A 72089-nucleotide genomic window follows, 5' to 3' on the forward strand; every position below is an offset into this window, starting at 1 on the left:
TGAGGAGTCCTGGTGGTGATGGGGAAGGAGGAGGGGAAGGCAGCAGGGAATGAAGAGGGAAGTGGGGAGTCCTGGTAGTGAGGGGTAGGGAGGAGGGGAAGGCAGCAGGGAATGAAGAGGGGGAGTGAGGAGTCCTGGTAGTGAGGGGTAAGGGGGAGGGGAAGGCAGCAGGGAATGAAGAGGGAAGTGGGGAGTCCTGGTAGTGAGGGGTAGGGAGGAGGGGAAGGCAGCAGGGAATGAAGGGGGGAGTGAGGAGCCCTGGTAGTGAGGGGTAGGGAGGAGGGGAAGGCAGTAGGGGGAATGAAGAGGGATGTGAGGAGCCCTGGAGGGCACCGGCCCTCATTGATATTCCTAGCGAGTGAGCAGCGAATGAGCAGCCAGTGCTGCGGTCCTGCGGCCTGGCTGGGCAGAATATGGAAGGGTCAGCAGAAACAGCCTGCTACTAGGGCTAGGGTAGAGATGCTCCCAACTGAGAGAGCACCATGCACCAGGCCCAGCAACAGACCCCCTCCTAACCCTTCCTCCTAACCCCTAACCACCTCCACTAGCACCGGTCCATAGCTCACCAGCCAGCCCCCCATATCCCAAGCCCCTACTTCCCACATCCACTACCACAACCAATCCCAACCCAATGTCCACCAGTCAGTCACCACAGCTGGCTACTTCACCCTGTGCTTACCAAACTCACACTGCCTCCTAGAGGCAAGGAGATGTACTGTACAGCACAGCTCAGGGTGCTAGTCATCCCATTAACCCTGTGTACCAGTGTGACTCACTGGCAGCTTTGAAACAACAGGCAGGCCAGGATGAATACAGGGGAACTCTGTATAGTCAGAGACCAGTCTTTTTTTTAACGTTATTTACTATATGGCTCTGGTCAAAAGTAGTGCACTATATAGGGAATAGGGTGCATTTGGGACACAACCGGTGTGTATCAAATCCATTCACCTGTTGACCCAGACTGCAGAGGCGTATGTATTGGCAGTGGGTTGTTGTATGGATTGAGTACATGATGAATGTGTCTGGGACATGCAGGTACGTTGTGGAGATATAGTATTTTATATGTATCTGTGTGTTAATGTCTAGCAGTACAGTATCTGGCCGGGCTCAGAGGAGATTCAAATAGACCAATGCTGCATGGGAGGTACACTCTTAGAAAAAATGGTTCCAAAAGGGTTCTTCAACTGTTCCCATAGGAGAACCGTTTTTGATTCTAGGTAGAACCCTTTTTGGGTCCATGTCGAACTTGTTTGAGTACCATATAAAACCTTTTGTCGAAAGGGTTCTACATGGAATCATAAAGGGAACTCCCTGGAACCAAAAGGGGTTCTTCAAAGGGTTCTCCTGTGAGGAAAGCCGAAGAACCCTTTTAGGTTCTAGAAAGCACCTTTTTTTCGAAGTGTAGGAGGAATCGATTCGCCTCCAGAGAGAGAAGGAGGAGAGGAGCCGGAAGGGTGGGGTGTAGGAGGACAGAGTTGCCGGAGGGATGGAGGGATGGCGAGAGAGAGTCAGAGGTGGTACTAAAGCCTGGGAGCTGAGTCATGCTGACAGGCTCCTCTGGCGGCCATGATGGTCCCATTGATTATCTGTTTCCGATGCTGCTACTGCCAGTGGATAGGGAGATCAGTGACCAAGAGGAAGGAAGGAAGCCAAGCCTATCTCATCTCCAGGAATCAGAGTGGAATCACTGACCCCTCTACTGTCCTGTCACCCTGCTGTCACCCTGTCAGCTTGTCCAACGGCACTACCAATGACATGGTTCAATGGACAACAAATTTATACAACACACAAATACTGATTTAGACTTAATAAGTGTTCACTGTGCATTTATGCTATCAGCCTTTTCTTCTATCAACCTGTTAGATGAAGGCTACCAGCAACAGCAGATATAGCCTACAGTTGCATAAACAGCATGGCCCGCATCCAAATGCAAAATGCAAATTCATTACCAATGTGCAGTCCAGTGTGAGGAGTGCTCTTCAATCAGTGAGCAGAGAGTGATATTTTATTCCTGGAGGAGCCTGGCTTTGTCCCTTTGTGGCAATCCTAGAAGTGGTCTTACAGTTTGCTTCCCAAATGCCACCTCTATAGTGCACTACTTTTGACCAGGGTCCCAGCTAACAAATCTAGGGAGAGAGAACATTTTTGTAATGTTACCTGTAAAGTTTGAATGTCCAGTTTTCAGTTAGTTAGGGGAACAATCTATGTTAGCAAAAACCTTCTGCAAACCTTTTTTTGCATGTTTGGCATTAGAGTTAGGAGAACATTCCCTAAATGTCAGACAGAATGTGGTTACCATGTTCTCAGAACATCCAATATTAATGTTCTCGACACGTTTCATGGGACGTTGCAAGATCATTCGTGTGTCCAGTCTTCTGTGGGTCAGGAGAATATTCCATCCATGTCCCACCAAACATAAACAGAACATGGTTGCCATTTCATGGGATTGTTGAAAGAACAATTCTGTGTATCAGTTGTCAGGACGTCACCTGATGGTCACAAAAAATCATTACACATCACGCCTTGTTACTGTTGCTGAGACAATCTAGGCCATGATTGGTGAACCACTGATCCATTCATAGCTCTTTGTCTGTTGGCAAGTTGAGGGATACTAACACATATACGACTGCAGGTATTCCCAAACTGGGGGAAGCGCAATGCCGTCGGGGGTACGCCAAATAAAAATGTGATTCACATTTTAAAAAATAAAAAAGGACTTCACATTTCCAAACAATACATTTATATTTTCCAACTGGGCTATACATTTGGGTGAGGTTTTTCTCTCTCCTGAGTAGCCTCGTATCACTGCCAAAAATAAAATGAATGCATCTAGTGTTCAGTGAAAAAACAACTCAATGTCAAATACAGGTATTCTAGTCAGATAATTTACATCCAATCACAGTAACTGTTAGTCTCTCACGGGAATTCCACTAATGGTCCGTATGAAGCCAAACGTAGCTGCTGCTCATGTTGTATCTGTACTGATGGCGCAAAATCCATGACAGGGAGACATAGTGGAGTGGTAACGCGCGTGCAAGCCTGACGCCACTTGGGTACACTGCAGCATCCACCGAGAGGCCCTTGCTGCCAAGGGAATACCTGACAGCTTGAAAGACGTTTTGGACACTACAGTGAAAAAATGTATTTGATTGACTAAAGTAAAAACGGTTAACTTTGTTAAAGCAAGGTCCCTGAACTCTCATATATTTTCTGCACTATGAAATTATATGGGCAGCAACAATGTAATGCTTTTACAACATACAGAAGTGCGCTAGTTATCAAGGGGCAAAGTATTGACAAATTTTTCTGAATTGAGAAACGAGCTTAAAGTTTTCTTTACTGACCATAATTTTCACTTGTCTGACCGCTTGCATGATGACGAGTTTCTCACACGACTGGCCTATCTGGGTGATGTTTTTCCTCACCTGAATGATCTGAATCTAGGATTACAAGGACTCTCCGCTACTATATTCAACGTGCGGGACAACAAGACAATGATCCAAAACATAAAGCAAAATCTACAATGGAATGGTTCAGAAATAAACATATGCAGGTGTTAGAATGGCCAAGTCAAAGTCCAGACCTGAATCCAATCGAGAATCTGTGGAAAGAACTGAAAACTGCTGTTCACAAATGCTCTCCATCCAACCTCACTGAGCTCGAGCTGTTTTGCAAGGAGGAATGGGAAAACATGTCAGTCTCTCGATGTGCAAAACTGATAGAGACATACCCCAAGCAACTTACAGCTGTAATTGCAGCAAAAGGTGGCGCTACAAAGTATTAACTTAAGGGGGCTGAATAATTTTGCACGCCCAATTTTTCAGTTTTTGATTTGTTAAAAAAGTTTGAAATATCCAATAAATGTCGTTCCACTTCATGATTGTGTCCCACTTGTTGTTGATTCTTCACAAAAAAATACAGTTTTATATCTTTATGTTTGAAGCCTGAAATGTGGCAAAAGGTCGCAAAGTTCAAGGGGGCCGAATACTTTCGCAAGGCACTGTACTACCCACCATTGCGACCTGTATGCTCTCGTTGGCTGGTCCTCGCTACATATTTGTCTCCAAACCCACTGGCTCCATCTCATCTATAAGTCTTTGCGAGGTAAGGCCCCACCTTGTCTCAGCTCACTGGTCACCATAGCAACACCCACCCGTAGCACACGCTCCAGCAGGTATACTTCGCTGGTCATCCCCAAAGCCAACACCTCTTTGGCCACCTTTCCTTCCAATTCTCTGCTGCCAATGACTGAAACAAATTGCATAAATCACTGAAGTTGAAGACTTATACCTCCCTCATTAACATCAAGCATTAGCTGTCAGAGCAGCTCACCGATCATTGCAGCTGTACACAGCTAATCTGTAAATAGCCCATCCAACCAACTACCTACCTTTGTTTTTTTCTGCTCTTTTTCACACCAGTATTTATACCAGTATTTATACTTGCACATCCTCATCTGCACATCTATCACTCCAGTGTTAATTGCTAAATTGTAATTACTTCACCACTATGGCATATTTATTGCCTTACCTCCTTACTTCATTTCCACACACTGTATACAGATTATTGTGTAATTGTGTTATTGACTGTATGTTTGTTTATCCCATGTGTAACTCTGTGTCGTTGTTTTTGTCGCACTGCTTTGCTTTATCTTGGCCAGGTGGTTGCCTGGGAGATACGTGACTCTGGGGCAGGCAGGGGGAGGTAGGGGGGATGAAAGAGGGCTGATAATGTAGCTATTGGGTTTTTATTTAAATATGACGAGTAATAAATTACGAGAATAGAAGACCCCTTGAAGTGTCTGTCCTACATCTGAGAGATATAAGAAAGATAAGGAAACATCTGTTATTATTCAACCCCTTATTTTTGGCACTAAACAGATATAAGAAAGGGGATAATTCTTGTGAGCATTCTAGAGCAAAACAATTAACATGTACAGTATGTTTCCGTGAGAGTCTCACCTTTCCAACTAGGGGTCTCATTAGTGTGTCGCCCAAACTGTTCAGATGCTACAGACCGACTGACTTCAGACAGTCGATGGGGTTGTAGAGCAAAATGGAGAACACCATTGTGAGAGTCTCATCTCTCCATAGAGGGGTCATAATAGTTTGTAGGCCAAACCGTTCGGACGCTACAGACGATTTTGTGAGAACACCGATTTTTGGGATGTCTCATGGTCTGTCACCTTTCACCACAGATGCGGAAGTGCGACATAGACGGATGCGGTGGATTGAGATGCATCCAATACAAAATGAACATATCTCTAGAATAAACTCATTTGCATGTGGATATTTTTATTATGCTAATTAGAGTTCCTCGGGGGCGCAGACATCAACCTCAAGAGGTATAAAAACCTAATGAGACTAGTAAGGGAACATTTTCTAAAGTTTTGGGAACGCTTGTTGTTAGCTGGGGTGTCCATTTGGGACATATCCATAATGTACTGTGGGCTGCAGCATTGGTGTCTGTGGCCACAGCAGATAGCAGTGTGTGAAGAAGGTAGAGCTGTAGTTTCACTGCTTCAGGCTTTTTACCTCTCACATCTCCCTCTGTTCGGGTGTGTGTGTGTGTGTGTGTGTGTGTGTGTGTGTGTGTGTGTGTGTGTGTGTGTGTGTGTGTGTGTGTGTGTTTTACCACTCTACATTTCCCTCTGTGTGGAATTGGCTTTTCTCCCCAATGACTCCGGTTCCCTCTCGCCATCCTCAGGCAAGCGTGCCTAGTGTGATTGGATATCCTTAATCGTGCCGTCCCTAAATTGCTTTCGGGAAGTGAGGAGTGCTCCTGAGTTCTCTATCTGTATGCCCCCAGGGTTGCTGAGATACACTACAGTTTTTTTGTCATTTTTTTGTTGGTAAAAATGAGTACTCAACAAGTCTGTACAAGGAGAGAGAGAGACACAGTAAAAAAACAACTCAGAGACATATAGTATTGTACGATGTCTCTCAAAAAGCCTATAGATGGTTTCAATTCTAAAGAGATCATTTGACTCACTCACAGATCTTAGAGCGTTATGACTGAGTGAAGATTCACCATTTGGGAGTAGACAAGACAAGTAGAGAAGTGTTGAACAAGATAGCAGGGGACTCAATTAAATTGCACAGCTCAGCGATAATGATGGGTGGTATGAAGAATGGTTGGTCTACTACTGTGTGTTAGGGAGCTGGGTGAGAGGAATGGTGTTGTGTATGTGTGGTTTGGTAACATGGCTTCTTGTGACCCCGGAGGGCGATGCGGAAATGGTTTCTGTTACGAAGTGAAGTGAACGTGCTGCAAACTGCTCTCCCTGTTGGACAGCCCTGGGCTCTCTCTCTCTCTCTCGCTCTCTCTCTCTCTCTCTCTCTCTCTCTCTGTGCTCCATTCATCATTTCCTTCTGCTTGGTGACACTGTGCATCATAACAAAGAAACAACAAAACAGAGTGGAAGAGAAATAGAGAAAGGAGAGGTAGGGGAGGAAAGGATGACAGGGTAAGTGTTTTTAGCATTTAGAGCATCTCATGGTTGATTTCAAAAACAAAATATTGTATTACAGCCCATGTTGTGTTTCTTCCCTGCAGAGCTTTGCGTGTATATACATTATAATACCAGAATAAAATGTACAGAAGTACATGAGCGAGTGTCTTATTGTCTTATTATATTTGTCTTATTATATTCTTATTTAACTTAGATGATCAAATTTGCTGTATTATTCAACTCCGCATGTACTGTGCCTTCGGAAAGAATTCAGACCCCTTTACTTTTTCCACATTTTGTTATATTACAGCCTTATTCTAAAACAGATTTTTTAATATTAAATCCTCAGCAATCTACACACAATTCCCCACAATGCGAAAAAGTTTTTTGAATTTTTTTGCAAATGTATTAAAAATAAAAAACAGATACCTTCTTTAGATAAGTATTCAGACCCTTTTCTACGAGACTCAAAATTGAGCTCAGGTGCATCCAGTTTCCATTGATCATCCTTGAGATGTTTCTACAACTTGATTAAAGTCCACCTGGGGTAAATTCAATTGGTGCATGGCAGAGCAAAAACCATGCCATGGTCAAAGGAATTGTCTGTAGAGCTACGGAGAGATCCTTAATGAAAACCTGCTCCAGAGTGCTCAGGACCTCAGACTGAGGCAAAGGTTCACCTTCCAACAGGACACCAACCCTAAGCACGCAGCCAAGACAACGCAGGAGTGGTTTCGGGACAATTCTCTGAATGTCCTTGAGTAGCCCAGCCAGAGCCCAGACTTGAACCCAATTGAATATCTCTGGAGAGACCTGAAATAGCTGTGCAGAAATGCTCCCCATCCAACCTGACAGAGCTTGAGAGGATCTGCAGAGAAGAATGGGAGAAAGTCCCCAAATACAGATGTGCCAAGCTTGTAGCGTCATACCCAAGAAGACTCGATGCTGTAATCGCTGCTAAAGGTGCTACAACAAAGTACTGAGTAAAGGGTCTGAATACTTATGTAAATGTAATATTTCAGTTTTTTATTTGAAATAAATGTGATAAAAACCTGTTTTTGCTTTGTCATCATGGGGTATTGTGTGTAGACTGAAGAGGGAGAAAAAACAATGTAATACATTTTATAATAAGGCTGCAACACAGCAAAATTTGGATAAAGTCAAGTGGTGTGAATACTTTCAGAAGGCACTGTATGCATTGAAGATTTTTACAATTTAAACCTGCCATTTAATGGGTAATCCAAAATCCAACAGTAATCCAATGACATTAACATATAGCCTACAACAGTGCCTCAACTTCTATAGCTACTGTATCACCACAACCATTACTGACTATTACTACAAACCGTACAACCTATATGCCATAATCACTATAAGTGTGCAACCTGCTGTACAAGCTAATCAGTATGGTAATCAGTAATGATATGGTCATGCAATACACCCAGTTCTCGTGAGTGATGTGATGTGATGTGATGGCCAGGCAGCATACTCAATGTTCAACAAACTCTCACAGTCTCACTGCAGACTTAGATGTTTTTGCACTTTTCTCCGAACATCAAATTTCAAAGTTGCTCCAAATGTCAAATTTCGAAGTTAAGGGTTAAGGTTTTAGATAGGGTTAAAACATGAAGTTTAGGCATTCATTTCTGAATGGTTAAGTTATAAGTTCATGTTTGGGATAGGGTTAAAACAAGTGTCTACCACTGGGATTACATGAGGACCAGACAGTGTGAAATTCACTGTCTGGAACGTGACCATTATTTGATTCTGGAAATGGTCCTCTCAGGTGCTCTACCAGCCGGAATGTTGAATACAATTATATTTTAACTTACTTTGCCGATTGTCCATGGGGTTGGTTCTTCAGCTGCTTGAAATTTGAGATAAAATATCCACAGGAAAGTATTCTTTACCTGACTTATTAGATAACCGGTACTGAAGTTGAAATTTCGATCACATGGCACTAGCGCAAATCCATGTAAACAGCTGTAAGATTTCGGTTAGTATGCATGGTTCATGTTCATGCACTTCTTTCTGTCTTGTGCACGTGCCTTCAGTCATGAGCAAAACATCTTGATTGCCGAACACAAAGACCCAAGTTTTGAAGTCGGTTTAATCATACTTTCCTGAGGATATTTTGTCTCAAATTTGGAACCAATACCACGGACAATCGTCAGAGTACATTTAAATACAGTATATATCAACATTTTTGACAGACAAGGGACATTTACAATTTGTCAATGTAAATGTGCGTGGTGTTGTCTCGATCGTTTTCAGACATCGTCATATTTCGTACCTACTGTAGCACTGGGGTTGGAAACGTGATCTTCGGATCCAGAGTCACGGGATTACACCCATCCACCACCCTCGTCCACAACACCCAGTCATGGGTTTACGCCCATCCACCATCCTCGTCACAACCTAAGTTTACTTGATGATAATAGCTTCCAGTAGCTGGTTTTATAGACATTTCCCGACGTCTTCAGGACATGGACAGACGGCCACTTTCGAAGTCAATCTTGAGCGATCTGGCTGTCAATGTTCTAGGACCAGCCAGCCAGACAGAAGGATGGCCATTAGGCAACATCCTTAAGGAACTCCATCCCACACAGGGCACATTAGCGCCCGTCCAGATGTGTAACTGTCGAGAACGGGATCAGGTTGAGAGGTCACTTACACCGGAATCCCCCTCCGCACCCACCCAATGACACACACAACCACCCGAGCATAACGCACACACATACACACACCAAATACACACACCCCACCCCCTCTCCTGAACAGGGAACAGGAGATGCTACAGAAGACACTCTTTCCTCCCCCTCCTCTTTCCCCTCGCCCTCTCCTCCTCTCTTCCTCCTGAACATCTGTGGTAGCTACAGACGGCGCTGTGCTATCTCTGCAGTACAGGAAGAGGCTGAGCTGAGCTACTGAGCTCTGATTAGATTACACAACAGCAGAGTCACACAGCAAGTGTATGGAACCGGTACAGGAACACAGGCAGGGGGAGGTGTGTGTGTGTGTGTGCCTGCACATCCTTCAGGGTTACCACTTTCTAATACCACAGAGGAGGCATTGAATAACCCTCAGGAAGCCTTCTCCATACACAGACACACACAGACAACATATTACTGTCTCCTCCAATGAGAATCAAAGTAACACTTCTTCAACACTTAATAGAAATGCATCCTTCCTCCTGGTCCTTATCATCATCTCCTAAGGAAGGAAGTAGAAAGACAGAACCCCTGTCTTTTCTGTTTTATTTACTTTGTTCATTCTGCTCTCTTTGGGGAGATAAGATACTCTGTACTTTGTGGCTGTGTACGGATGGTGGGATGGAGTGATGGAGGGACGTGGAGTGGATGGAGATATGAAGAGTGGATGAGTGTTAAGGTAAGGCTGTAAAGGGAAAGGAGCTGTGGCCTGCCTGCCATTCTACCCAGGTCAGTAGATGTGCTCCAAAGACCTCTGTCTATATCACTCTCTGTCTCAGGCTCTGTTCCACTTTCCAAGGCTAGCCAGAGAGGCTTGCTTCCTTCAGCCCAGAAAAGACAACACAGGTCTATCTATTTTCTTATCTCTTCCCTCTTCCCCTCTCTATCCCTTTCATTTCCTCTCCTCCTGCCTTTCCTTCCTGTAGCTTCCTCTTTTATCTGTTATCGCTCTAGCTCTAACTCTCTCTCTCTTTCTCTCTCTCTCTCTCTCTGTGTGTTTCTCTCTCTCTCTCTCTCTCTCTCTCTCTCTCTCTCTCTCTCTCTCTCTCTCTCTCTCTCTCTCTCTTTCTCTCTGTAGAGGTGTAAAGAGCCAGGAAGGTTCAGATAGCTCTATCTCTCCCTACTCCAAGCTGTCAGCTCCAGCCGTTGCCACGGCGACTGACTATTGTCATGGCAACCCCGGTGGGTTGGAGGAGGAGGGAGCGAGAGGCTGAGTGGAAAGAAAAATGAGAGAGTGAGAAGTCACTGTTTTTTCTCATTAAACGATAAAGAAACCACTGTGCCTCTAATCTGTGTTTCGCTGCCACTTTATCAGCAAAAAATATCAGGGCCGCTTCCTTCGGAGTAAATAGCAGTGGGCCAGTCCATTTGGTAGTCTAATGATAACCATTTATTAATAGTGATGCCAGAATTAACTGGGCCTCGGCATACATACAGCACTACTCAGGCAGGCTTTTCACTATTTCTCATTGGTGCGTAATGAGAGAGACAGGAGGAACAGTCGTCATGTTTGGTTAGGCTCCTGTTCTTTTTTTCCTTCCTCTAAAGAGCAGGGCTTTCGTCCTGGGTTTCAATTGGGCCATAACAAGGGAGAAGGGATGCAGGTCAGTGGCTCTGTATAAATACGTTTAACCCCATTACCGGCTGTGTGAACGTGAATACAGCCAGCCTGAGTCCACCGCCACCCGTACTCTCCCCAGGGATAACCTCGGCGCTCATACACACAGAGACACAGGCACACACACATGCGCTCACACACATGTACACACAGAGGCACACACACACACAAAGGTATACACATGCATTTATGCAAGCACAAACACACACACACTAAGAGGCGCTCTTACATTGGTCCTTCACCAGAATAAAGTGCAAGTCAGGCATAGAAAATCAATATATGATACATTTTCTCATTCCGTACAGCTGGGGCAACACGGCCCAGTGCCCCCCCCCTCTGTGTGTGTGTTTGTGTGTGATGTAGGCACTCTATGTTGAAATAGCACCTAATAGAAATGCATTAAAAAGACTTCCGAGCTGCGGCAACCGTGCAGGCAAAGGAATAAAAACAGATAACCTATTAGGAAGATTGATGGCTATACTGAGCGGACAAGTCTATTCTCTGTCTGGCCAGTGTCAGGTTATGCACAGTAAGAAAAGCCAAGCCTATTCTCTCTCTTTCTCTCTCTAGATTTGTTGTCTTTATGTCTTTTTTTTCTTCTTTTCGCTGAGTCCTTGACTTGCAGTCTCAGTCGCTGTGGTCTAATTTTGTTTCAACCCCCTCCACCTCTAAATAACATTGATTCCTTGGCCTCACACAGGAAAGGCAGGCCACTCTTATTCCTCAGTCTGTTCTGTGATAGTAATTTCACAGGACTGAAAGATAATTATACCGAATCCCCTAACAAGGTCAGGGCTGTCCCAAATGGTACCTTACACAGTGCACTACTTTTAGCGCACTACATCGGGAATAGGGTGCCTTTTGGGACTATTTCCTACACAGTGCACTACTTTTAGCGCACTACATCGGGAATAGGGTGCCATTTGGGACTATAACCTACACAGTGCACTACTTTTAGCGCACTACATCGGGAATAGGATGTGATTTGGGACGATTCCCTACATAGTGCACTACTTTTAGCGCACTACATCGGGAATAGGGTGCCATTTGGAACTATTACCTACATAGTGCACTACTTTTAGCGCACTACATCGGGAATAGGGTGCCATTTGGGATGCAACCAGAGGCCATCATCCTCTGATGTGTTAACAATGTGGAATGGAAGGTCAACCAAGTACCACCATTGCAGATTTTATTACCCTTGAGCTCTGAGCCACCGACGTGGGCCACTAGGCCACCATTTTGTGCCTCACATCACAGTCGCGAGTGATGGCCAGGTTAGATGGATGGTCAGGCCTGCAACTGGCAGTTGGTCTCAGCTCAGTGAGATTAGCATCGTAGCGGATGGCATCCATCATATGGCTAGCAGGCCAAGCACCCCCCCCCCCCCACACACACACACACACACACACCTGTGCTGTATATCTCCTTAGTGACAAGGGGATGGAGGCAAGGCAGTGGGATCGAATGGGGGAATGGATTGGGGATTCAGAGGCAGGGACACGGCTTGTTTAGAATACAACAGGGATTAAAGGGTTGGGGGGGTCAGACAGAGTGGTAACACCACCGCAACACTGCCTAGACTTATTATAATCTGCCTGACGGGGGGGGGGGAGTATCACATCACATCCCAGCCAGGGTTAATATAGCAGGGCTGCCTGTATGACGTTCCCTGTACTCTCCTCTTCTTTCCTTTTGATGTGACCGTCATGAAAGAAAACTCCCCGTTCGCATGCCGTCTTTGGAGGAAAGTAATTACATTCAGACATACAAAGGCCTTTCTATAATACCCAAAATTCACCCAGGCCCCTACCTCCCTTTCTCTCTCTCCATCCCTCCTAACCCCTCCCTCTACCCTTCTACCCCTTCCTCAGTTGCCAAGTTTCTCCATATCTGCAGCTTCATGCTACTACAACGTGTCTGTCCATCAGGAATGCTGGCATGCTGCAATATGTAGCATAACCTCATCCTTCTCTCCTCCTCTCCTTCCATCATTTCACCATTCGTCCTCTCACCCTGCATCCCCCCGCCGCCCCATCCTCCCTCTCTCCATACAACCCTCTATCTCTCTCTCTGACGTGGTCATGAAAGTACAGGCCGCAGTTCTAATCAGACTGATAATTAGAATAAATTAGGCCCACTGATTCAATTAACCTTTTTCAAATTTGTCTCCCTGCGATGTAGCCAGTCGTTTTTACATCCTGTCGACATGGGCTCCCACAATACAGGACATCAATCAGGCTGGAACGGGCCACTGGAGGGTACGGGAGGGATAGAGAGGGTACAGGATGGTTACAGTGTCCCTGCCCATATTTACAATGGGCAGGGACACTGGAGTGATAGAGGTAGATATGTAGGGGTGAGGTGACTAGGCATCAGGTTATTCTGTATGATAAACAGAGTAGCAGCAGCGTATATGTGAATGGGTGTGTGTAGAGTCAGTATAAATGTATGTGCATATTACGTGTGTGAGCAAATGATGGAGTGAATGTTTGTATGTGTGTGGAGTGTCAGTGTGTGTAAGTGTGTAGGGCCTTGTGAGTGTGCATAGAGACAGTGCGAAAATTTGACTCAGATAGTCCGTGTAGCCATTTTGTTAGCGATTTATTTAGCTATGGACTGCTACACATTTCCATTTCTCCAATGCGCCATTCCTATCTTTCCCTTTTCTATTTTTTTCTCAGTAGTTTTCAGCTTGAGTCAGAAGTTTGAACCTCTCCCTCCCATCCTCCCTGAGTGACAAAGGTGATACCACTCCTCCTCAAGACAAGACAATGGCCAAGCTACTTTGCATTCATCTCTGACTTTGCATCCAAAGCTGACTCTCTCTCCTCTGTTCTCATCCTCCTAGATCTAGCCGCTACCTTCGACACCGTGAACCAACAGATACTCCTCTCCACCCTCTCAGGACTGGGTGTCTCAGGCTCTGCACACTCTTGAATTGCATCCTACCTGGCAGGTTGCTCCTTCCAGGTGACGTGGAGAGGATCTGTCTGCACCACGTACTCTTACAACTGGTGTCCCCCAGGGCTCGGTTCTAGGCCATCTCCATTTCTCTTTATACACCAAGTCACTTGTCTCCGTCAAATCCTCATATGGTCTCTCCTATCATTGCTATGCGGATGACACTCAACTACTTTTCTCCTTCCCCCCTTCTGACACTCAGGTTGGCGACACACATCTCTGCATGCCTGGCAGATATCTCAACTTGGATGTCGGCCCACCACCTAAAGCTCAATCTCGACAAGACGGAACTGCTCCTTCCCCCAGGGAAGGCCTGCCCGCTCAAAGACCTGCAAAGAACCTTGGCGTGACCCTGAACAACACCCTGTCATTCTCTGCAAACATGAAGTCAGTGACCCGCTCCTGCATGTTCATGCTCTACAACATCGGTAGAGTACGACCCTACGTCACACAGGAAGCGGTGCAGGTCCTAATCCAGGTACTTGTCCTCTCCTGTCTGGACTACAGCAACTGGCTGTTGGCTGGTCTCCCCGCTTGTGCCATCAAACCCCTGCAACTTATCCAGAACACTGCAGCCCACCTGGTTTTCAACCTTCCAAAGTTCTCTCATGTCACCCCTCTCCTCCTCACACCTCACTCGTATAAAGTCAAAGCTCGTATCCAATACAAGACCATGGTACTTACCTACGAAGCAGCAAGAGGAACTGCCCCTCCCTACCTTCAGACTACGCTCAAACCCTACACCCCAACCTGAGCAATCCATTCTAACACCTCAGATATCTTGTCCCTCCCACACCTACGGGAGGGCAGCTCCCACTCAGCCCAGTCCAAGCTGTTCCCTGTCTTGCTGCCCAATGGTGAAACCAGCTTCCCCCTGAAGCTAGGACAGCAGAGTCCCTACCCATCTTTCAAAATCATCTGAAACCCTACCTCTTCAAACAGCATCTTAAATAATCCTCCTCCCCACCTAGCTATCTTAAGATGAATGCCCTAACTGTAAGTCGCTCTGGATAAGAGCTACTGCTAAATGACAAAAATTTTAATGTAAAATGTAAATGTCGTAAAGATGTCCGTAAACTTCCCCAGTTTATCATGTCCACTAAATGAATGAGGCTGTCCGGTCCCCAGTTCATGTCCAGGGCAATAATATCACAGAAAATATTTAGTAATTTAGCTTTGAGGAATGGTGAGGACCCCTCATCCTCCGAGGGCCGGCTGGAGCCATGCATCTTACCCACCCGGCGTGCCTAGAGATGATCCATTCTAATCGCATCAATTGCATATTACTTTAAGGCCTGTGATGCATCACTCGCCAATCCATTACATATTTATCACACACGCGGAAGGGCACCTGTGTCGGTGGGTTGGGCCCCTACCCCCACCACCTGCTATGGAGTGACAGGGAGCTGATCAGTAAGATTGATTTGGTGGGGGCGTATAGGGGGGGGGGGTGTATGTGGATAAGAGGGTGGGGATGGGTGTGGGGGTGGGAGGCATAATTTGGGGTTTTATGTGTGTGTGCAGGGGAGTCTGCGTGTGTAGTTGTGGGCCTTTGGACAAAACACTATAGAGCAGGGCGAAGGGCCTTCCTGTGGGATTGCACTGAGAACAGAGGCTTCTAATGGGCCTTATTGATCCACACACACAGCCCAGTGACTGATGACAAAGTAAAAGCCCCCTCCTTCCAATCAACTGCCCCCCTCCATCCCATCCCTCCCCAGATCCCTCCCTCTATTCCATCTCTCCTTCCCCCCATCCCATCCCTCCCTCCATTCCTCCCTTGCATTGCTCCCTCCATTCCTCCCTCCCTTCCCAGGTCCGTCCGAGAGACAGGGGGTTGTCTAATGGTTTGCCTGCTGAACATTTTATCACAGGGCATTTCTGGTTGGTAGTAGTGCTGTCTTGTCTGGGGCTCTAATGAGAAACAGGGTTGGATTCCAATATGTGAGCTGTTGTGTATCACCACTGTGAATACATAAGCAGCTAGACAAGGCCAGGGCTGTATTTAACCAGAGATGTGTGCCATTGGTTGTGCAGGTACCAAACCGAGGGTCCTGAAGCACACACAGACAGACACAGACAGACACATCCACACACAGAGACACAGACACAGCGTTATTCAGGGTCTCTGTGGGAGCTGTTAACTATAAACACACAAGACAGGAACCTGTCTCTGAAGACATTAGTCCCCCAGTGAAGCATCACCATCACCACCATTGTGGTGGGTCTGATTTCCTACCATCATAAAACATTGACAGACATTTATGTCAAGCGCAACGAGTCCACTGTTGTCATTGCTTCTGTTGACATGACAACAGTGGGGGGTTCATAAGTGTGTGTTTGCAGGCTCCCCCTGGGATTGGTGACGGTGGACGGTAACATGGACTCATAACATGGTATCCATGGTGATGATGAGTCAGTGCCAGTTTTCCAAACACTCATAATTAAACAGAGAAGAAGCCACGTTTGAGTTGCAACAGACTAGAGAGTGAAAGGAGAGATTGCCTGTTATTGAGATGACGGTAAGGAAAACAGCTCACAAAAAGCCATTATGCTTGTTGGTGTTGTTGTATCAGGGCTCACTGTTATCAGATTAGGTAACAGTGGCAATTATAAGAGCCTCTCTCGCTGCTTCTCTCTCTCTCCCTCTTTCTCTTTCTGTCTCTCTCCGCTTTTTATTTCCAAATCAAATTAGTGGGGGGCAAAACACACTCCCCCGCTGTGTCGCAAAACACACACGCACACACACGCACACACACGTTAACAAGAGAAGCAGGGGGGGGTCTATTAAATACACTGTACGTACCCACAAAAACACCCCGGCACACACATTCTACAGCCCACGACTCACACACCCCATCTCTGTTCTCCAATCAGAGAAAGTGGATCCCTGGCATATGCATCCTCACCCTGGGCAATCACAACATTAACTTCCTCAGTTTCATGTTAATGAGAGATCCTGTTCCTGCTTAATAGCTGGCTGTGCTCGACTCACAGAGAAAATCAATTCTCAGTCATTTCCACATATCACGTCTACTACTGCTTTAGTCCCTTCAGCAGCAACAGGGACTGCCACAGAAAACCCATTATGGAGAACAGGATAAAGAGATACAGGGGGAGAGATGGCGAGAGACAGAGAGACAGAGAGAGAGGAGATAGAGATGGAGAGATAGAGGGAGATAAAGAGAGAAAGAGAGGGGGGGTGGAGAGAGGGAGATAAAGAGGGGGAGAGAGAGAATGATGGAGGGAAAGAGGGATGCAGAGAGAGAGGGATAGGGATGAAGATACTGAGACATGGAAGGAGAGAGAGAGTTACAGAGAGAGAGGGGCAGAGAGAAAGAATGAGAGTGGGAGCATTTGTCAAGAAGAGAGACAGGGAGATGAGGGGATGGATGAAAGAATGGATGAGAGGATGGAGAAAGAGGAGGAGGATGGAGACAAAAGGAACAACCAATCCCTATGCTGTCAGGCTGATGGGACGGGGGAGGGTCTGGAGGAGGAAGGGATAGAGGGATGGATTGATGAGAGGTTGGGCCTATGTAGGCCCCTAGGGATGAAGGAGAGGAGAGAAGAGGAGAGGAAGGCACGGACCGATTGATGGGGAAAGAGAGAGACATAAGCATAATGACACATAATAGGCCCCTAACACTTAACAACAAACAGCCACATCGCTTCTTCTGCCACATGCAACGCAGCACGGCTCGCAGCATTAAAAAAGCATTTTTCTCAAGATGTCGGTACTGGTAAGCTGCATCACACACGTGGACAGGGAATCGTATCGTTCCTGGAGCACAGGGCTCAATGCAGGATAACACAGCAATAAGCAGTGTGTATTTATGTAATACTGGCCCAGCTAATATTCCCCATATTCAGAAGCATGCACAATTGGGAAATTAGAACCATAATTGAGAAATGTGGAAAATCCATATTTCGAGGAAGAGGAGCATGAAATTCTAAATGAGTCATATGTTAGATGTTATTATTCACAGTGAAATGTAGCCATGGCTATGGACTCACCTAATCCCTAGGAATACATGAATGTTGTCATCAGTGATCAGATATCATGAGGAAGCTGATGGAGAGGGGAAAGGGGCAAAGATTGGGAGAGATGGGAAGCCACAGAGACAAAGGAGCAGTAATACAGAGACCATACATATACTGACCCAGGATCAGGAGCAGTACGGAAGCAGGGAAGCTAGATGAGCAGGAGTAGATGTAGAGGCTTCCTCGGAGAAGAGTCAGTGTACTGTAGCTAGGTTACACCGTGCTTTGGAACAAGACAAGTGGAAATTGATAGACTGGAGTGATTCACCAATTGGACTGACAAGATCCTTTGTCCGATTCAATGGCAACACTGCAGTGACCCAGATCAAGTGAAACCCTCCTATCTGCTAGTGCATGAATGGTAACCTTTGTAATGTCCAAGTGCTCAGACCCAGACTCATCACAGGGAGAAAAGAATGAGGGAGTTTCTGACATTTTTCAGAGTTTGGTCGTTTCTGAAAGACTGATAGTTACTACGGTGAAAAGGGGCGAAGACAGGCAATGACTGTACGATGGTGACTCAACAGCATGCAACCACACAATGGTCATAGTCTTGGATTCCCTGGCTGTGACACTCATAACGTCCAATCAAATCAGTGTCCTATTGGCTGAATTTGAATGTGAAGTGGATTTGCACTCCTTGTGGAAAGAGACGTGTATCATTGTGTGTGTCTATCTGTGAAAGTGGCAGAGAGTAAGGAAAATAGGGGAGAGAGAGAAAGAGAGAGAGAAAGAGAGAGAGAAAATGAGAGAGAGAGAAGAAGAGGCAGAGAGGAAGAGAATAACAAAGGCATGTCTAGGTAGAGAACATTAGATAGACTGACAGTGGGACCATATTTTCACACTCACAGCAGTGTGGGAGTCCGTAGGGTCCCCCTCCTCGCCCCTACATTGCCATCGACCTGGCCACTTCCTAGTTCACCTGCTAATGGAGAATGAAGCTGACTGGTTTAGCAACTCACTGTTAGCAAACCCCCCTCATGCTGCTATATTGGACCATACCAATATGTCTTAAAGGGTTGAGGGTATAGATGCAATAAATACCCAAAGCAGACATCACACGTCATACTGTGTATTGGTTATTGATGGTCATGAAACAGGATGCGGGAGTGTTTATCATTATACTGTGGCCCCTATGGCACCTGGTCAAAAATAGTGCACTGTAGAGGAAATAGGGAGCCTTTTGTGACAAAGCCTGTGTGTCCACAGTATGATGGACGTCCTGTCAACAGTAGCCCACATTGCAGGGTTTTATTTACTTCTACAGAATAACATAACACAGTGATGACACAATGCTCTATGTCCCATGGCACATTTGTCTAACTTCTTGAGAATAACACTGATTTTACTGTATGAGGCTCTCTGTGTCCCACTACCCCCAATGAGTAATCCATGTTTACACTCAGTCTGTCTGGCCCACAGATATCATACAACACAATTACAATAGAACACGCCAGCAGCGTCATCCCAGCGGGGCAATTAGCAAGACAGAGATTAGAGATATAGCCCAGTTCTTTTACAACAATATCACTGTGACGATGACTCAGTGCCCACCCAAATGGCACCCTATTCCCTATGCAGCGCACTACTTTTGACCAGAGCCCTGTGCACTACATAGGGAATAGGGTGCTGTTTGGGCGGCAGCCAGAGTCATTCCAGTAGATGGCGTTCCTTTCTCCTTAAAGCACTCAGACACAAATCAGCACGGCGTTGAGTTTGGTCACCACACCTCCACTCCAGACAGCAGAGCTAAATGACTTTGCAGTTGGCAGGGAAGGATGTCTCCTGCTCTGTACCCGGAACAACTCATTCACTCACACTCTCTCTCTCTCATTTCCGGGATGTCGGTCGAAGGGACACTCACTGCGGTGTTCCTTGAAACTAGGGCTCTGTACAGGCTGAAAGACTCAGCGGATGGATGGTCATTCAGTGGTGACTGCTGTTGCGTTTGTCACTCTTTGACCAAACGGGTTTTGTAACCAGGTTATCTGCAGTTGTTTCACTGTCACATAAAGAGTCCCTTCCCAGTCACAGATATCCCCTCATCAGCACTACTGATCATTTTCCAACATCGTCTCAGCGAGTTTATAGTGTGCTATTATACCTATGCATGTTCACAGTAGTATTTTTGCAGTCCTCTGCAGCCCTTATTTTGTGTGTGAGGGTTTAGGTCCGTTGGACACCCTGACTTGTGTCAGTGGGAGTGAGACAGAGATGCAGACACAGTGCATCAGGGTAGGAACGTGTCTGGCAGCCTATCTGTAAGGTAGCAGTGCATGATGAGATCTGGGTAAACATTGCCTTAAATAGAGAACACGCTGCACTAGTGACAGGAGACAGACTGACTGACAGGCATTCATCCATCCTCTCCTACCTCTGTATGCTTTCCTATACAGAATGTGGTGTGTGTGTGCATATTTTTGGGTGTGCATGTTCAGATGTATAGGTCTCTTTGTGTGTGTGGTGTGTGTGTGTTAGCATGTGTTTTTGTGTAGATATGTGAGGCGATCAAAGAGTTAATACTCTTTGATACTGTAAAACTGTACTGGCTTGCCCCCTATTGGAGGACAGCATTCATACCAAATGAAGTGAAAATAAACATGAGTATAATACATTTCTCACACAAACTATGTTTTCTGCAAATAAGCGTTTCCACAATGGATATTTCAAAAATGCCTATTACCTTGCATTGTCATAACACAGACTGTAACAGAAGAATCTCCAGTCTGAGACTAGTGTAGCACCCAGTCTATTGCAGATGAGAGGTTTGCAGTGAAGGAGACCATGCAGGGTGAAAGGCAGAACATGTGTTCACCTTGGTTCATTCTCCTCCCAACGCCTGCAGCCTTCACTTCCTCCACGAGTCATTATGTATCAGTGTGAATTGAAATCATGTTTTGTTTCCCATTCCTTCTCTCGAAATCAAGTATAAAAGACTTTATTTCAGGAGACCTTGGATCTTTTCAATAGCTCCCAAATGTGCACACACACAAGCATGCTCATATAAGCGAGCATGTGTGTGTGAGTGTCTGCATACACACACACACACCTCTGCACAAAGCAGGAGGGATTTTGGTGCTACTCTGCACCTGTCTGTGCATAAAGACATTCCTTCTGGATGTGCAGTCTATTCATTGCATTTAGTGTGCCTACATACCTTTGTTGGGGAGAAAAGCATTGAATTACTACCTTTTCACTGCAATCCCTAAAGGAACTAGCAATAGCAAAGGAGAAGGAAAGAGGGCTGAAAGAAATGAATTATTCCCCTCCATACCTCATGTACTGTATTCTAGCAAAATAATCATTTTCTTTCCAACAGTGCTATCTACTGGTAACATATCCAACTCCACTCACCTATGCAATAAGAAGACATCAAATGACGAAAAACATTTTTATTTAAACATATATCGACTGAGACATACAAAATGCACATGCATGAAAGACTACAAATATATAAAACTATTATTTGCATCCATGGCTGCAATGTAGGTTACAGCCATCAATATTTCAGACCGAAATGTAAACCCTCTAATTGGGCTAGCTGCTGTATTTACACAGCAGTCTTAGTAAGCATATATTACTGTATCATTAAATGCACGAATCAAAAGCAGTATAATAAACGAATTGAACAAATCTCATAGGTTTAAAATGAAAGGTAACTGGCATATAGCATAATTTCAAAAGCAATCAGTATTGTGGTATCATTTTCTCTGTAAACTAATAAACATTAAGTCATTGTCAAAATGTGGAACACAATCCCTGAAACTTAACATGGGTAATGTTCCTTATATGTTGAGAGTTGAATAGATCACAGCACTTTCCTGTATGTATGGAAATGAACACCAGTTTAAAAAAAACAAACAAGGAGCACACTACATTTAGACAGATATTACAAATAGTAACTATATTATATATATATATATATATATATATATACACATACAGTGCCTTGCGAAAGTATTCGGCCCCCTTGAACTTTGCAACCTTTTGCCACATTTCAGGCTTCAAACATAAAGATATAAAACTGTATTTTTTTGTGAAGAAGCAACAACAAGTGGGACACAATCATGAAGTGGAACGACATTTATTGGATATTTCAAACTTTTTTAACAAATCAAAAACTGAAAAATTGGGCGTGCAAAATTATTCAGCCCCCTTAAGTTAATACTTTGTAGCGCCACCTTTTGCTGCGATTACAGCTGTAAGTCGCTTGGGGTATGTCTCTATCAGTTTTGCACATCGAGAGACTGACATTTTTCCCATTCCTCCTTGCAAAACAGCTCGAGCTCAGTGAGGTTGGATGGAGAGCATTTGTGAACAGCAGTTTTCAGTTCTTTCCACAGATTCTCGATTGGATTCAGGTCTGGACTTTGACTTGGCCATTCTAACACCTGGATATGTTTATTTTTGAACCATTCCATTGTAAATTTTGCTTTATGTTTTGGATCATTGTCTTGTTGGAAGACAAATCTCCGTCCCAGTCTCAGGTCTTTTGCAGACTCCATCAGGTTTTCTTCCAGAATGGTCCTGTATTTGGCTCCATACATCTTCCCATCAATTTTAACCATCTTCCCTGTCCCTGCTGAAGAAAAGCAGGCCCAAACCATGATGCTGCCACCACCATGTTTGACAGTGGGTATGGTGGATTTCAGGGTGATGTGCTGTGTTGCTTTTACGCCAAACATAACGTTTTGCATTGTTGCCAAAAAGTTCAATTTTGGTTTCATCTGACCAGAGCACCTTCTTCCACATGTTTGGTGTGTCTCCCAGGTGGCTTGTGGCAAACTTTAAACAACACTTTTTATGGATATCTTTAAGAAATGGCTTTCTTGCCACTCTTCCATAAAGGCCAGATTTGTGCAATATACGACTGATTGTTGTCCTATGGACAGAGTCTCCCACCTCAGCTGTAGATCTCTGCAGTTCATCCAGAGTGATCATGGGCCTCTTGGCTGCATCTCTGATCAGTCTTCTCCTTGTATGAGCTGAAAGTTTAGAGGGACGGCCAGGTCTTGGTAGATTTGCAGTGGTCTGATACTCCTTCCATTTCAATATTATCGCTTGCACAGTGCTCCTTGGGATGTTTAAAGCTTGGGAAATCTTTTTGTATCCAAATCCGGCTTTAAACTTCTTCACAACAGTATCTCGGACCTGCCTGGTGTGTTCCTTGTTCTTCATGATGCTCTCTGCGCTTTTAACGGACCTCTGAGACTATCACAGTGCAGGTGCATTTATACGGAGACTTGATTACACACAGGTGGATTGTATTTATCATCATTAGTCATTTAGGTCAACATTGGATCATTCAGAGATCCTCACTGAACTTCTGGAGAGAGTTTGCTGCACTGAAAGTAAAGGGGGCTGAATAATTTTGCACGCCCAATTTTTCAGTTTTTGATTTGTTAAAAAAGTTTGAAATATCCAATAAATGTCGTTCCACTTCATGATTGTGTCCCACTTGTTGTTGATTCTTCACAAAACAGTACAGTTTTATATCTTTATGTTTGAAGTCTGAAATGTGGCAAAAGGTCGCAAAGTTCAAGGGGGCCGAATACTTTCGCAAGCACTGTATATGCAGTACCAGTCAAAAGTTAACACACCTACCCATTCAAGTGTTTCTTTACTTTTACTATTTTCTACATTGTAGAATATTAGTGAAGACATCAAATTAACACATATGAAATCATGACGTAACCAAAAAAGTGTTAAACAAATCAAAATATATTTTAGATTCTTCAAAGTATCCCTCCTTCCCATTGATGACAGCTTTGCACACTATTGCCATTCTCTTAAACAGCTTCACCAACGGTCTTGAAGGAGTTCCCACATATGCTGAGCACTTGATAGCTGCTTTTCCTTCACTCTGCAGTCCAACTCATCCCAAACCATCTCAATTGGGTTGAGGTCAGGTGACTGTGGAGGCCGGGTCATCTGACGCATCACTCCATCACTCTCCTTCTTGGTCAAATAGCCGTAACACAGCCTGGATGTGTGCTGGATCATTGTCCTGTTGAAAAATAAATGATAGTCCCACTAAGCCCAAACCAGATGGGATGGCGTATCGCTGCAGAATGCTGTGGTAGCCATGCTGGTTAAGTGTGACTTGAGTTCTAAATAAATCACTGACAGAGTCAGCAGCAAAGCACCCCTACACTGTCACACCTCCATGCTTCACAGTGGGAACCACACATGCAGAGATCATACGTTGACTCACTCTGCGTCTCACAAAGTAATGGAGGTTGGAACCAAAAATCTCAACTTTAGATTCATCAGACCAAAGGACAGATTTCCACTGGTCTAATGTCCCTTGCTCATGTTTCTTGGTCAAAGCAAGTCTTCTTATTGGTGTCCTTTAGTAGTGGTTTCTTTGCAGCAATTAGACCACGAAGGCCTGATTCACAGTCTCCTCTGAACAGTTGATGTTGAGATGTCTGCTACCTGAACTCTGGGAAGCTTTTATTTGGGCTGCAATTTCTGTGGCTGGTAACTAATGAACTGATCCTCTGCAGCAGAGGTAACTCTGGGTCTTCCTTTCTGTGGCGGTCCTCAGGAGAGACAGTTTCATCATAGAGCATGAAGGTTTGTGACTGCACTTGAAGAAACTTTCAAAGTTCTTGAAATGTTCCGCATTGACTGACCTTCATGTCTTAAAGAGATGGTCTGTCGTTTCTCTTTGCTTATTTGAGTTGTTCTTGCCATAATATGGATTTGGTATTTTACCAAATAGGACAATACCACCCCATACCTTGTCATAGCACAACTGATTGGCTCAGACACATTTAGAAGGAAAGAAATTATACAAATTAACTTTTAACCAGGCTCAAACATGAATTGAAATGCATTCCAGGTGACTACCTCATGAAGTTGGTTGAGAGAATGCAAAGAGTGTGCAAAGTTGTCATCAAGGCAAAGGGTGGTTACTTTGAAGAAACTCACATTTATTTAGATTTGTTTAACACTTTTTTGGTTACTACATGATTCCATGTGTTATTTCATAATTGTTCAGTCTTCACTATTAATCTACAATATAGAAAATACTAACAATAAAAACCTTTGACTGGTTCTGTATATAAATAACAAAACAATAATTTTAATAAAGTGCTATTTTACCTGATTTGACCTGGCTGTGACTCTGTTGGGACCTGAAAAAAAGATCATATAGTTACGCTTCATCTACACAAGTTACATTCTTTGATCGCCTCACATTCAAAAACCATTCTGTTTTTCCACACACACACACTACTCACCACCAAGCCTGGGTTCACCCAAAGCAAATTCAGAGTAATGAACTTCCTCATTCTCATCTTCCCCTGTTTGACCCTTCTGGCTCTCTGGTAGTAAAAAAAAGAAGCCAAAATGTTAACACAGTTGTGATTTTTGTGTAACTTCCTATACATCGGTTGGCACTGTGGAACATTCTGGATGTCATCTTGAAAGTCATCTCTACTTTCTCCTTACTGTACCAGTGGAGGCTCCTCAGAAGAGGAAGGTGACTACCATCCTCAGTGAATATCATGCAAATAATCTGTTCAAATATTGTCTTCTCTCTCAATGAGTCAACTACTCACCACATTTTATGCACTGCAGTGCTAGCTGGCGGTAGCTTCTGCTTTCAGTATAAAATTCATTCTGATATTTTGATTGGATGGACAACATGTTAGTTCATGCTGCAAGATCTCTGATAGGTTGGACGACGGCCTCCGGAAGTCGTCATAATTACTGTGTAAGTCTATGGAAGGGGGTAAGAACCATGAGCCTCCTAGGTTTTGTATTGAAGTCAATGTAAGATAACTGTACTCCGGCTACATGGTGTGACCCTACAGAGTACTGTTGAGGCTACTGTAGACTATTGCAAAACAGTGTGTTTAAATCAGTTATTGGTGATAATAATATTTTTTTGTATAATTTTATCCAAAAAGGATCACTAATGTTTCACTATAAACAATAGTGGATGGTCCACCCCTTCCTCCTCTGAGGAATCTCCACTGCCATATCTATATTGTACATCACATTAGACCCAAAGTGAAGAAGTGTATACCTTGGTCTCTTCGTGCATCTGTGGCGTTATCGTAGACTGGGTCATTCTTCTGGGTCAGCGGTAGGTTCGTCACAGCTTTGAAAATAGTGATCATAGCAAAAATGTTCACACAATTGTTGACATAGGCCTAAATTGAAGATGTAGAAATCCAACAAGTTTGATCAGCAATAGTGGTCATTATTTATTTTACCTGTCTTCTTCCTCTTCAGGTAGAACACCAGAGCACCAACCAGGACCCCAGCAACAACCATAGCAATGCAGCCCACAATGACCACAGTCCACAGACAGTCATCTGTGGTAAGCAAAAAGACATAAACAAAGAGTATGAGAGAGAACATGCTGGGATATGAGATACCTGAGTACTTACTACACAGCTGACTCCATTTTCTAAGTGTAACGAGTGCGCTGAGAGTCGGAAAGCAAGTACAGGGAGTGAGTGTTTTAATAAATAAACACAAAAAACACGAAACACAAACAACGCACCGACATGAAACTGAGTCAATAACACCTGAGGAAAGAACCAAGGGGAGTGACTGATATAGGGAAGATAATCAAGGAGGTGATGGAGTCCAGGTGAGTGTCTTGAGGCGCTGGTGCACTTGACGATGGTGACAGTATTAGCAGTCTGATGACCTAGAGGCCGGAGAGGGAGTATACGTGACAGTAACCCCTCCCCGACAAAGGTGATGAACCCGGGGATCTTGAGCGAACCGGTCACGCCGGCTGGTGCGCGGGAACCTGTCACGCCGGCTGGTGCGCGGGAACCTGTCACGCCGGCTGGAGCGCGGGAACCTGTCACGCCGGCTGGTGCGCGGGAACCTGTCACGCCGGCTGGTGCGCGGGAACCTGTCACGCCGGCTGGTGCGCGGGAACCTGTCACGCCGGCTGGTGCGCGGGAACCTGTCACGCCGGCTGGTGCGCGGGAACCTGTCACGCCGGCTGGAGCGCGGGAACCTGTCACGCCGGCTGGAGCGCGGGAACCTGTCACGCCGGCTGGAGCGCGGGAACCTGTCACGCCGGCTGGAGCGCGAGAGCCTGGCGATCCGGCGGAGGCTAGAGAGCCCGACGAGCCGGCGGAGTCATGAGAGCCCGACGAGACGGCGGAGGCATGAGAGCCCGACAATCCGGCGGAGGCATGAGAGCCCGACAAGCCGGCGGAGGCATGAGAGCCCGACGAGCCGGCGGAGGCATGAGAGCCCGACGAGCCGGCGGAGTCATGAGAGCCCGACGAGCCGGCAGAGGCATGAGAGCCCGACGAGCCGGCGGAGGCATGAGAGCCCGACGAGCCGGCGGAGGCATGAGAGCCCGACGAGCCGGCGGAAGCATGAGAGCCCGACGAGCCGGCGGAGGCATGAGAGCCCGACGATCCGGCGGAGGCATGAGAGCCCGACGAGCCGGCGGAAGCATGAGAGCCCGACGAGCCGGCAGAGGCATAAGAGCCCGACGAGCCGGCGGAGGCATGAGAGCCCAACGAGCCGGCGGAGGCATGAGAGCCCGACGAGCCAGCGGAGGCAGGGGAGCCTGTAGCGGCTCCCGGTCCCGGCGTCATTTACATTGACACAATTCTTTTTGTTATATATATGCTTTCCTTAGGTGAGGTGTTATTCTGTAACGAGTGCGCTGAGAGACGGGAAGCAATTACAGGGAGTGAGTGTTTTAATAAATAAACAAAACAATAAACACAAAACCCAAACACCACACTGACATGAAACAGTCAATAACACCTGAGGAAAGAACCAAGGGGTGTGACAGATATAAGGAAGATAATCAAGGAGGTGATGGAGTCCAGGTGAGTGTCATGAGGCGCAGGTGCGCTTGACGATGGTGACAGGTGTGCGGGATAATCAGCAGCCTGATGATCTAGAGGCCGGAGAGGGAGTATACGTGAAACTAAGACTCTAAATTCATCACAGTTTACATTGCCCAAGGGCAATCCAGAGACATTGATTTGGTTACTTGTATGATGTACTGTCTGTTGTTTATGATGATGTCATCTTACTGAATCTTTCATAGATTCCAATCATTCAGATGGAGTGATCTAATGTAATCTACAGACATGTGTTACCTTTCATAGACAATGTTGATGTAATGAACTCTGATCTTCCAGCAGAAATCACTGAAACTGAGGGGAATGCTTGCACTGAGCATGCCCCCTGTGAACAGCATAGAATGCAAGTGCAGCAAAACAAGTTGTTACCTGTCATTGACGACACTGTTGTCTGTGTGGGGAGTGTGAGGGTCAGGGAGGCTGTCGCTCTGAGCATGCCCTCTGTGAACACAGCACACTGCCAGTGCAGCTGGTCGCTACGGAGGCTGGGCAGGGTCACACTGAGCGTCCTGTTAGGGTGACTCTCTGTCAGTATGTCCTGTTCGACCAGCAGCCACCTGCTCCCCTCCATCCTCATCCAGGCCAGGGTCACAGGGTCACCGCTCACCTCCGACACCTCACACCTCACCACCACGGGCTGGCCACCAGGGGGCCCTCCAGATTCAGATACTAAGATAAATTACAGAAAATACTACTGTACTGTACTGTAATTTGACTGAAAGAGCAGTAACTGTAACAATGTACTGAACAGCTGATTAAATTGATTAAATGAAAAGTGTATGGTTGTCATAGTAACCAACAGCCTACGTGAACAGAGTGTCTGCTCTCTCATTGTTAAAAGACAAAAGCAAAGTTACCTCGAATGGTTGTGATTTTAACCAAGCTGAACCTTTGGTGTTCAAAGAAACATGTGAAAACTCCACTATCCTCAAATGTCACTGGTGAGACATGCAGTGGGAAATCATATCCGTTGAATGGGGGAGATGAGAATCGGTCACTTCTGACTTTGCCTGATGAAGTCAGAGTAACAGGTGATGTTGATCTGCTCATGGTCCATTTGGCGTTGCTGTATGGGGAACTATACCTGCAGATCAACTTCACCTCACTGCTGTTGCTGCTCTCTCGAAACAGATGTATCAATGGGTTAATAAATGTGTCTGGAAAAAAGAAACGTTAAAAGGAAAATGCTGATGATATTGTTTGCCTGTATAGTGCCGTTGTATCACTCTTTTCTTTGTATTATTAAGGACCATCTTCCTGAATATTTAACATTTGGTCAAGTCATGTATTAATATATTACATTCATGTTAATAAATCCTACCTGTTTTCACATTCAGTGGAGTATAAACTGTAGACAACAATTCTCCATTCAGTCTGAAATTGCAGTTAAATATCCCCTGGTAATTCTGATCGACAGTGTGGATGATCATATGGGCCGTTTTGTTGTAGAACAGCGTGGTGTTAGATGTGGAATCTCCATCTCTTTCCCACTGCAGTGTGGCCCCATCTGGTATGTGGGACACCTCGCAACTAACACTCACATCAGAACCCAGATACACTTCATTACCATTATAGTTTGGTGTCGCTGCAAAATGGAGATATATATTACTTTACTTCAATTCGTTAAAAGAAGATAAAATGAGGGGAAATGTGGAAATCAGTGGTTTACATGTTTACAAATCTAAAATGCTTGAAAATCAATAATGACATGATTACAACAGCAAAAGTTTGTCTCTTATTATGATATTGACGAGGAGATATACATTGATATTTAAAATGATTCAAATTATACACATTGAGAAACTGAACATGATCAATATACCTTTAAACACAAAAATAAACACCTCAAATCTCGCCAGAACTGCTGAAGCTGGTTTGGTTTGCATGAACACAAACTCTCCAGCATTTTCATATTTTTTTGGCATAGACAGATCATATCCTGTTCCTTGTGAGAAAGGAGCCTGTGTGTTCCATGAAGGATTTCTATTCATGGAGGAAGTGATTTGGGCTACTGAAGTGTTTGAGTGTCTGCCATCATGTGAGGTCCACATCCATTGGTGCGCTGTCCCTTTCTGAACTGCAGGGGGAACTTGGAGAGTGACTCTGTTATTGTTATTGGTCTCGGCAAGGAAAAATATCTTCCTTGACAATTCTGTGGAGGGAAGATATTCAAAACGATGGGATAAAAATCGGCAAAATATCTTTATATTAATATTATTCACTGTTCAAATCTCACATTTTCTCTCGCTCTCTTTCTCACATGACTCCTCAATAGCTTCATCATACTTGTATGTCAGCTTTAAAGGGGCAATCTGCTGATAGAACAACAACAAAGCAGTTAACCTGCTACTGATTTGGGAAACAGCTGAGGGGTGGGCCTGGAGATATTTATAAAAATGTTTATAATGCTTATATTGTTTACAACTTATATTTGGGATACTGATGGGGTACAACAGTTGAACTAAGCTCATTAGGCAGTTCAAATCTTCAAGAATCAATGGATGTATATCAGGGATGAGCAACTTGGTGGGTGGTGGGGGCCACTAAAACTGAACTCATCATGAGGGGAGGGAAATTCCTCGCAGGTCTGCATAACCACATTTGCATAATCCCCCCCACCACCACATAGTGAGAAAAACATTTCAGCAGAACCCATCTTGACAGCAGAGAGAAAAAATGTGTTTTGGAGTAAATTTTCTACAATTTTACAAGTTGATTTTGTTTGAATCATTCCCTGCAATTCTACACATTTTGCCATAAGGTGAGGAGAAATGTGTGCAGTTTTTAATATGATATCTGGGTGAGACTGACTAACAAAATCAATGCGTTCCCCCCGGATGGTAAATCGACCATGATTACTAAATTTAGATAGCTAGCAGCAAGACTAACTTACCAATAAAAAAATGTTCAGCTGACATGGACTAATTGACTGACAGTGACTGCATCATAGAAATACTGCTGATGCACAAACATATGTAAAAAATGTCACATTGTATATTATCCTATTCTAACTTGCAACAGTAGGTTGAGACCCCGACAGAGAAAAAAAGTTTTTTTTTTAAATGTACTTCTTCTTTTAACCCGAGGGCCTTCAAAAGGGGCGGGCCTCCAGTTTCCCATCCTGGGTGTTCACAGCTGCAGGAAGTAGGAGTGCTGAGGCTGCTGTAGCACTCCCTGAAATAGCTGATTGAAAATATCCTTAAAAATTCACACAAAAATGCGACCCCCTTGACAAAACATTCTCAGCCCCTCTCCCATCCTCCATTGCTGAAAAAATGTACTGCATTCCACCCCAAACTACTTCCCGTGGCTATGCTGGTGTATATCATTTATTTAAAGGTCTCCAAATGGATGTAGCAACTACAGTTTACCTCTTTGAAATGGTGACTCTTTTATGTCAAATAATTCAACCAGAAACACGTTACTCACGTTCAGCTGAGAGTCCCTGACCGGATCTAGATATCCACAGCAGAATCCACAACAACGTTACACCCATAGAGCCGCTGTACTGCCCCATGTTGCTGTATGTTACTGTTCCCGTATCTACTCAGTAGCCAACTCATATCATTACTGACGTCTCTGATAAATATGTTCAGGAAATGACTGAAGAAAAGAAGAAGTTCAAAAACTACAGATGTGATGCAATTATAAAATGAGTGCAAATCTGAGGATATAGTACTTTACAAAATCTCACTTGACTTGTATCAGCCATATACTGAATGTAGCAAGCAGGGCTTATGGAGCAGGATTAAATGATCAATGCCACATCACCATCATCATTTTATTTTACATAACTAAGCAAGTCAGTTAAGAACAAATTCTTATTTTCAATGGAGGCCTTGGAACAGTTGGTTAACTGCCTTGTTCAGGGGCAGAACAGATTTTTACCTTGTCAGCTAGGTGATTCGATCTAGCAACCTTTTGGTTACTAGTCCAACGCTCTAACCGTTAGGCTACCTGCCGATAATAGGCATCAATGGGATCAAAACAATAGGCAAACATGTCACAGTTTAGCAACATGTAGCAGAATATAATGTAAATGCTGTGCAATTTAAATAATAGAAGTAGTGTTATTACAAGGATGTTACACATTTTTTTATTAATATGGAAACAAGACATTTTCCTCTTGAAGCAAACAGTGAATATTTTGAAATTCCAAAGACCATGATGTCCAAATGCAACCAAAGGCTTTCAAAACCAAAAAGCCTAACTTGCTACATTATCGGCAGTCTCTTACAACAGTCCATTCAAAGTTCAAAGCTTTCCTAATACAGGACAATCAGATGGTAAAATAAGCTGAGACACTGTTGACAAACTAGTATTAACATCACCATTTATTAACATTACAGACTGAGGATGAATGGAAATGTACATTTCTAGGATGAACTAAATAATATACACTGAGTGTAAAAACATTACTATTTAGTCTTGACCATTCACCCTCTGAATTTCACACATACACAATCCATGTCTCAATTGTCTCAAGAATCCTTCTTTAACCTGTCTCCTCCCATTTATCTTTATTTATTAACAAGTGACATCAATAAGGGATCATAGCTTTCACCTGGATTCACCTGGTCAGACCTGGTCTTTCATGGAAAGAGCAGGTGTTCCTAATGTTTTGTACACTCAGTGTAAATTATTTAGGTCTTTTGGAAAGATGCTTACACTATCATAACATGGTCATGTTTTCAATATTAGTCTTTGAGGGGAAGGTGGTTGGTGGTTAACACATTATTTTAACACCAGTGAAGTTTCTATTGCCAGACCTTTTGACAGAACACAGTGTGTCATGTGGTAATTCAATGTGAAAGACTTCACTGGTTGGTACCGACATGGGTGGGAAAGCTATATTTCAACACAGCCACAGGCCATAGGCTAGCAACAAGTCTATACACTAGTCTCCTCCAGTTGAGCAGGTTCCTCCTTTTGTCTCTGTGTCTGGGTGCCTGGATGGAAGACACAACAACACATCAACCAGAGGAGTTTGAAATGATGTCATTTACACACTAATTCACTAGTTTTCCACTCAGTACTTATGAAATGTGATCATGTATGTTACTACATAATGTTAATTTAAGTTGTAGTTCACTACAAAATCAAAGTTGGTCATATGTTTGGAGACTTTAAAAGCTCTCTAATGCAGAGAAGGATCCACGTCCCATGAGAAAGGCTAGCTCTGCCTCGGTCCAAAACGAAAGAGAAAGATAGGTACTGTCTAAGGCAGACATTTTTGATGGTTCCTCAATGTCCCATTCCTTTGGGATTGGGTTGGAGGTCTTTTTTATGGAGCGTCTATCCAAGAGGGAGTGTCTCCTTACCGTTTGGTCTTCGACAGTAGAACCCTAGAAGTCCCAGAATTCCTAGGGTGGCAGCCATTGTAATCACCCCTCTGACCACTGTCTCGGTGCCCATCACTGTGAAACAGAGACTTCTGTTAGATTATATTAAACAAGGCAACCTCTCCAGCATGGTAACCTATTTATTTTGTTACACGAGGCCCATGCCAGGGGAGAACAGAGGTCCAGTGAGGAAAAATGTGTTTGGTTTGAGATAGGTTGGAACAGATTAGATCAATTTGAAGAGAGTCTATCATAACAAGTTGTTACCTGTCATTGAAGACATTGTTGTCTGTGTGGGGAGCGTGAGGGTCAGGGAGGCTGTTGCTCTGAGCATGCCCTCTGTGAACACAGCACACTGCCAGTGCAGCTGGTCCCTATGGAGGCTGGGCAGGGTCACACTGAGCGTCCTGTTAGGGCGACTCTCTGTCAGGATGTCCTGTTTGACCAGCAGCCCCCTGCTCCCTTCCATCCTCAGCCAGGCTAGGGTCACAGGGTCGGTGCTCACCTCCGACACCTCACATCTCAGGACCACCGGATGATTCCTGGGGAATCCACTAGGCGGAACTGCAGAGACTGAAATGGAAATCTGGAGATCATTGGGGATCTGTCATCTGTTCTCTCAAAGTTGAGTAGAATAGATTATTCAGAAAAATGCACTGTGGATATTTAAATGATAATGCTCACCCTTTAGGGTTACCACATTAATAGAGGCAACTAGGAGGTTTTCAAAATAGCAGTTGAACCTTCCAGAATCTTCAAACTTCACTGGTGAGAAGTAGAGAGGGAAGTAGTATCCATTGAACTCCCCGCATGAAAATCTCTCATTAAACGTGTCATTGGATCCGTACATTGTAGTTGTCACAAGGTGAACCTCTTTAGCTGTAGATAATGGGGTCCAGGACCATGATGCATAGATGTACCCATCTGATGTCATACAAAACAGTGTCACCAGAGAGCTGTTGGAGCTCTCTCTGTACATTGTGAGAGTGGCATCAGACGAAACTGTGGAGAAAACCATAGCGTTGTTCAGTCAGAGGGGAAAGTTGAATTTCATTTAAATCCAAAGTCGAAATGGCATTACGGGTCCATTTTATTGTAAATGTATCACGTGATCACCATTCATCCATTTAAAATGAGAATTTTAAGTAGTCAATGACTACTGATCAACAGGACAACATTCACATTTCACATAAAGGTTTTGATATTTCAGTTAGATATGAACGCATTTTGTACCTTCCTCAATTCTGACAGCATTAGAGACATTATATAACAGTGTTCCATTCTGTCTAAAAGTGCAGTAGTATGCACCCTGACTGTCCGGATGAACACTGAGGATGATCATGTGGACAGTGTTATTGTAGAACAGCATGGTGTTAGAAGTGGAATCTCCATCTCTTTCCCACTGCAGTGTGGCCCCATCTGGTAGGCTGGACACCTCGCAACTAACACTCACATCAGAACCCAGACGAAATGAAGGCCAAAAGGAAGGTGTAACTGAAAAAACATGGAATGTTAAAATGGTTACAATGTAAACTTACTGTCCAAACTAAAACAATAATGTGAATGAACAATTACGGTGAAGAAATTAATTCAGGAAGCTGGCTTTCGAAACGATTTAATCATTGGTAGGTATTTGTCATTATGGAAGATTCACGATGGCGTGTCTGTACAAAACAGATACAGAATCTACTTACTTTTTGTGGCGAAGATCTCAATCTTAACCAATGGGACATTTGCTCTTACCAACAAAAACACCCCTGCACATTCAAACTTTGGCTTCACTGTTACGTCAAAGTCTTTGCTGCAAGAAAAGTACTCTGTGAAAGGTGGACTAACCACTAGCCTAGAGGATATTGCTCTGGCTATTTGAATCTCTGAGTATCTCCCATCATGTGAGGTCCACTCCCAGCTGAACTCTGACCAGTGAGGTTGAGCCAGGTCTGACACAGACAGATGCACACTCTCTGTCTGACCAGAGATCAAGAAGATGCTCCTCTCCATCACTGTGTGTGGACAATGAGACACAGATCTGGTCAAATGACAGTATTAATTCACCCCATAACAGTTTCAAAATGCACAGATTATTTATTGTGAATCTGGTTTAAAGCCCCTTATTTGTTTTAAAAATCAAGGACAACCGATTCAAATTAGAGAATAGGTTTTCAAAGTCTAATCGGTATACCAGTTTCCCTCTGATAGTCAAAGAAACTGTCCATAATGTACATGTAATCCTTTAATATACATTTAAATTGCTTGTCCCAGATATTTGGGTTTTGAATGAAATATTCTGCTTATAGAGTTTTAAACAAGATGTTCAGAGCAACAAAATTATGATGATGAAATACATACAGTAAGAACTGAACTCACCCTCAGCAGAATTCCCTGATATGCATAACAGGATCCACCACTGAATAACCATAATGTGGTCCATGACCTGACATTTAACTCCAGTTCCACCAATATCTGAGAAACAACTCCAGACAAAGAGACGGAGCATAGCACATTCTTACATTGAAACAGCAGCTTGCACAATTTCCGCTATCTTGTTCAGTTACATCTCGTCATCTCACTATTGCATTCATCATTGTAGCAACTTGTTCTCTTGATCTGATAACGTGAAGGTTTTCTCAGTTGATTTGAACCGTTAGCATTTGTGCTACCCATTTTGACCATTGAATGCCATGGTCGGATGGCCAAGCGATGGCGAAATGTTACAGTAGTTACAGTAATGGAATGGACCCAGAAAACTGCATGTGGTTTTATTCTCAATACGTTAATAATACAAAAACACACCATGGGAAAAAGGTCAAATTTAAACTGGAATTGAAATAGAATCAACTCAAACTAGGAACGATTTTACTTAACATGATCTAAACTGGTGTTACAGGAAGCAGTTTGTTCGTTATATCACCAGACCTATACACTGATTCATTAAAAACATATGGTACTGTATGGTAGAGTGAAGTGCATAGCACTGTTATAATGGGGTTACGTCCATTAAGGTTCATTAGCATTAAAGGCACAATGCAGCTTTTTAAACATTTATATTAAATCATTTCTGGGTAACAATTTAGAACTTTACTGTAATAGATTTCCATTAAAAGGGTCAAAAAACACTTTTTGGGAGTGGTCTGAGTGGGAAGGGAAGAACTGAAACATAGCCGTTATTGGCAGATCGTTTTGGAACTCTTTGTTATTGGTCTATTAACCAATTTACCACACGGTGATGTCATGATGGAAAACCGAAACTTCCACCCATTCAAACCCGCTGATTAAAAGGTCCTTTGTGGATTGTATTTTCAACCAGAAACTTTCAGGAATTAAAACGTATTATTATTTTTTCAAACTTTTACAGTGTTAGTTTCATCAGCTGTTTTAAATGGACCTATAAATGGCGGCAGCGTAGCCTAATGGTTCGAGCGTTGGACTAGTAACCAAAAGGATGGAAGGTTGAATCCCCGAACTGACAAGGTACAAATCTGTCGTTCTGCCCCAGAACAAGGCAGTTAACCCACGGTTCCTAGGCCATCATTGAAAATAAGAATTTGTTCTTAACCGACTTGCCTAGTTAAATAAAGGTAAAATAAAAAATAGAAGTTAGAGCCATGGCTCAAATTGCATGGGTTTTGATACTGTTTGATTCCTGAAAGTTTAGTATGAAAAATTGCTATATGAAGCAGGATTGGTACAAAGCATAAGCATGACAAGAGTGTATAAGATCATCCACTCAGTAGCATATTCATCACAGTCACTGAATGTAGACAGCATAATTATTTTACGACTTTCATGTTTTAAGCAGACCACCATAGTGCCTGTGCCCAAGAACACTAAGTTAACCTGCCAAAATGACTACCGACCCGTGCACTCACGTCTGTAGCCATGAAGTGCTTTGAAAGGCTGGTCATTGCTCACATCAACACCATCATACCAGAAACCCTAGACCCACTCCAATTTGCATACCGCCCCAACAGATCCACAGATGATGCAATCTCTATTGCACTCCACACTGCCCTTTACCACCTGAACAAAATAAACACCTACGTGAGAATGCTATTTATTGACTACAGCTCAGCGTTCAACACCATAGTGCCCTCAAAGGTCATCAATAAGCTAAGGACCCTGGGACTAAACACCTCCCTCTGCAACTGGATCCTGGACTTCCTAACGTGCCGCCCCCAGGTGGTAAGGTTAGGTAACAACACATCCGCCACGCTGGTCCTCAACACGGGGGCCCCTCAGGGGTGCGTGCTCAGCCCAGGTCTCTGACCTCCTCCCTGTTCACTCATGACTGCACGGCCAGGCACGACTCCAACACCATCATTACATGGTAGGCCTGATAACCGACATCACCTGACACAACAGTGGTAGGCCTGATAACCGACAACAACGAAACAGCCTATAGGGAGGAGGTCAGAGACCTGGGCATGTGGTACCAGGACAACAACCTCTCTGTCAACATGATCAAGACAAAGGAGATGATTGTGGACTACAGGGAAAAGAGGACAGAGCACACCCCCATTCTCATTGGCGTGTCTAAAGTGGAACAGGTTGAGAGCTTCAAGTTCCTTGGTGTCCACATAACCAACAAACTAACATGGTCCAAGTACACCAAGACAGTCGTGAAGCGGGCACAACAAAACCTATTCCCCCTCAGGAGACTGAAAATATTTGGCATGGGTCCTCAGAACCTCAAAAGGTTCTACAGCTGCACCCTCGAGAGGACTGGCTGCATCACTGCCTGGTATGGCAACTGATCGGCCTCCGACCGTAAGGCACTACAGAGGGTAATGCGTACGGCCCAGTACATCACTGGGGCCAAGCTTCCTGCCATCCAGGACCTCTATACCAGGAGATGTCAGAGGAAGGGCCTAAAAATTGTCAAAGACTCCAGCCATCCTAGGCATAGACTGTTCTCTCTGCTACCGCACGGCAAGCGGTACCGGAGCTCCAAGTCTAGGTCCCCAAACCGTAAGACTCCTGAACATCTGGTCAAATGGCTACCCAGACTATTTGCATTGCACCCCCCTGCCCTCTTCACACCACTGCCACTATCTGTTGTCATCTATGCATAGTCACTTTAATGAACTCTACCTACACTTACATAGTACCTCAACTAACCGGTGCCCCTGCACATTGACTCTGTACCGCCACCCCCCTGTATATATTGTTATTTATTACTGCTGCTCTTTAATTACTTGTTACTTTTATCTCTTATTCTTATCCATATTTCTTTGAAAATGCACTGTTGGTTAGGGGCTCGTAAGTAAGCATTTAACTGTAAGGCTGTTGTATTCAGCGCGTGGGACTAATACAATTTGATTTCATTTAATTTGAAAAATGTGTTTTGTAGATGTGCTTTTTTAAGTGTGTGATGATGAATGGCTCACACTTGTGATGTGTTCTTAGTGGGTGTTTCATAAATGTTAGAGTTGGGGTTATTTTCATAGATGAGCTCAGATATGTCTTGGTCTTAAACAGACAGTTACAAAAATAAAGAAGATAAAAAGTTACATCTAGTTACATCTAACATTCCAGTGTCACAGCATCCATTTAGTTTTTTTGTGCAAGTATACTGTACTGTAGATACCTTTGTCTCTCTTTGGATCATCTCAGTCAGTGGTAGGTCTGTCATACCTTCAAGGTAGAAACAAAATATTACTTGAGACAGGTCCATCTTAACATAGAATAACATTACATTTAGGAACACAGTATAAGTTAGAAATCAGTGTGGCTATTTGCAGCTGCAGCTGATCCCCCCCCTCCAGTGGAAATCACCAGATCTCAACAGGATCACAGCAACGGGACACACACCAACCTAAACAGGCAACAATGATTCACAGGCTACAGACTACTCTCTGTCAATGGCAGAGAGCGAGAGAGAGAGAGAGAGAGAGAGAGAGAGAGAGAGAGAGAGAGAGAAGGGGAGAGGGAGAGAGAGAGAGAGTGGGAGAGAGAGAGAGATACATGTGTGATATGACGGGTTGACACCAGTGCCTCACATTCAATGGAGGCTACTTTTCCAAAAGGTACAAATGATGAGGCTAGAATTATGGCTGTAGGAACTATGGCTATAGACACCTGTAAATGTATTCTTTGTAATAAGGTTTTAGGCAAAACATTTTATATAGAATGTTCTACGCATAAAGTGTCTGTGAGCTACGTACCTATTTCGTTGGGCATTGTGATGGTCAGGGAGGCTGTAGCCCTAAGAATGCCCTCTGTGAACACCACACACTGCCAGTGCAGCTGGTTGCTATGGAGGATGGGCAGGGTCACACTGAGCGTCCTGCATGACTCTCTGTCAGGACATCCTGTTTGACCAGCAGCCCCCTGCTCCCCTCCATCCTCATCCAGGCCAGGGTCACAGGGTCACCGCTCACCTCCGACACCTCACACCTCAGGACCACAGACTGGCTTCAGTGGTCTAGCTTGAAACCCCGGAATGAGAATCTCTGAGTATTCTCCTGCATTGATACCCCGTTTGGATGTTCTCTCTCTGCTGAAGCCACCTTCACCGATGTTGCATGTAGAGTGGTTTTGGGTGCCCAATACCAAGCTGTTCTGTTAGGTTCATCTCCAGAGTTGCAGTTCAACGTCATCTCACTGATGTTGGAACTCTCTCTATACAGAGTGTAGGGAGGATTCTTTGTATCTGAGAAGACATAATAAAATATACATATTGCTATTAAAAGCATGCCCTGATGCCTCTCGGGTGGCGCAGTGGTCTAAGGCACTGCATCGCAGTGCTAGCTGTGCCATCAGAGACTCTGGGTTTGAGCCTAGGCACTGTCGCAGCTGGCCGCGACCGGGAGGTGCATGGAGAGACGCACAATTGACCTAGCGTCGTCCGGGTTCGGGAGGGTTTGGCCTGTAGGGATATCCTTGTCTCATCGCGCACTAGTGACTACTGTGGCGGGCCGGGCGCAGTGCGCTCTAACTAGGTCACCAGGTGCACAGGGTTTCCTCCAACACATTGGTGCGGCTGGCTTCCGGGTTGGATGCGTGCTGTGATACCTTCTTAGGGCTGAAATCCCGTTAACAAGATTGATATGACAACAGCCAGTGAAAGTGCAGGGCACCAAATTCAAATCAACAGAAATCTCATAATTAAAATTCCTCAAACATACAAGCAAGTATCTTATACCATTTTAAAGGTCATCTTTTTGTTAATCCCACCACAGTGTCCGATTTCAAATAGGCTTTACAGCGAAAGCACCACAAACGATTATGTTAGGTCAGAGCCAAGTCACAGAAAAACACAGCCATTTTTCCAGCCAAAGAGTGGATTCACAAAAATCTGAAATAGAGATAGAATTAATCACTAACCTTTGATGATCTTCATCAGTGAACACTCATAGGACTTCATGTTACACAATACATGTATGTTTTGTTTGATAAAGTTCATATTTCTATAAAAACAATCTTAGTATACATTGGTGCGTTATGTTCAGTAGTTCCAAAAACTACTATTTTGCAGAGAGCCACATCAATTTACAAAAATACTCATTATAAATGTTGATGAACATACAAGTGTTATATATGGAAATATAGATCAACTTCTCCTTAATGTCAGATTTCAAAAAAGCTTTACGGAAAAAGCAAACCATGCAATAATCTGAGTACGGCGCTCAGAGACCCAACAAGCCAAAAATATATCCTCCATATTGTGCAGTCAACAGAAGTCAGAAATAACATTATACATATTCACTTACCTTTGATGATCTTCATCAGAATGCACTCCCAGGAATCCCAGTTCCACAATAAATGTTTGATTTGTTCGATAATGTCCATCATTTATGTCCGAATAGCTACTTGTGTTAGCGCGTTTGGGAAAAAAATCAAAACTCACAAAGCACATTCACTAGTTGCAGACGAAATGTCAAAAAGTTCCGTTACAGTCCGTAGAAACATGCCAAACGATGTATAGAATCAATCTTTAGGATGTTTTTAACATACATCTTCCAACCGGAGAATTCCTTTGTCTTCACACCTCTCGTGTGAATGTGCATGACCAGCTTGTGGCTGCTGGCAGACCTCATTCCCCTCTCATCAGACCTCAGCCCCCCTTAACAGTAGAAGCCTCAAACAAGTTTCTAAAGACGGTTGACATCTAGTGGAAGCCTTAGGAGGTGCAACATGACCAATATCCCACTGTATCTTCAATAGGGGCTGAGTTGAATATCGACCAACCTCAGATTTCATTTCCCACTTCCTGGTTGGATTTCTTCTCAGGTTTTTGCCTGCCATATGAGTTATGTTATACTCACAGACATCATTCAAACAGTTTTAGAAACTTCAGAGTGTTTTCTATCCAAATAAACTAACAAAATGCATATATTAGCAACTCGGACTGAGGAGCAGGCAGTTTACTCTGGGCACCTCTTGGCACCTTATTATCCAAGCTACTCAATACTGCCCCCAGCCATAAGAAGTTTAAGAAGCAGTGCGGCTTGGTTGGGTTGTGTTTCTGAGGACACATGGCTTTCAACCTTCATCTCTCCTGAGCCCGTAAAGGAGTTGTAGCGATGAGACAAGATAGTAACTACTAAAAACAATTGGAGATCACAAAATTGGGGAGAAAAGCGGGTAAAATTGAAATTAAATAAAAAGCACGCCCTGATTTATTCCGTTCAACAAGAGGAGAAAATATAAGAAATGCTGAAAATGAATAAAGCTATAAGACATTTGCTGAAAATGTTACTCTAAAAACAAGGAAAACAATACTGAAAAAAATATGTATCATCTACAAAGCAAAATATTGATAATAGTAACTTTTATACAATTTCACAAGATACAAACAACAAATTCCTAAGAGATAACGTATTATTCACCATTTGTGATATTAAGTGTGTTATAGACATAGAATATATCCACTCCATTCCATAGGATTCTGCAATAATATCTCCCCTGGCTGTGCTGATCAACATTTTGCATGTTCATGTAAGTAGAATTGTTGTAATGTGGTGTTAGAAGTAGCACTTTCATCTCTAACCAGCTGCAGTGCAGTTGAATCTGGCAGAGGAGAAAACTCACAACTCACTCTCGGATCTGAACCAGCTGTCAGTTTGGAATTAACAGACAAAATAAAGTAATTTGAATTACATAATACATGTTGCAATTACTCTATGACGGAGACTTCAGAGAAGTTAGATATTACAGCACGGACGGAACTAGAAGCACAAGCATTTCACTACACTCACATTAACATCTGCTAACCATGTTTTGTTTTATTTACCTTTATTTAACTAGGCAAGTCAGTTAAGAACAAATTCTTATTTTAAATGATGGCCTAGGAACAGTGGGTTAACTGCAGAATGACATATTTGCACCTTGTCAGCACAGGGATTTGAACTTGCAACCTTTCAGTTACTAGTCCAATGCTCTAACCACTAGGCTACCCTGCCGCCCCGCTACCCTGTGTATGTGACCAATCAAATTTTATTTGATGACCCGTATGTTCTTGAGTCCCTTCGCTCATATCCTATAATATATAGAGTTAGGCATATTACATTTGAAAAGGTTTAATATTGACAGTCACCAAATGGAAACATTGAACATATACATATACATTTGACAGCAAAGTTCATACTGAGCCAAGAGAAAATGGTTTGGTTGGCTCTGAGAGAAAGAATCAACTCCATGTTAAAAAGTTTTTTTTGTTTTTTTAAGAACAAAAAAGTTGTCTTTCTACAGATCTGCACAACCTACTCCCCATTTTCAAAGTGAAGGAAAGTTATAGAAAATATATATATAACAAATTAAAAAACACAGATGTCTAATTGCGTACTTCTTCACACCCTAGAGTTAACACTTGATGGAATACAGCCTCATTTTATATTTCTTAGTCTTTTGGAAAATGTTCTATAATTTTTCTTTTCTCTTTAAAAATCTGGACTAGGTTGTGTAGATCAATAGAAAACAATTATCCTTTTTAGATGTAGATGTAATTTTAAGGCAGCAAAATGTGCGCAAGGGGTGTGTAGACTTTCACTAACGACTGTATGCTTTCAAGCCAGTTGCAAACATAAAAATTGCAACATTATTGAAACGTGACTTTTTAAGTGAATAATTAATCTTAAGATCTCCCGTCGGCAACGTTTTAAATGAACATAGACTTACTGCAGGAAGTCCATGATTATATCCCGATACCCACAAGAGCAGGATCTGTGCACTCTCTCTGTCTGAAGGATCATTGATTGGGTGGTTTCTGACAAGATGTTTGGTGATAATGTTGGTAGTAAACACTTTACTGCAACAAAAAATGCATGGTTGACACTTCAACTAGCCCTTTTATGTACTTCTTATACAGTAATCCTCAGTGACATATGCTATCACTTAACCGGCCACTCGAATGGCAAAAATATTGAAACTTTGCTTTGGAAGAATTCCTCTTAATGTAACTGTCCATTAGTGTCTTTTCTCCAATTTATACGTTGGCCACAAATACGAGTAAAGGATGAGTCAATAACATTATTTGGGTATTAACAGAATATGAACTTTTAACAGTGAGATTTTCCCTGGACACATTTTAAGACTCCCCTCAGCAATTAATGAAATTGTATTGGCTAGAAGGTTTAATTCAATGAACTGAGACTTCACTTCTGCAGAAATTCCATGATTATACCCCAATACACATGCCAGGAGTATTCACCAGATTATTCTTATTGAGCTGAGTCTCATAGTCATCATCATAGTCATCTCTTTATGCCATAGTCATTTGTTGCTTGGACAAAGTTATTTCCGAAGATTATTTTTCAGTTCATGTAATTAGTGGGCCATTTACGTCTGTCCTTCATTTTAAAGTCAACCCTTTTACGTGAACTGTTCTGAAGTTCTAAAATGGTGAAACTATAATATATATATTTTTTGAACATTGAACATAGTCAAATCATAGTGTGAAAGCAGGTGAGCTGGTTGTACTATTTTTGCCAATTTGCTGGTGTTTTGTGGTGGCAAACTGAGCAGGTCGAGCGTAACATGTCAACTCTGTTACCCATAGATAGACAGGCTAGAAATGTTTGAACAATTTAACACTTTTTGTGAAACTTTAAGATAAATAATTAAATCGTCAACCCTGTTTACGGTCAACCCTGTTACGGTCAACCCTGCTTCTTTAATTGCCACTTAAAGTGGAAATCAGCAGTAGAAACAATTACAAAGCTGTTCCCCTCCCCTGTTTCGGTATAAAGCTGAGGGATGGGGCTGGAGAACTGTGACCACTCTGAAATATCAAAATGATCGTTTAACTGTGTTTTGAGGCTATATAGCGTTTGTTAAAATGTACTTTGTGTACCAACATTGGAATAGAGCAAGCTTATATTTTGGGTTCTGATGGTGTATGACAGTTAAACTAAGTTCATGAGGCATTTGCAAGTTATATTCTTCAAGAATCAATGGTAACATATCATTAATTTATAAGTCCAAAAATGGATGTAGCAACTGCTGATTGCCCCTTTAACAGTCACTTACTACAGTCATTTTTTTTAACCTCTTGCGATGGGTAAAAGTGTTTTTATGAAGTTGAACATGTGTTATTTATGAAAGAATGTTAAGATAAGGTGAAATCAAACCAAGTTACATTTCTCAAAATGCAGCAAATTGGTGGAACAACACTATTATGAACAGCATGATGGAACAAAGATTTTACATTGCACTAAAATCTGAACTATCAAGGCATGGACACATAAAACTGAAAGTTACTGTAGCTTCATGTTTATTGTCAGCATGTATAATTATTTTATTTATCTTTCTGTACAAGTGTAATCTAACAAAAAAATGTACATAAAAACAAATAAACATAAAGGCTGCAAATACATTCAGCGCAGTTCCTTCCTATTTCTATAGCCCTAAATGTTGTCTTGTATTGCAGGTTTGTAATCACTATGTTCCACCATTCACTCCCTCTAGAAATGATTTGGACATTTAGTCATGCTTCTAGGAAATACTTATTCTCCACCATAATTTGCAAATAAATTCATTAAACATCCTACAATGTGATTTTCTGGATTTTTTTTCTCATATTGTCTGTCATAGTTGAAGTGTACCTATGATGAATATTACAGGCCTCATTCATCTTTTTAAGTGGGAGAACTTGCACAATTGGTGGCTGACTAAGTACTTTTTGCCCCACTGTATACAGTATCTCTCCTCCTTCCATGTAATGATTGACAGATCCTAGTGAAGGAGCAGATCAGTCTCATTGTCTGTCTCTGCTGAGTCACTGCAAGCTTGAAGGAGCACTAGGCTCACGGAGCAGACGACAGCAGAGCACCATGACCTACCGGATGTTTGAGGAGAAACACCATGCCTCCATCTACCAGAGGTACCACTTTGTACCCCCAGAGGAGATCAGAGACATCATCCTGCATTACCTGGAAAGGAAGGTGATACCAGAGTTTAATATACAGTACATATCAAAAGTTTGGACAAACCAACCAATTCAAGGGTTTTTCTTTATTTTTAATATTTTCTACATTGTAGAATAATAGTGAAAACATCAAAACTATGAAATAACATATATGGAATCATGTAGTAACCAAAAAAGTGTTAAACAAATAAATACATGTTTTATATATCTGAGATTCTTCAAAGTAGGCACCCTTTGCCTTGATGGCAGCTTTGCACACTCTTGGCATTCTCTCAAACAGCTTCATGAGGTAGTCACCTGGAATGCATTTCAATTAACAGGTGTGCCATGATAAAAGTTCATTTGTAGAATTTCTTTCCTTCTTAATGTGTTTGAGCCAATCGGTTGTATTGTGACAAGGTGGGGATGGTATACAGAAGATAGCCCATTCGGTAAAATACCAAGACCATATTATGTTAAGAACAGCTCAATTGAGCAAAGAGAAATGAGAGTCCATCATTACTTTAAGACATGTCAGGCAATGCGGAAAATTTAAAGGACTTAGAAAGTTTCTTCAAGCGCAGTCGCAAAAACCATCAAGCACTATGATGAAACTGGCTCTTATGAAGGCTGCCACAGGAAAAGAAGCCCCAGAGTTACATCTGCTGCAGAGGATCAGTTCATTAGTTACCAGCAACAGAAATTGCAGCCCAAATAAAAGCTTCACAGAATTCAAGTAACAGACATCTCAACATCAACTGTTCAGAGGAGACCGCGTGAATCAGGCCTTCATGGTCGAATTGCTGCAAAGAAAACACAACTAAGGGCACCAATAAGAAGAAGAGACTTGCTAGGGCCAAGGAACATGAGCAACGGATATTAGACCGGTGGAAATCTGTCCTTTGGTCTGATGAGTCCAAATGTGAGATTTTTGGTTCAAACCACCGTGTCTTTGTGAGACGCGGTGTGGATGAACGGATGATCTCTGCATGTGTATTTCCCACTGTAGAGCATGGAGGTGGAGGTGTTAAGGTGTGGAGGTGCTTTGCTGGTGACACTGTTGGTGATTTATTTAGAATTCAAGGCACACTTAACCAGCATGTTTACCACAGCATTCTACAGCAAAACGTGATCCCATCTGGTTTGCGCTTAGTGGGACTTTCATTTATTTTTTAACAGGACAATGACCCAACACACCTTCAGGCTGTGTCAGAGCTATTTGATCAAGGAGAGTGATGGAGTGCTGCATCAGATGACCTGGACTCCACAATCACCCGACCTCAACCCATTTTAGATGGTTTGGGATGAGTTGGACCGCAGAGTGAAGGAAAAGCAGCCAACAAGTGCTCAGCATATGTGGGAACTCCTTCAAGTATTCCAGGTGAAGCTGGTTGAGAGAATGCCAAGAGTGTGTAAAGCTGTGATCAAGGCAAAAGGTGGCAACCTTGAAGAATAAAACATATTTTTTGATTTATTTAACCATTTTTGGGTTACTACATGATACCATATGTGTTATTTCAGAGTTTTGATATCTTCACTAATATTCTACAATGTAGAAAATAGCAAAAGTAAAGAAAAACCCTTGAATGAGTTAGTTTGTCCAAACTTTTAACTGGTACTGTATATTATCTGTATTGAACATCACATTTACACTATCACTAGCTATCACTCTCCTTTAGTGAAGGCGAGATATATAGTGTCTCACTGGTCCCCTCTCTTCAGAAAGTCCAGCCTCATGCCCTAGCTGTGGACCTGGGCTGTGGGACGGGGCAGAACTCACGCCTGATGGCCCCACACTTCCAGGAGGTGGTAGGCATTGACATTAGCGAGTGCCAAATGGAGGAGGCCAGGGCAGTGGCAGGATTCAACAACATCACCTACAGGTATTTGAATGTGTCTATGTGTGTTTAACTTTACTATCCGTTTGAAAATGTGACAAGTGGGGACATTTTTCAGTTCCCCATACATTAAGAAAAACTGCTATTTTAGAGTTTGGTTTTGGGTAAGGGTTAGGAGTTAGGTTTAGGTTTAGTTAGGGGTTAGGGTTAGAATTAGGGTTAGGGTTTAGGGATAATAGGATTTTGAATGGGAGTAAATGTTTGGTCCACACTTGGCTCATGTACAACGTGTATTTTGTTTAAAAAGAAACAGTGATGACAATCTGCAGAGACGGTCAATTACACTCAGCACAAAGGTCAGCAGTTGCTTCCCACTTTCAATAGGCCCCTAGTTAATATGTTAGTTTATCTAGAAATCCTCAATGTTTGGTGCTGTGTCTTAATACTTACTATACAGGAAAGGGACAGCTGAGGAGCTTCTGTGGACCTACTGACTGCAGCCTCAGCGGCCCATTGGTTTGACCAGCAGCGGTTCCTCTTGGAGGCAGGCCGGGTCCTGAAGCCTTGCGGCTGCATGGCTCTGCTTGGCTTTGCTGATAACTTCAGACTCCATTACGGCTCATGTGGGGACAGACTCACTGTTACTATAATTTAATTATGCCAATGTGCTTTCATCTATTGAAAGCCCTTAATCTATTTTATGAGAATTTGTAAGATTTCTTGTTTGCATAAAATAGACGCAGACCAGTCTTTAAATAATAGGTAATAGAATTTATTCTCGGGGCGCGCTGCCACTTAATCACGTGCAGCAGTTTATATACAGATCATGACGTCATTTCACTGCTTTAACAGAATCCCCTCCTCTCGACCGGGACAAAGTAAGGTGAAAAGTTCATTCTAACTTACTAACACACTCCCAGATAACTTTTGACCCCTCAACATTATCGATCACCACTGAACTGACAGTTATAATTAACAGAAAACCTAGGAATGCCCTCACTGCCTTGTCTAAAAACCCCAGAGCTAAGTTTCAGTTGGGTCAACCATAGGATAACGACCTTATGTGTTTACACAGTCCCCAACCCATTTGTTTCTGCCTAGCTGGAATGGTGTTAATTAACTTTTTATTACTCCTTGTCCTGTCACACAATCCCTTCTTATGAACTCATATTGCCAATCACTTATAAAACAAAGTATAAGTTTACCTAGATACAATTCTATTTAAAATGGGGATATTGTTTATTCATTTATCCATAATAAATCCATAATAAAATCAACACTCACTGACATCTGTGATGAGGTGAAAAACACAGAACTTGAATGACATTCTATCAAACCAATGCCACTTTTTTTATTTTACCTTTATTTAACTAGGCAAGTCAGTTAAGAACAAATTTTTATTTGGGTTAACTGCCTGTTCAGGGGCAGAATGACAGATTTGTACCTTGTCAGCTCGGGGATATGACCTTGCAACCTTTCGGTTACTAGTCCAATGCCCTAACCAATAGGCTACCCTGCCACCATTTAATTGGTTTAGTGTGTCATATGTTTATTTTCATTGGGTACTAAGTACAATAATTATTGTTGTTTTCATGTACAGTATGCTTACAAAATGTTTGTTTGCGACCCTATTGAGACATTTCTCTTGTGAAAATTAGTTACATTTCCATGGGTTCACCTGTATGATAAAACAAACCCTCACAATTCTGTGTTTGAAATAAGTACCAAGTTTCCTGACTGTTTCCTGACTGAGATTTGACTTTGCTATCCCCAGTTCAAGAAGGTGCTGTTACCATACACCAGCACACAGGTAGCAGTGGCCAACACCAAACTACAGGAGCTTTACACTGCTATCCCCTTCCCTGACAAAGAGAGGTAACTCATACAGCCTCTGTGAGAACCCAGTAGAACAGCCTGTTACACATTAAAACATTTCTCATGGTGTGACTTTGACCCTGTGTCTCTGAGTTTCTATTTGAGAATTATATATATATATATATATACAGAAGTAATGCACTCACACCGAGTGACTCACAGGTGGTCAAAATCAAATGTTGTTCTCAATAAACTGCAGGAGTATTCAATATTATGACTTACTTGACTTAAACCTCTTAGCCCCCCTGGGTAAATAGGGCATCCACTATGACTCTCCTCTCAATTCAACAGTGTGTGGGTATCTGTTCTTCTTTCAGGGTTGAGTGTATCCCACGGAAGCAGCAGATCTCAGTGAGGAACATAGTGGGCTTCATGGAGTCCTTCTCCATGTACCAGGCCTTCCAGAGGGCCGAGCCTGATGCTGCCACCACACTGCTGCAGAGAACACTCGACAGGTAACAACCCTGATCAATCAACGGATTAATGAATGACTGATTGGATGAATGAACCAATGACTGAATGGATGAATTAATGAACTAATTAGCTAATTAACCCGGTGGAGTCGATTGATAAACCAGTGTGTCAGTCGAAGTTACATAACAAATAAATACCCATCAAAACCCATCAGTTTACGCTAGAAATACTGTTTATGTTTTGTTACATTGTATACGTCTCAATCCAACGCATATGTCAGTGTCACACTTCAACATCTGCAGCGAAAGGTGACACAGCTAGAGCCGTGTTTGTCAGACCATGAGACATCCTGAAAATCATCTGTAGCGTCCGAACAGTTTGACCTACAAACTATTGACCATTGTATGTATAGACTCTCATGAACACGATGGTGTTCTCTTCTTTGCTCTACGACCCCCACAAGTGCCAGGAGTCTCATAAGTTCTCCCACTTAAAAAGATGAGAGAGGGCTGTAATTTTCATCATAGGTACACTTCAACTATGACAGACAATATGAGAAAAAAAATCCAGAAAATCACATTGTAGGATTTTTAATGAATTTATTTGCAAATTATGGTGGAGAATAAGTATTTGGTCAATAACAAAAGTGTCTCAATACTTTGTTATATACCCTTTGTTGGCAATGGCAGAGGTAAAACGTTTTCTGTAAGTCTTCACAAGGTGTTCACACACTGTTGCTGGTATTTTGGCCCATTCCTCCTTGCAGATCTTCTCTAGAGCAGTGATGTTTTGGGGCTGTTGCTGGGCAACACGGACTTTCAACTCCCTCCAAAGATTTTCTATGGGGTTGAGATCTGGAGACTGGCTAGGCCACTCCAGGACCTTGAAATGCTTCTTCCGAAAGCACTCCTTCGTTGCCCGGGCGATGTGTTTGGGACCATTGTCATGCTGAAAGACCCATCCACGTTTCATCTTCAATGCCCTTGCTGATGGAAGGAGGTTTTCACTCAAAATCTCACGATACATGGCCCCATTCATTCTTTCCTTTACACGGATCAGTCGTCCTGGTCGCTTTGCACAAAAACAGGCCCAAAGCATGATGTTTCCACCCCCATGCTTCACAGTAGGTATGGTGCTCTTTGGATGCAACTCAACATTCTTTGTCCTCCAAACATGACGAGTTGAGTTTTTATCAAAAAGTTCTATTTTGGTTTCATCTGACCATATGACATTCTCCCAATCTTCTTCTGGATCATCCAAATGCTCTCTAGCAAACTTCAGACGGGTCTGGACATGTACTGGCTTAAGCAGGGGGACACGTCTGGCACTACAGGATTTGAGTCCCTGGCGGCGTAGTGTGTTACTGATGGTAGGCTTTGTTACTTTGGTCTCAGCTCTCTGCAGGTCTTTCACTAGTTCACCTCGTGTGGTTCTGGGATTTTTGCTCACCGTTCTTGTGATCATTTTGACCCCACGGAGTGAGATCTTGCGTGGAGCCCCAGATCGAGGGAGATTACCAGTGGTCTTATATGTCTTTCATTTCCTAATAATTGCTCCCACTGTTGATTTCTTCAAACCAAGCTGCTTACCTATTGCAGATTCAGTCTTCCCAGCCTGGTGCAGGTCTACAATTTTGTTTCTGGTGTCCTTTGACAGCTCTTTGGTCTTGGCCATAGTGGAGTTTGGAGTGTGACTGTTTGAGGTTGTGGACAGGTGTCTTTTATACTGATAACAAGTTCAAACAGGTGTCATAATACAGGTAACGAGTGGAGGACAGAGGAGCCTCTTAAAGAAGAAGTTACAGGTCTGTGAGAGCCAGAAATCTTGCTTGTTTGTAGGTGACCAAATACTTATTTTCCACCATAATTTGCAAATAAATTCATTCAAAATCCTACATAGTGATTTTCTGGATTTTTTTTCTCATTTTGTCTGTCATAGTTGAAGTGTACCTATGATGAAAATTACAGCCCTCTCTCATCTTTTTAAGTGGGAGAACTTGCACAATTGGTGGCTGACTAAATACTTTTTTGCCCCACTGTATATATATCTTTATACCTAAAGGGGTCCTACAATTCTCAATCAAATAGCTAAATGATCCATAGGTATGACCAACTTAAAACAATTCCATCTGTCAGATTAGCCCCCCGTCTTAGACTAAAGAATAAATAAACCAAAAAAATTAAAAATTAAAATGAACAAATAATCAAAATGAATTACTTTTTTTACTTGTATGCCAAATGAACAAATAATCAAAATAATTCATTTTATTTACTTGTATGCCACTTTTACGGTCCATCCCACATGGAATTATTTTATCAAATATATTGACGTCATATTGCAGGTTTCTGAAGGAGATGGGAGTCACATCACCAGACACACTCATGGAAGTGACGCTGGACTATTTCTGTGTCCTGGCGTCTAAACCGGAGTGAACTCTTCAGTGTGAATGTGTTTGTATGTAGACAGATGTTTCTTAAGCTTGTGTCAATCATGTTTAAGGTGTTGTTAAGTAGTTTTCTGTTCACATAAGATGTCATTGAAGTCACTTTGGTTGTCTATTTTATGCATTGTCATGTAGAGCAAACTATTAGCCTTAGTCACATCATTATCAAAATGGTTGCTACATTTAGTATCTTCCTTGCCTGAGATTTACAATAAAATGTCTGCAGACACAATCATAACTTTTGAATTTATTTAACTTCAGGGCTGTATCATGTGTCTCAGAGTAATATTAGGAGTATGGATTTTAGGATCAGTTTTTCCTTTTCGATCACAATGAAAAATATAACATGGACAAGGGGGTATCTGATCCAAGATTAGCACTCCTAATCTGAGACAATTGAAATTTACGCAGCCCAATTCTGATAATTTCTTTTACTAATTGGTCTTTTGATCGATCAGATCAGGTCTGAAAAAGATCTGATGTGAAAAGATCTGATTGGTAAAAATATCAGAATCGGGCTGCCTGTCAAAACACAGCCATACTGCCCCAGATTTTCTGATGGTTTCTTTTTAATATGCTGTATGCATGGGTTCAACCCAATTCATCACGTTACGAAACTAAGAGGAGACCTTTGGTCGGTTCTTGGACCAGTCTTTCAGATATTGTTTATAATTAACTCTTTCAGTGATCTAGTACTAGTGCAGCTCAGTACAAAGCCTGTTGTTGATCTATTGCTCAGTGATCAGTTGGAATAGGGTTTTTATCTGAGTAAGAAGACCGAACTCATCAGGCTTTTGTATTTTCCCACATCAATCACAACAAGGAAAGCACCTCATAGCAAAGCAAGTTCCTGATCCCTCCCTCTCCAGTCCCATCTCCATGGGACTTCTTATTGGTTCTGACACACCACACAGCTCTCTTTGACCCCATGTAACCCTGGCTCCCTTCATAAACAGCCTCATTCGCAAACACACATTTCTATGAAGCCGCTGCTCCGCCACTTCCTCTCTCTATCTGTGGCCTGTCTCATACTACCCTGGCCAAGCACCTAGTGGTTTCCCTGGAACTGGCCCTGTGAAGAAAGGGAATCTCCTGCGATGAGTGTGGTAGTGTGATCACATTCCTTAACGTAGCCTCCACAACCCAGTGAGAAAGAGAGCTTGCATGAGTTTTAGTAAAATCCGTAAGAGAAACAGGTCTCTTTCTGGGCACCTTTTGTATTCCTGTTTTCTCCTGTAGTATAGCTCAGTGGCATGGCCCGTCATCTGTTTGAAGGTAAGGAGCATGCTGTCTCCTACTGGAAATACAGTCTCAGCTCATTGAAGAGGTCATGTTCTTCCTGAAGAGAACAGTGAACAGTAGGAGTGACATATACCTGTTACACATTTTCAGACTTGGTTTTCCTAAATAAAATACCATAGATTGTGCATGCTCAGATTAAATGGTTACAGTCTTCTGTGGATGTAAAATAGTTACAATGGAAAATATTATTGCGAAACATTACAGAATTATATCAATGTATGTTTAGTTCCAGCTTCTATAGTTCTTGTAAAAGATAAAGATGATCTATTTACATTCTAATGCCTTTAAAAATGTTTGCATGTACTAACAATGTCTCAGACATGTGTGACGTTGATGTGTCCTGTTTGACAGAGGGGCATGCAGCCCTTTGACCTGGCAGTAAATGTAGGCTGTGGGTCAGGGCACCTTGCTCCTGGCCTCCTCCTCGGTGTTGGGGACCGACGTGAGCCCTGACCAGCAGGAGGTGGCCCTAGAGCATGCAACCGCCCCTAACATCTCCTACAGGTCAGAGTCACCGCCCCTAACATCTCCTAACAGATCTCCTAACATAGGTCAGAGCCATCATCTTTCAGGTCAGAGCCCCTAACATCTCTTCAGGTCAGAGGCCCCTAACATCCTAACATCTCTTACAGGTCAGAGTCACCGCCCCTAACATCTCTTACAGGTCAGCCCTAACATCTCTTACAGGTCAGAGTCTCCGCCCCTAACATCTTCAGGTCAGAGTCAGAGTCAGGTCAGAGCCACCGCCCTAACATCTCTTACAGGTCGCTAACATCTCAGGTCAGAGTCACCGCCCCTAACATCTCTTACAGGTCAGAGAACATCTCTTCTCAGAGTCCCCTAACATCTCTTACAGGTCAGAGTCTCGGGCCCCTAACCCTAAGGTCAGTCTCCGCCCCTAACAGGTCAGAGTCACCGCCCCTAACATCTCTTACAGGTCAGAGTCGCCGCCCCTAACATCTCCTACAGGTCAGAGTCACCGCCCCTAACATCTCCTACAGGTCAGAGCCACCGCACCGAACATCTCTTACAGGTCAGAGTCTCGGGCCCCTAACATCTCTTACAGGTCAGAGTCTCGGGCCCCTAACATCTCCTACAGGTCAGAGCCACCGCACCGAACATCTCTTACAGGTCAGAGTCTCGGGCCCCTAACATCTCTTACAGGTCAGAGTCTCGGCCCCTAACATCTCTTACAGGTCAGAGTCTCGGGCCCCTAACATCTCCTACAGGTAACATCTCTTACAGGTCAGAGTACAGGTCAGAGGCCCCTAACAACATCATCTCTTACACAGAGGTACAGGAGTCACCGCCCCTAACATCTCCTACAGGTCCCACCGCACCGAACATCTCTTACAGGTCAGAGTCTCGGGCCCCTAACATCTCTTAACATCTAACTTACAGGTCAGAGCCCCTAACATCTCTTAAGGTCAGAGTCCCAGAGGTCAGGGAGAGGAGAAAGGTGCACTGGACTGGAGGGTCATGTTTTGTTTTGACTGACACTAACATGGACTCAAACCCTTTACATTACAGTCAAATAATACGTTTTTTATAAGTAGGCCTACTAGACTTGTAGGTACAAAATCATTTTATTCAGGGTGAAATTGACATGGATTTACCAATACCGTCTCACTCAGAACAGTCTTGCCTTATGTAACAGTACAACAATGTCATGGGAGAGAGGACTGTAGGGTTAAAGTCTTTTGTTGATGTGGATACAGTGAAAATAGGCCAAGGGCCAAACCGGACAATGGGACCCTTGTCTGTGGAAACTTTTGCACGTCTTCCTGTAATGAGCAAATATAAAAGCTACTGATACTATTCTGGAACAGTGCCATCTGAACTATATCTCATGAACGAAACCACAAAGTCGTATGCAAATTCTAGCCTGGTTCCCATCGGTTCTTGCTGTTTTGCCATTTCCTGTAGTGGAGGTGACAAGTTATTTGAAATTAGCAGCCCAGTTGTCATAGTAGATCTTTTAACCTCTCCTTTATGTGACTAAGTGATTACTAACATTAGCCTCCTCTATACCCCTCTTTATATACATTATCTCTCCTCTATACCCCTCTTTATATACATTATCTCTCCTCTATACCTGTCACGAACCTCGCCGAGGATGGTGCCTCTTCCTGTTCGGGCAGAGCTCGGCGATCGTCGTCGCCGGCCTATTAGCTGCCATCGATTCCCTTTTCGTTTGTTTTGGTTATTGGTTAATTGGGTACACCTGTTTTGTATTAGGGTTTGTTTGTTGGTTATTTAAGGGCACTAGGCCCGCTGGGTATTTGTGCGGGCTTGTTTCTTGTTACTCTGTGTTGGATGGTGTTATTTTGTTCTTGTCGTTATTCGCGGGACTATTTCTGTCCTGTTGTTTGGACTGGTAACTTATACACGCCCTGTGTGTTGGCGTGACAGTTTTTGTTGCGCTGGTGAATACATTTGACAAACAACTGAACCCTGCTCTCTGCGTCTGATTCCACCCACCACTCCTAGTTCGCCTAACAGAAGCCCACACCTTCGAAAATGGAGTCAGCAGGAGCAGCGACCACCCCTCTCCCCACTATGGAGGAGCGCGTCCATCACCACACAGCTGTCCTCCATCGGATCGGTACAGCGATTGACCAGATGATGGAGAGGATGGAGCGATGGGAGAGGAGTGGTCTACCGACATCTACCCCAGCCCCCCTACTGCCGACACCACCTACTCTACCTACGTCGTCCTCTGTGTCCAGCGCACTGCGTCTCTCCCCCCCGAGGGAGTACGATGGAGCGGCGGCTGGGTGCCTGGAATTTTTGCTCCAGCCGTCTTCCAATCCTTTGTAGATGAGATTCTCAGGGACTTGCACGGGCAGGGTGTGGTAGTCTATATTGATGACATCTTGATTTATTCTACCACACGCGCCACGCATGTTTCCCTGGTGCGCAAGGTTCTTGGGCGACTGCTGGAGCAAGACTTATACGTCAAGGCTGAGAAATGTGTGTTCTCCAAACCAGCCGTTTCCTTCCTGGGTTATCACATTTCCAGTTCGGGGATGATGATGGAGTGTGACCGCGTTAACGCCGTGCGTAATTGGCCGACTCCGACCACGGTAAAGGAGGTGCAGCGGTTTTTAGGGTTTGCCAATTACTACCGGAGGTTTATCCGGAGTTTTGGCCAAGTAGCGGCGCCCATTACCTCACTGCTGAAGGGGGGGCCGGTGCGTCTGCGGTGGTCAGCAGAGGCTGATGGAGCTTTCAACCAGTTGAAGGCACTGTTCACTGGGGCTCCCATGTTGGCGCATCCGGACCCTTCGTTAGCATTCATAGTGGAGGTGGATGCGTCCGAGGCTGGGGTTGGAGCCGTGCTGTCTCAGCGCTCGGGCACGCCACCGAAGCTCCGTCCCTGCGCTTTCTTTTCTTAGAAGCTGGGTCCGGTGGAGCGGAACTATGATGTGGGGGACCGGGAGTTACTAGCTATGGTAAAGGCCCTGAAGGTGTGGAGACACTGGCTAGAGGGGGCTAAATACCCTTTCCTCATCTGGACTGACCACCGTAATCTGGAGTATATTCGAGCAGCGAGGAGACTGAATCTGCGTCAGGCTAGGTGGGCCATGTTCTTTACCCGCTTTAGATTTACGATCCCTTACAGACCAGGTTCCCTCAACACTAAGGCCGACGCGCTGTCCCGTCTCTATGACACCGAGGACCGGTCCATTGAACCCACTCCCATCCTTCCAGCCTCTCGGCTGGTGGCCCCAGTGGTATGGGAGGTGGACGCGGACATCGAGCGGGCGTTGAGGGTTGAACCTGCGCCTACACAGTGTCCGACTGATCGAAGTTACGTACCGCTTGGTGTCCGTGATAAATTGATTCGGTGGGCTCACACACTACCGTCTGCGGGTCATCCGGGGATTGATAGGACAGTGCGGGGTCTTAGGGGGAAATACTGGTGGCCCACCTTAGCTAAGGATGTGAGGCTCTATGTCTCTTCCTGTTCGGTATGCGCCCAGAGTAAGGCTCCTAGGCACCTTCCTAGAGGGAAGTTACAGCCCCTCCCGGTTCCACAACGGCCATGGTCCCATCACTCGGTAGATTTTCTTACTGATCTTCCCCCATCCCAGGGGAACACTACCGTTCTGGTCGTTGTGGATCGGTTCTCTAAGTCCTGCCGTCTCCTCCCATTGCCTGGTCTCCCTACGGCCCTACAGACTGCAGAGGCTCTATTTACCCACGTCTTCCGGCACTATGGGGTTCCAGAGGATATCGTCTCCGATCGGGGTCCCCAGTTCACGTCCCGGGTTTGGAGGGCGTTTATGGTGCGTCTGGGGATCTCGGTCAGCCTTACCTCTGGTTATCACCCCGAAAGTAATGGGCAGGTGGAGAGAGTAAACCAGGAAGTGGGTAGGTTTCTGAGGTCGTGTTGCCAGGACCGGCCAGGAGAATGGGCGAGGTACGTCCCGTGGGCAGAGTTGGCCCAGAACTCTCTTCGGCATTCATCCACGAACATGTCGCCATTCGAATGCGTACTGGGCTACCAGCCAGTCCTGGCTCCGTGGCATCAGAGTCAGACCGAGGCGCCTGCGGTGGAGGAGTGGGTACAGCGCTCTAGAGAGACCTGGCGTGCAGTCCAGGATTCTCTCAGACAGGCCAGTGAACAGCAGAAGAGAGACGCTGACCGCCACCGCAGTGATGCCCCTCCGCCTGCCCTGCCGGAAGCTGGGGCCGCAGTGTGTGGGGCCATTTAAAGTCCAGAGGAGGATAACCGAGGTGTGTTATAGATTGCAACTTCCCTCTTATTATCGCATTAACCCCTTGTTTCATGTGTCTCTCCTCAGGCCGGTGGTAGCTGGTCCCCTACAAGGCAGTGAGCTACTGGAGGTCCCTCCACCCCCTCTGGACATCGAGGGGTCCCCAGGAAACACACAGTACGAGCTATTCTGGACACGAGACGCCGGGTGAGGGGCCTGCAGTACCTCGTGGACTGGGAGGAGTACGGTCCGGAGGAGAGGTGCTGGGTACCGGGGAGGGACATTTTAGATCCTTCCCTCTTGAGGGATTTCCACCGCCTCCACGCGGATCGCCCCGCGCCTCGTCCTCCGGGTTGTCCTCGAGGCCTGGGTCGGCGCGCTGTGGGAGCCGCGCGTCAGGAGGGGGGTACTGTCACGACCCTCGCCGAGGATGGTGCCTCTTCCTGTTCGGGCGGGACTCGTCGGTCGTCGTCGCCGGCCTATTAGCTGGTGAATAAATTTGACAAACAACTGAACCCTGTTCTCTGCGCCTTATTCCACCCACCACTCCTAGTTCACGTAACAATACCCCTCTTTATATACATTATCTCTCTTCTATACATTATCTCTCTATCCATGTAATGATTAAAAGGTCCTAGTGAAGGAGCAGGTCTGTCTGTCTGCTGAGTCACTGCAAGCTGGAAGGAGCACTAGGCTAGCGGAGCAGACGACAGCAGAGCACCATGACCTACCGGCTGTTTGAGGAGAAACACCATGCCTCCATCTACCAGAGGTACCGCTTTGTACCCCCAGAGGAGATCAGAGACATCATCCTGCATTACCTGGAAAGGAAGGTGAGTCAAGCAAAAGTAGTATTACTGTTATAGACTGTCTTTTACATGATGTTAGACTTGTACAGTTGGCAGCTAAGACAAATCTTAGCTTGTCTAAGGTAAGTCTTTGGTGCAATGCTTCCACACAGTGTCTGAGATAGAAATGATAGTAAAAAATGCCCTCTATTGCATAACATTTCAGGATTATGACATTTTAAATTGGATATAGAAACCGTATCTCAACCATTTCCTGTTTCTAAATGCTTTTAAGTATTGTGACAATAGGTTACTAAACTGTCATCCATTATGTTACGTTATTATCGTATGCTTGACATTCAGCATGCAATGTGTCATACCTATAGAGCAAAGACCAGAGTGTAAAATATATATATAATATCTGTATTGAACATCACATTTACACTATCACTAGCTATCACTCTTCTTTAGTGAAGGCTCGTTATATAGTGTCTCACTGGTCCCCTCTCTTCAGAAAGTCCAGCCTCATGCCCTAGCTGTGGACCTGGGCTGTGGGACGGGGCAGAACTCACGCCTGCTGGCCCCACACTTCCAGGAGGTGGTGGGCATTGACATTGGCGGGTGCCAACTGGAGGAGGCCAGGGCAGTGGCAGGATTCAACAACATCACCTACAGGTGTTTGAACGTGTGTGTATGTGTGTGTGTGTGTGTGGGGGGGGGTGTCTAACTTTACTATCCTGTTCAGGTCCAAAAGACTCTCCTCAGCAATTAATGAAATTGTATTGGCTAGAAGGTTTCATTCAATAAACTGAGACTTCACTTCTGCAGAAATTCCATGATTATACCCCAATACACATGCCAGGAGTATTCACCAGAGTATTCCTGACCTCTAGGAGGAATTTAACCCTAACATTTCTCTCTTTTTTCACCATAATTGTAAAGCCATAGTCATTTGTTGCTTTGACAAAGTTATTTCCGAAGATGATTATTAATTTCATGTGATTAGTGGTTCATTTGCGTCTGTCCTTCATTTTAAAGTCAACCCTTTTACTTCCGCCGAAGTCGGTTCCTCTCCTTGTTTGGGCGGCGTTCGCGTTCGACGTCACCGTCTTCTAGCCATCGCCACCCCACCTTTCTTTTTCCATTTGTTTCCCATACCTGTGTGTGAAATTGTTTCTTGTAATGTGTTTGTGCACTCTGACTGGTTCGCAACGGGTTATTTTGCACCCATATCTTGTTCTGGGTGCCGTTGGTTTTGCATATTAAACTGCTCCGGTTTTTACCCAGTTCTGCTCTCCTGCGCCTGTCACCCCTGCAGCCAGTCAAGCACCACTGACAGTAGCTTCATGTTTTTTGTCAGCATTTATAATTATTTTCTTTATCTTTCTGTACAAGTGTATGTAATGAAAAATAATCAAACAAAAAAATAAACATAAAAACAAAAAATAAACATAAAGGCTGCAAATAAATTCTGTGCAGTTCCTTCCTATTTCTATGGACCTATATTTTGTCTTACATTGCAGGTTTGTCATCACTATGTTCCACCATTCACTCCCTCTAGAAATTATTTAGTCATGCTTCTAGGGGGGGGGGTTAAATCACTTGCTTATCATTACGTAATTACCGTCAATTTAAATGTAAACATCTCCAATGTTATACACGCTCTGGGTCAGCAAGGGTTTTACAATAGGTTCAATATTCTGGACAGTCAAGGGTTAACACTGAAAGCCCCAGCATGCATATGGCTATTTGGACAATCTGTGCACACTTCCGGTAATACTGTGAGAGGGACATGGCAACTTTGCTTACGTGGAATTTTCAGCTGAGAGAGAAACACATATGGCTTTACAAGCTCCATTACATTTTGGAAGGTGATTTTGTTATATTTGACATTACAATTGAATATGACCTCATTGCAAACTTTCAGAACACTATTTAAACATTTCTGTACTTGTTCTTGTTTTTTGTTATTGTTCAGGAAACGGTTCTGTTCGATAACCTAATCCCTGCATCATGGGATCCAGTCTAGTTTCACAACTTTTGTCTTAAATGCACAATCTAACTGAATGCAGTACCTGCATAAGACATAAGACATACTGTAAGACACAATGACATGTTTTAAACCACTAGTCTATCTATGGACATGTCATTATTGTGGCCCTTATCGGACGTTATTGTTCCACACATCACAGACAAATCAACAAGTAATTTTATCTTAGCAGCCCAGGTGTCATAGAATCACTTTAACCTCTCCTATATGTGACTGAGTGTCTACTACCAGTAGCCTCCTCTGTCCTACTCCTTATGTACAGTATCTCTCCTCCTTCCATGTAATGATTGACAGATCCTAGTGAAGGAGCAGATCAGTCTCTGTGTCTCTGCTGAGTCACTGCAAGCTGGAAGGAGCACTTGGCTAGCGGAGCAGACGACAGCAGAGCACCATGACCTACCGGCTGTTTGAGGAGAAACACCATGCCTCCATCTACCAGAGGTACCGCTTTGTACCCCCAGAGGAGATCAGAGACATCATCCTGCATTACCTGGAAAGGAAGGTGAGACCAGAGTTTAATATACAGTACATATCAAAAGTTTGGACAAACCAACCCATTCAAGGGATTTTCTTTATTTTTAATATTTTCTACATTGTAGAATAATAGTGAAAACATCAAAACTATGAAATAACACATATGGAATCATGTAGTAACCAAAAAAGTGTTAAACAAATCAATATATGTTTTATATATCTGAGATTCTTCAAAGTAGCCACCCTTTGCCTTGATGACAGTTTTGCACATTATAGGCATTCTCTCAAACTGCTTCATGAGGTAGTCACCTGGAATGCATTTACATTAACAGGTGTGCCTAGTTAAAAGTTAATTTGTAAAATGTCTTTCCTTCTTAATGTGTTTGAGCAAATCGGTTGTGTTGTGACAAGGTAGGGGTGGTATACAGCAGATAGCTCATTTGCACTCCATATGTGGGAACTCCTTCAAGACTGTTGGAAAAGCATTCCAGGTGAAGCTGGATGAGAGAATGCCAAGAGTGAGCAAAGCTGTCATCAAGGCGAAAGGTGGCAACTTTGAAGAATATAAAATATATTTTGATGTATTTAACCATTTGTTGGTTACTATATGATACCATATGTGTTATTTCAGAGTTTTGATGTCTTCACTAATATTCTGCAATGTAGAAAATAGCAAAAATAAAGAAAAACCCTTGAATGAGTTAGTTTGTCCAAACTTTTAACTGGTACTGTATATTATCTGTATTGAACATCACATTTACACTATCACTAGCAATCACTCTCCTTTAGTGAAGGCTAGTTAAATAGTGTCTCACTGTTCCCCTCTCTTCAGAAAGTCCAGCCTCATGCCCTAGCTGTGGACCTGGGCTGTGGGACGGGGCAGAACTCACGCCTGCTGGCCCCACACTTCCAGGAAGTTGTGGGCATCGACATCAGCGAGTGCCAACTGGAGGAGGCCAGGGCAGTGGCAGGGTTCAACAACATCACCTACAGGTATTTGAATGTGTCTGTGCGTTTAACTTTACTATCCTTTTGAGGTCCAAAAGTCCTCACAAGGATAGTAAAACAAGGAAAATGTGAAAAAAGTGGGGACATTTTTCCGTTCCTCATACATTGAGAAAAATTGCTATTTTAGAGTTTGGTTAGGGTTTAGGGATTAAGAGTGTTTATTTTTGTATTTGGTGTCAAACCTTGGGTTGCACGGGCCTTTTTCACCTCTGACCAGTCTGGAGAAAGTGGGAGGACATGAGAGGCCGAGAGCTCTGAGGGGTCACCCACAACAATTCAAAAGCAGGAGGAAGACAATCATAAAACACAAGCTGGGAGTAAAAGGTTTCACCTTAAACCAAATCTCATATACAATTAGGGTTAAGGGTTAGGAGTTAGATTTAGGGTTTAGGGATAATAGGATTTTGAATGGGAGAAAATGTAAACCAACGTGTATGTTGTTTAAAAAGAAACAGTGATGACAATCTGCAGAGACGATCAATTACACTCAGCACAAAGGTCAGCGGTAGCTTCCCACTTTCAATAGGTCCCTAGTTAATATGTTAGTTTATGTAGAAATCCTCAATGTTTGGTGCTGTGTCTTAATACTTACTATACAGGAAAGGGACAGCTGAGGAGCTGCCGTTTCCGGATGCTTCTGTGGACCTACTGACTGCAGCCTCAGCGGCCCATTGGTTTGACCAGCAGCGGTTCCTCTTGGAGGCAGGCCGGGTCCTGAAGCCTTGCGGCTGCATGGCTCTGCTTGGCTTTGGTGATAACTTCAGACTCCATTACGGCACATGTGGGGACAGACTCACTAACATCTGTGATGAGGTGAAAACCAATGCTACTTAATTGGTTTAGTTTATTTTATATGTTTATTTTCACTGGGTACTAAGTACAATTGTTGTTTTCATGTACAGTATGCTTACAACATTTTTGTTTGCTGCCATATTGAGACATTTCTCTTGTGAAAAAAAGTTTAATTTCCATGGGCTCACCTGTATGATACAACAGACCCTCACAATTCTTTCTTTGATATAAGTACCACGTGTGCTGACTGTTTCCTGACTGAGATTTGACTTTGCCATCCCCAGTTCAAGAAGGTGCTGTTACCATACACCAGCACACAGGTAGCAGTGGCCAACACCAAACTACAGGAGCTTTACACTGCTATCCCCTTCCCTGACAAAGAGAGGTAACTCATACAGACTCTGTGAGAACCCAGTAGGACAGCCTGTTACACATTAAAACATTTCTCATGGTGTGACTTTGACCCTGTGTCTCTGAGTTTCTATTTGAGAATATATATATATATATATACAGAAGTAATGCACTCACACCTAGTTACTCTCAGGTGGTCAAAATCAAATGTTGTTGTCAATAAACTGCAGGAGTATTCAATATTATGACTTACTTGACTTAAACCTCTAGGCCCCCCTGGATAAATAGGGCATCCACAATGACTCCTCTCAATTCAACAGTGTATCTGTTCTTCTTTCAGGATTGAGTGTATCCCACTGAAGCAGCAGATCTCAGTGAGGAACATAGTGGGCTTCATGGAGTCCTTCTCCATGTACCAGGCCTTACAGAGGGCCGAGCCTGATGCTGCCACCGCACTGCTGCAGAGAACACTCGACAGGTAACAACCCTGATCAATCAATGGATGAATGAATGACTGAATGGATGGATGAATGGATTATGGGTGAATGAATGAACTAATGAGATTATTTAAAAAATGATTGAACAAAAAAATTAAGAAAGAAATGATTGAAAAAATACAAAACGTCATCCATGTCACTTTTATGGTCCATCCCACATGGAATTATTTTATCAAATATATTGACGTCATATTGCAGGTTTCTAAAGGAGATGGGAGTCACATCACCAGACACACTCATGGAAGTGACGCTGGAGTATTTCTGTGTCCTGGCGTCTAAACCGGAGTGAACTCTTCACAGTGTGAATGTGTTTGTGTGGAGACAGATGTGTTTTAAGCTTGTGTTTAGGCTTGTTTGAATCATGTTCAAGCTGTTACTAGAAATGTTATTCTGTTCACATAAGATGTCATTGAAGTCCCTTTGGTTTTGTCTGCTCTTTTCTATTATACATTGTAATGTAGAGCAAACTATTCACCTTAATCACATCATTACCAAAATGCTTGCCACCTTTAGTATCTTCCTTGCCTGAGATTTACAATAAAATGTCTGCAGACACAATTGTAAATGTTGAATATTATTTAACTGCAGGGCCGTATCAAGTGTCTCAGAGTAATATTAGGGGTGTGGATTTTAGGATCGGTTTTGCCTTTTAGATCACAATGAAAAATATAACATGGACGACGGGGATCTGATCCTGGTCTGAGACACTTGATACTTAGGCTGCGTTTAGACAAGCAGACCAATTCTGATACTTGTTCACTAATTTGTGTTTTGAGCAATCAGATCAGGTCTGAAAAAGATCTGATGTGAAAAGATCTGATGCGAAAACATCAGAATTGGGCTGCCTGTCTAAACATAACCACACTGCCCCAGATGTTCTTTTTTCTCTTTTTAATATGCTGTATGCATGTGTTCAACCAAATTCATAACATTATGCAAACTTAGAGAAGACCTTTAATCGGTTCTTGGACCAGTCCTTCAGACATTGACTGTTTATGATTAACTCTTTCAATGATCTAGTGGTAGTGCAGCTCAGGATAAAGCCTGTTGTTGTTGATCTATGGCTTAGTGATCAGTTAGAATAAGGTTTTTATCTGAGTAAGGAGACTGAACTCATCAGGCTTTTGTATTTTCCCACATCAATCACAACAAGGAAAGCACCTCATAGGAAAACAAGTTTATGATCCTTCCCCCATCTCCATGGGACTTCTTATTGGTTCTGACACAGCACACAGCTCTCTTTGACCCCATGAGCCCAGCCTCATTCGCAAACACACATTCCCATGAAGCCGCTGCTCTGCCCCTTCCTCTCTATCTGGGGCCTGTCTCATATGAGCCTGGCCAAGAAACTAGTGGTTTCCCTGGAACTGGCTCTATGAAGAAAGGGAATATCCTACGACGAGTGAGGTAGTGTGTGTGTGATCACATTCCTTAATGTAGCTTCCACAACCTAGTGAGAAAGAAAGCTTGCATGAGTTTTAGTAAAATCCGTAAGAGAAACAGGTCTCTTTCTAGGCTGAAGAATACCGTTGTTTTCCTGTGTTGTTTTCTCCTGTAGTATAGCTCAGTGGCATGGCATGGCCCATCATCTGTTTGAATGTAAGGAGCATGCTGCCTCATACCTCCTGCCTCCTACTGGAGTCTCAGCTCATTGAAGAGGCCTTGTCCTTCCTGAAGAGAAGGAAGTCGTGACATATACCTGTTACACCAGGATACAGACCGTTTGTTTTTCTTAAATCAAATATCATGGAATATGCATGCTCAGATGATATGGTTACAGTCTTCTGTGGACATAAAATATAAACGCATCAAGTAAAGTGTTGGTCCCATGTTTCATGAACTGAAATAAAAGATCCCAGAAATCTTTGATACCCACAAAACGCCTATTTCTCTCAAGTCTTGTGCACAAATTAGTTTACATCCCTGTTAGTGAGCATTTCTCCTTTTCCAAAATAATCCATCCACCTGACTGGTGTGGCATAACAAGAAGCGGATTAAAGAGCATGGTCAGTACACAGGTGCACCTTGTGCTGGGGAAAATATAAATACTCTCTAAAATGTGCCGTTTTGTCACACAACACAATGCCACAGATGTCTCAAGTTTTGAGGGAGTGTGCAATTAGCATGCTGACTGCAGTGCTCTCCACCAGAGCTTTTGCCAGAGAATTTAATGTTAATTTCTAAACCATAAGCTGCCTCCAATGTCGTTTTAGAGAATTTGGCAGTACGTCCAACCGGCCTCAAAATCGCAGACCATGTGTAACCACGCCAGCACAGGACCTCCACATCTGGCTTCTTCACCTGCAGCCAACCGGAAAGCTGATGAAACTGAGGAGTATTTCCGACTGGAATAAAGCTATTTGTGGGGAAAAACAAATTCTATTTGGCTGGGTCTGGATCCCAAGTGGGTGGGCCTCTGCCCTCCCAAGACCACCCATGACTGCGCCCCTGCTCAGTCATGTGAAATCCATAGATTTGGGATGAGAAATCTATAGATTAGGGCCAAATTGATTTATTTAAATTGACTGATTTCCTTATATGAACTGTAACTTAGTAAAATTGTTGCATGTTGCATTCATATTTTTGTTCAGAATAGTTACAAAGGCAAATACTATTGCAATACATTACATAATTATATCAATGCCTGTTTCGTTCCAGCTTTTTAATGTTTTTGGAGCAGAAAAAGATTGTAAATATACTTTGTCCTGCCTTAAAATGTGCATATGTACTAATAATGTCTCATACCTGTGTGTGATGGGGATGTGTCCTGTTTGACAGAGGGGCATGCAGCCCTTTGACCTGGCAGTAGATGTAGGCTGTGGTTCAGGGCACTGTGCTCCTTGCCTCCTCACTTCTCCTCGGTGTTGGGGACCGACATGAGCCCTGCCCAGCAGGAGGTGGCCCTGGAGCATGTAACCGCCCATAACATCTCCTACAGGTCAGAGTTACCGCCCCTAACATCTCTTACAGGTCAGAGTCACCGCCCCTAACATCTCCTACAGGTCAGAGTCACTGCCCCTAACATTTCATTCAGGTCAAAGTCACCGCCCATAATATCTCCTACACGTCAGAGTCTCAGCCCCTAACATCTCCTACAGGTCAGAGTCACCGCCCCGAACATCTCCTACAGGTCAGAGTCACCGCCCCGAACATCTCCTACAGGTCAGAGTCACCGCCCCGAACATCTCCTACAGGTCAGAGTCACCGCCCCTAACATCTCCTACAGGTCAGGGTCACCGCCCCTAACATCTCCTAAAGGTCAGAGTCAACCTCCCTAACATATCAGAGTCACCGCCCCTAACATCTCCTACAGGTCAGAGTCACCGCCCCTAACTCTAACATCTCCTACAGGTCAGAGTCACCACCCCTCACATCTCTTACTGGTTAGAGTCTCCGCCCCTAACATCTCTTACAGGTCAGAGTCACCGCCCCTATCATCTCCTACAGGTCAGAGTCACCGCCCCTAACATCTCTTACAGGTCAGAATCAACCCCCCCCCAACATCTCCTACAGGTCAGAGTCACCGCCCCTAACATCTCTTACAGGTCAGAGTCACCGCCCCTAACATCTCTTACAGGTCAGTCACTGCCCCTAACATCTCCTACAGGTCAGAGTCACCGCCCCTAACATCTCTTACAGGTCAGAGTCTCTGCCCCTAACATCTCCTACAGGTCAGAGTCTCCGCCCCTAACATCTCCTACAGGTCAGAGTCACCGCCCCTAACATATCTTACATGTCAGAGTCACCGCCCCTAACATCTCCTACAGGTCAGAGTCACCGCCCCTAACATCTCCTACAGGTCAGAGTCACCGCCCCTAACATATCTTACAGGTCAGAATCACCCCCCTAACATCTCCTACAGGTCAGAGTCACCACCCCTAACATCTCTTACAGGTCAGAGTCACCGCCCCTAACATCTCTTACAGGTCAGTCACCGCCCCTAACATCTCCTACAGGTCAGAGTCACCGCCCCTAACATCTCCTACAGGTCAGAGTCACCGCCCCTAACATCTCCTACAGGTCAGAGTCACCGCTCCTAACATCTCCTACAGGTCAGAGTCTCCGCCCCTAACATCTCCTACAGGTCAGAGTCACCGCCCCTAACATATCTTACATGTCAGAGTCACCGCCCCTAACATCTCCTACAGGTCAGATTCACCGCCCCTAACATCTCTTACAGGTCAGAGTCACCGCCCCTAACATCTCCTACAGGTCAGAGTCACCGCCCCTAACATCTCCTACAGGTTATATTCACCGCCCCTAACATCTCTTACAGGTCAGAGTCACCGCCCCTAACATCTCTTACAGGTCAGAGTCACCGCCCCTAACATCTCTTACAGGTCAGAGTCACCGCCCCTAACATCTCTTACTGGTCAGAGTCACCGCCCCTAACATATTTTACTGGTTAGAGTCACCGCCCCTAACATCTCTTACTGGTCAGAGTCACCACACCTAACATCTCTTACTGGTCAGAGTCACCGCCCCTAACATCTCTTACTGGTCAGAGTCACCACACCTAACATCTCCAACAGGTCAGAGTCACCGCCCCTAACATCTCTTACTGGTCAGAGTCACCGCCCCCAACATCTTTTACTGGTCAGAGTCACCGCCCCTATCATATTTTACTGGTCAGAGTCGCCTCCCCTAACATCTCTTACTGGTCAGAGTCACCGCCCCTAACATCTCTTACTGGTCAGAGTCACCTCCCCTAACATCTCTTACTGGTCAGAGTCACCGCCCCTAACATCTCTTACTGGTCAGAGTCACCTCCCCTAACATCTCTTACTGGTCAGAGTCACCTCCCCTAACATCTCCAACAGGTCAGAGTCACCCATTCTTTACAGGTCCCTAACATCTCTTACAGGTCAGAGTCACCGCCCCTAACATCTCTTACAGGTCAGTCACCGCCCCTAACATCTCCTACAGGTCAGAGTCACCGCCCCTAACATCTCCTACAGGTCAGAGTCACCGCCCCTAACATCTCCTACAGGTCAGAGTCACCGCCCCTAACATCTCCTACAGGTCAGAGTCACCGCCCCTAACATCTCCTACAGGTCAGAGTCACCGCCCCTAACATATCTTAAATGTCAGAGTCACCGCCCCTAACATCTCCTACAGGTCAGATTCACCGCCCCTAACATCTCTTACAGGTCAGAGTCACCGCCCCTAACATTCCCTACAGGTCAGAGTCACCGCCCCTAACATCTCCTACAGGTAACATATTCACCGCCCCTAACATCTCCTACAGGTCAGAGTCAACCTCCCTAACATTTCCGACAGGTCAGAGTCACCGCCCCTAACATCTCCTACAGGTCAGATTCACCGCCCCTAACATCTCTTACAGGTCAGAGTCACCGCCCCTAACATCTCCTACAGGTCAGAGTCACCACCCCTAACATCTCCTACAGGTTATAGTCACCGCCCCTAACATCTCCTACAGGTCAGAGTCAACCTCCCTAACATTTCCGACAGGTCAGAGTCACCACCCCTAACATCTCTTACAGGTCAGAGTCACCACCCCTAACATCTCTTACTGGTCAGAGTCACCGCCCCTAACATATTTTACTGGTTAGAGTCACCGCCCCTAACATCTCTTACTGGTCAGAGTCACCACACCTAACATCTCTTACTGGTCAGAGTCACCTCCCCTAACATCTCTTACTGGTCAGAGTCACCGCCCCTAACATCTCTTACTGGTCAGAGTCACCGCCCCTAACATCTCCTACAGGTCAGAGTCACTGCCCCTAACATTTCATTACAGGTCAGAGTCACCGCCCCCATAATATCTCCTACTGGTCAGAGTCACAGCCCCTAACATCTCTTACAGGTCAGAGTCACCGCCAGAGTCTCCGCCCCTAACATCTCCTACAGGTCCTAACATCTCCTACAGGTCAGAGTCACCGCCCGAACATCTCCTACAGGTCAGAGTCAACGCCCCGAACATCTCCTACAGGTCAGAGTCACCGCCCCTAACATCTCCTACAGGTCAGAGTCACTGCCCCTAACATCTCCTAAAGGTCAGAGTCAACCTCCCTAACATATCAGAGTCACCGCCCCTAACATCTCCTACAGGTCAGAGTCACCGCCCCTAACTCTAACATCTCCTACAGGTCAGAGTCACCACCCCTCACATCTCTTACTGGTTAGAGTCTCCGCCCCTAACATCTCTTACAGGTCAGAGTCACCGCCCCTAACATCTCCTACAGGTCAGAGTCACCTGCCCCTAACATCTCTTACAGGTCAGAGTCACCCCCCCTAACATCTCCTACAGGTCAGAGTCACCGCCCCTAACATCTCTTACAGGTCAGAGTCACCGCCCCTAACATCTCTTACAGGTCAGTCACCGCCCCTAACATCTCCTACAAGTCAGAGTCACCGCCCCTAACATCTCCTACAGGTCAGAGTCTCCGCCCCTAACATCTCCTACAGGTCAGAGTCACCGCCCCTAACATCTCCTACAGGTCAGAGTCACCGCCCCTAACATATCTTACATGTCAGAGTCACCGCCCCTAACATCTCCTACAGGTCAGAGTCACCGCCCCTAACATCTCCTACAGGTCAGAGTCACCGCCCCTAACATCTCTTACAGGTCAGAGTCACCGCCCCTAACATCTCCTACAGGTCAGAGTCACCGCCCCTAACATCTCCTACAGGTCAGAGTCAACCTCCCTAACATTTCCTACAGGTCAGAGTCACCGCCCCTAACATCTCCTACAGGTCAGAGTCACCGCCCCTAACATATCTTACAGGTCAGTCACCCCCCCCCCCTAACATCTCCTACAGGTCAGAGTCACCACCCCTAACATCTCTTACAGGTCAGAGTCACCGCCCCTAACATCTCTTACAGGTCAGTCACCGCCCCTAACATCTCCTACAGGTCAGAGTCACCGCCCCTAACATCTCCTACAGGTCAGAGTCACCGCCCCTAACATCTCCTACAGGTCAGAGTCACCGCCCCTAACATCTCCTACAGGTCAGAGTCTCCGCCCCTAACATCTCCTACAGGTCAGAGTCACCGCCCCTAACATATCTTACATGTCAGAGTCACCGCCCTAACATCTCCTACAGGTCAGATTCACCGCCCCTAACATCTCTTACAGGTCAGAGTCACCGCCCCTAACATCTCCTACAGGTCAGAGTCACCGCCCCTAACATCTCCTACAGGTTATATTCACCGCCCCTAACATCTCCTACAGGTCAGAGTCAACCTCCCTAACATTTCCGACAGGTCAGAGTCACCGCCCCTAACATCTCTTACAGGTCAGAGTCACCGCCCCTAACATCTCTTACTGGTCAGAGTCACCGCCCCTAACATATTTTACTGGTTAGAGTCACCGCCCCTAACATCTCTTACTGGTCAGAGTCACCACACCTAACATCTCTTACTGGTCATAGTCACCGCCCCTAACATCTCCTACAGGTCAGAGTCACCGCCCCTAACATCTCTTACTGGTCAGAGTCACCACACCTAACATCTCCAACAGGTCAGAGTCACCGCCCCTAACATCTCTTACTGGTCAGAGTCACCGCCCCCAACATCTTTTACTGGTCAGAGTCACCGCCCCTATCATATTTTACTGGTCAGAGTCGCCTCCCCTAACATCTCTTACTGGTCAGAGTCACCGCCCCTAACATCTCTTACTGGTCAGAGTCACCTCCCCTAACATCTCTTACTGGTCAGAGTCACCGCCCCTAACATCTCTTACTGGTCAGAGTCACCTCCCCTAACATCTCTTACAGGTCAGAGTCACCGCCCCTAACATCTCTTACAGGTCAGAGTCACCGCCCCTAACCATCTCCTACAGGTCAGAGTCACCGCCCCTAACATCTCCTACAGGTCAGAGTCACCGCCCCTAACATCTCCTACAGGTCAGAGTCACCCGCCCCTAACATCTCCTACAGGTCAGAGTCTCCGCCCCTAACATCTCCTACAGGTCAGAGTCACCGCCCCTAACATATCTTAAATGTCAGAGTCACCGCCCCTAACATCTCCTACAGGTCAGATTCACCGCCCCTAACATCTCTTACAGGTCAGAGTCACCGCCCCTAACATCTCCTACAGGTCAGAGTCACCGCCCCTAACATCTCCTACAGGTCAGAGTCACCGCCCCTAACATCTCCTACAGGTCAGAGTCAACCTCCCTAACATTTCCGACAGGTCAGAGTCACCGCCCCTAACATCTCTTACAGG

At 44.3% G+C, this 72089-nt stretch overlaps 3 protein-coding genes and 1 pseudogene across 9 annotated transcripts; 2 read left to right on the top strand and 2 right to left on the bottom strand.

Annotated features, from left to right (window-relative positions):
- Positions 1–21165: 21165 nt before the first annotated feature.
- On the bottom strand, positions 21166–31227 carry LOC135519362 (uncharacterized). Of its 7 annotated transcripts, XM_064944548.1 has the most exons (11): positions 31084–31172; positions 29891–29966; positions 29477–29806; positions 28976–29239; positions 28512–28811; positions 28024–28323; positions 26017–26118; positions 25827–25901; positions 25036–25119; positions 24899–24930; positions 21166–21609 (listed from the first exon to the last, which is right to left on the bottom strand). In XM_064944548.1, exons 3-11 carry the CDS (start codon positions 29703–29705, stop codon positions 21574–21576), a joined length of 1422 nt encoding a protein of 473 aa, XP_064800620.1. In that variant the 5' UTR covers positions 29706–29806; positions 29891–29966; positions 31084–31172; the 3' UTR covers positions 21166–21573. The 7 variants fall into 7 exon arrangements, with proteins under 7 accessions (XP_064800620.1, XP_064800616.1, XP_064800621.1 ...); XM_064944544.1 differs by lacking the exon at positions 29891–29966 and having other exon boundaries at positions 31084–31224; XM_064944549.1 differs by lacking the exons at positions 29477–29806; positions 29891–29966 and having other exon boundaries at positions 31084–31224.
- A 497-nt stretch (positions 31228–31724) lies between these two features.
- LOC135521160 (uncharacterized) lies at positions 31725–35500 on the bottom strand. The gene is made up of 7 exons (XM_064947094.1): positions 35364–35500; positions 34691–34999; positions 34230–34490; positions 33681–33998; positions 33264–33569; positions 32976–33071; positions 31725–32603 (listed from the first exon to the last, which is right to left on the bottom strand). The coding sequence occupies exons 1-7, from the start codon at positions 35491–35493 to the stop codon at positions 32545–32547; spliced, it is 1479 nt and encodes a 492-aa protein (XP_064803166.1). The 5' UTR covers positions 35494–35500; the 3' UTR covers positions 31725–32544.
- A 25006-nt stretch (positions 35501–60506) lies between these two features.
- Positions 60507–64452, top strand: LOC135519365 (putative methyltransferase DDB_G0268948). Its single transcript, XM_064944553.1, has 7 exons — positions 60507–60597; positions 61071–61278; positions 62083–62243; positions 62858–63071; positions 63335–63435; positions 63742–63879; positions 64097–64452. The coding sequence occupies exons 2-7, from the start codon at positions 61168–61170 to the stop codon at positions 64185–64187; spliced, it is 816 nt and encodes a 271-aa protein (XP_064800625.1). The 5' UTR covers positions 60507–60597; positions 61071–61167; the 3' UTR covers positions 64188–64452.
- Positions 64453–64538: 86 nt separating this feature from the next.
- The window catches only part of LOC135519573 (uncharacterized), a 14923-nt pseudogene continuing 7372 nt past the window's right edge, over positions 64539–72089 (top strand).

Source organism: Oncorhynchus masou, chromosome 29 (genome assembly GCF_036934945.1).
Source record: "Oncorhynchus masou masou isolate Uvic2021 chromosome 29, UVic_Omas_1.1, whole genome shotgun sequence".
NCBI lineage: Eukaryota > Metazoa > Chordata > Actinopteri > Salmoniformes > Salmonidae > Oncorhynchus > Oncorhynchus masou.

Excerpts from the sequence above, each read along its gene's own strand:
- LOC135519362 (XM_064944544.1), bottom strand. The coding sequence starts at position 31,171 with ATGGGGCAGTACAGCGGCTCTATGGGTGTAACGTTGTTGTGGATTCTG. Across the intron at positions 25,120-25,826 it reads AGATGCACGAAGAGACCAAG|AGAGCCAGAAGGGTCAAACA; the intron begins GTATACACTTCT and ends TTTTACTACCAG. Across the intron at positions 24,931-25,035 it reads GGGTGAACCCAGGCTTGGTG|GTCCCAACAGAGTCACAGCC; the intron begins GTGAGTAGTGTG and ends TCTTTTTTTCAG.
- LOC135521160 (XM_064947094.1), bottom strand. The coding sequence starts at position 35,493 with ATGCTCCGTCTCTTTGTCTGGAGTTGTTTCTCAGATATTGGTGGAACT. Across the intron at positions 34,491-34,690 it reads TGAGATCTTCGCCACAAAAA|TTACACCTTCCTTTTGGCCT; the intron begins GTAAGTAGATTC and ends ATGTTTTTTCAG. Across the intron at positions 33,072-33,263 it reads AACAATGTCTTCAATGACAG|TGATGGGCACCGAGACAGTG; the intron begins GTAACAACTTGT and ends TCTGTTTCACAG.
- LOC135519365 (XM_064944553.1), top strand. The coding sequence starts at position 61,168 with ATGACCTACCGGCTGTTTGAGGAGAAACACCATGCCTCCATCTACCAG. Across the intron at positions 62,244-62,857 it reads TTCAACAACATCACCTACAG|GAAAGGGACAGCTGAGGAGC; the intron begins GTATTTGAATGT and ends CTTACTATACAG. Across the intron at positions 63,880-64,096 it reads CTGCAGAGAACACTCGACAG|GTTTCTAAAGGAGATGGGAG; the intron begins GTAACAACCCTG and ends GTCATATTGCAG.